Source organism: Ambystoma mexicanum, chromosome 1q (genome assembly GCF_040938575.1).
Source record: "Ambystoma mexicanum isolate Mex_15411 chromosome 1q, UKY_AmexF1_1, whole genome shotgun sequence".
Lineage (NCBI taxonomy): Eukaryota > Metazoa > Chordata > Amphibia > Caudata > Ambystomatidae > Ambystoma > Ambystoma mexicanum.
In genome coordinates, this window is record NC_090922.1 from 722,017,362 (window position 1) to 722,089,450 (window position 72,089).

A 72,089-nucleotide genomic window follows, 5' to 3' on the forward strand; every position below is an offset into this window, starting at 1 on the left:
ATTAAATATGCTAAAATCGGTCGACATAAACTTTTGTCAAAAATAGAGGACATCGAAGAAGAACTAAAGCCCATCAGTCCAAGTGAATAAGGGAAAGCCATCCGTACAAGTATGGCGAAGGGGTATAAAATATTTGAGGAAGAAATAAAGCGGAAATTCCTGCGGGACAAGGATGACTATGAGAAGAGAGAGTATTCACAATTGCCAAAAGGTTTGACACATTAAGACAGAAACTCCCCATAGTCACATCCAATGCAGACACCGACATACCCAGTGAACCATCATCCTCAGATATAGACACTACAGAATGCGAAAATGAACAGCCCCAGAGAAAATTGAATTTTTTAGAAGAAATTAGACTTTTAGGAATGGATGGCAGAAACAACAACAACAGCAAAAAAACTAAAGGAAGAGGGCCAGGAATATCAACCAGGTCATGAGGATCAAGAAAACAAGGAGGAGCAACTGCCACAGATATGGCAGGAACCGACAAAAAAAGACAGACAAACACGCTCTGGGACAAAAAACTAATGCAAGTAGAAAGTAGTATGCCAGGCATGTCAATCATCAACCTCACATCACGTGAGTTTACCTGCGAAGAACAATCAGTACTCAAATTGGGCCTGAATGTTTGTCCCTCCTCTTCCTACAATTATGTTGAAACTAGAATAGACTTTGATAGGTACATGCGTAAAATACGGTTGAAGACGTTTTTTGTAATCAACCCTCCAAAGCCAAAGAAAGACGAATCTCTGAGTGGCTACACCCCAGTAACAATAGAGGATTCATACATATTACGTGATCTTATCCATCTCGAAACAGAATGGCAAGACAATGAAGACATAAGTGACCTACAATGGGACCTCATGGATATTTAAACTGACTGGCCGAGCAAAAGTAATCTCAAACTTAAGTCACACTTCAACCCCATGTTCAACCCAGAAGGAAACATTGAGGCCTTTCAAGACCTGGTTATTAGTAATCTGAAGAAATTTAGAAAAATGAAAATGGACACCAAAGACAATCTCACCCGCCGGGAGCAGGAGACCCTGTCTAACATATGTTTATTAGATGATTATGTTATCAAACCTTCAGACAAGGGCACCAACATAGTTATTATGAACCATCAAGACTATATTAATGAAGCTAATCGACAACTTAAAGGCACAGAGTGTTATAAGATGCTAGTTACAGATCCTACGGCGGAGATGAATGACAAACATTTCAAATTACTAATCAAACGGAAAGAGAAAGGCCTGCTTGATGAGGATATGTGTAAATACCTACATCCCAAATTTCCAGTGATGCCCACCATTTATTTTCTTCCCAAGGTACATAAAAACAAAACTAGACCACCAGGGAGGCCAATAGTCACGTTGTGTGGTGCACTTCTCTTGAACATGTATCAAAATGTGTGGACAAAACTCTAATCAAATGTGTTACCACTTTACCGTCGTTTTTAAGAGATACTTAGGACTTCCTAAACAAAATTGATGGAATACCTTGGGAGGATACTTATTTATCAGCAACACTGGATGTGGTCTCTCTTTACACATCAATCAAGCACAAGGATGGCCTGAAATCATGTGAATATTTTTTTACAAACCAGATCACTTAACTACTTGGGAAGATGATTCTGGAAATGATAAATCTTTAATTTACAAATAACAGTTTTCTGTTTAACAAGAATTTTTTCACTCAGTTGCAAGGTACAGCGATGGGCACAATCTTTGCTCCGTCATACGCCAATCTAACAATGGGCTGGTGGGAAAAGTTCAAAGTTTGGACATCTACCAATAGTTATACTAAAAATGTTGTACTTTGGTTACGCTACATAGATGACCTCTTTGTAATTTGAGATGGTTCAATTACCGAATGGTTGGAATTTGTTAAGTCACTTAATGTAAATTAATTTGGTTTACAATTCACTGAGTGCCACAGCAAGACTACTATCGTTTACTTAGATATTCTTGTTACTAAGGCACAAGGAGAATTAGTGACTGAACTTTATCGAAAACCTACAAGCTCCAACATACCCCTACATGCAAAAAGCAACCACCGTACAGCCCTAAAATGGAGCATACCTTATGGCGAATTCATCCGCGTAAGACAGAATTGTTCCCAAATTGAAACCTTCGACAATGAATGCAGAAGGATGGCTGCAAAGTTCCTACTAAGAGGCTATCCCAAGAGAGTGTTAGAGAGAGCGTACAGCAAAGCATGAGAAAAAGATCACTCTAAATTGCTGATGTCAAAAGTCTCCACAGTGAAAAGCCCAGATATAGCAGGCACTAGACTAATTCTCACATATAGTAAAGCTTCCAATAATATACACCACATAATGTACAAACATTGGCACATATTAAAACAAGATGAACATTTAGGAAGCATTCTGGGCAATAATATTATCATCACTTTTAGACGCTCTACCTCACTCCGGGATAACCTCGTATCCAGTTACATGAGCCCTAAGATTATTCCAGCAGGTCAAAGTTGGATGAATGTCACATCAGAAGGTTTTCAGAAGTGCACGAAATATAAGACGTGCAAATTTGCCAAAAGTACCAAAAACTACCTCCATCCTATACTACACAAAAATATGACTATAAAATCTCCTATCACATGTGAAACTGAGTATGTTGTGTATGTATTGACTTGTCCCTGTGACAAATGGTATGTGGGGAGTACTATTGGTAAATTGAAGCTTAGGATTCTCCAACACATAAGAGCCATCAAGAATACTGATCCTACCTACCTGATCGCTCTTCATTTCCAGGAAAAGCATGGAGGAAAACTAGAAGGTTTCGCCTCTTTTGGTATATACACAGTTCTTAAGGCACCAAGAGGAGGCAATCGGATGCTCCTCCTCTGACAATCTGAGACCAAGTACATTCTGGATATGGAAACAAAGAAGCTAAAGGGCAATAATCTGGATGAGGAACTTTACATGTTTCTAGGCACTTAAGCACATTGACTGCATTTGTATCTAGGATCTGCAGGGAAGGCAATTCACGTGTAGATTTGAAACTGTCATTTATTCTATTGTTATTGTTTGTACTACTATTCCACTATCTTTCATGACTTTTTGGCAATTGGTTATTTTACCTCCAGCTATATTATTATGTTTCATATAGGTGGGCTCTCTTGGAAGCACTAAATGTATTTGACTGATAATACATAGAGTTTGAAATGTTGCTGACACAGGTTAAGTTTTCATTTTAGCTTTCAAATGACAGAGAAACTATCAATTCAATACTTTATTGATATATGAGAAATGGAATGAATTTTAGATTCTCTCCATTTTAGCTATCTATTTTAATCCTCTTTCTTTTTTTTATAGGTGAGCAATGTTTTTGTATTGTTATTTAGAAACACCAGTCATCCAGCATTCTTATAATCAAATGTGCCCTTCCTGTATGTGTGTTTTACAACTGCGCATCTGGCCAGTTAACAATTGTGAGTTTTTAATCTAATGGTTTTATATCTTCCAATTAAGCAATTTACTGCTTTTATATTCTTGGCAATGTGCGTTTATGTTTATTTAATGTTTAGGCACTGTATGCAACTAGCACTTTACTAACCTCTAGAGAGGGTATATTATTGGCTGCTTAATTGCATTTTCACTTTACTCATAGAGGGCTGGTCATTGCATATTTGCACATAAAGGCACTTGCACTTTATGTATCCCTACTGGTTGTAAAATTGAATTTGCTGCTATTGAATTTGCTGATATTAATGCACATTGCACTTTATTAGTAATAGATTGGCTATTGCACATTTAAATAGACAATCAAGGCATTTGCACTTTAAAAGAGCAATAACATGCTATGTAACAACACATTACATAAATAACTCCATCATATTCTATACACCTTGATATGCCATTGCCATTAATACTAAGCATTTTAACTACATAAGATCGAACCATGCGAAAATTGTTTGTTCAACAGACACAGTTTCCCTCTTTAGGGTTAACTGGCCATTTATTATTACTACTATTTATTCACATGTACACATATGCAGCCTTACCTGTGATGGATGTAAAAACAGACATTAATTCAGATAATATATTGGACATGTATTGGGCATGCAGGGCAGTGCCATTAGGACCGCGCACTAGGCAGATCTGTGTGCATACAGCATTATTTTGCCCAATACGGTATTTTCCATATGTCACTAACATCACTGCTTATTATGCAATTTGTGAATATAAATTAATTTTTGCGCTAGTTGACCCATTTGCTGGGGAAAAACAAAACTGACAGTTCATTTGATGCTTGTTTGAACACATTCCAGTGTATTTAACACGATTTACAGAGTTTTGTAACATGTTCAAATATGGCCGACTTTGTAATACAAGCTTTGATGTCAGTGCACGTAGCGCCATAAACTGGGATCATAGAGAGTATGGTAATTTATATGTCCTTCCTTTATGTTTGCACCCAAAACGTGAACAAACGGCCAGTTTGCCACGAAACGCATCGTTTTTCGTGTTACTTTTTCATCTGTCCATGGCATTTAACTAATAAAAGAATATTTTGGATGCTTGAAGCCCCTTGGTTCTTGGACTCTGTGTTTGGTTTGGCATAGTTTCACTGGACTGCTTTTCGGAGTGCACTCCGTTTAACTTTATACCATGGTATAAAGTACTTCTACATATATATATATATATAAGTTACGTGATCAAGCGTTGTAAGCGGGCCGTGCCCTAGGCGTCCTGCCTCTGTTTGTTTTGCTGTTTCCACAGCCGTTTGCTCTGCATATTATGTGCAGTTTTTTTCATTAAAATGACTTCCTATTATTCCGTGTGAGCTATATTTCTTTCCCTTCCCTTCTGGGATTGCAGGATTTTACTGGGTCCACGGAGAGTGCGGTCCGTCCCCTCTCCTCTTTTTTATTTACTATATATATATATATATATATATATATTCAGTGAAAAAACTTTGTTAAAGGGACGTTATGGTTAAGTTGCGCTACTAAAAACCTATGAAATTCAGTGAAAGAACTTTGTTAAAGGGTCGTTATGGTTAAGTTGCGCTACTAAACACCTATGAAATTCAGTGAAAATGCTACTGAAAACCTATGAAATTCAGTGAAAAAACTTTGTTAAAGGGACATTATAGTTAAGTTGCGTTACTAAAAACCAATGAAATTCAGTGAAAAAACTTTGTTAAAGGGACGTTATGGTTAAGTTGTGCTACTAAAAACCTATGAAATTCAGTGAAAAAACATTGTTAAAGGGACGTTATGGTTCCATGTAAAACCGAAAAACCCTTGAAATTCGCCAGTTATGGTAAGCTAAGCAACCATAACTCATGCCACCACCGTGCACTGCTAAGACTAACACCCACGACATCAAAGATGACATCACAAATGTCATTGATGACATGTATAGTACTCTGGAATGGCTAGAGCAGCATTTCCCACACGTGGAAATGTCACAAGAACATTTTAAAATAAAAAAGTCATACCATTGCCCCACATGTACTTGTCCCCCTTCACCATATCCCAGTCAATTATCCCCAAACCCTCTCCATAACCCAAAACATTTTGATGAGACTTCCATCCCTTCTTCACCTGATACCAATCATGTTGAAACCACTAATTCTCCTGCTTTTGTTCTGTTTCTGCCTCACCTTCTCTGTAATAAATTATCAATATATGTTAAATAAAGTTACATTTTTATATTGAGTTGTAATTAGTTTCCGTTTAAAAAAAAAAAACAATGTAGGTGTCCGCGGACAGCGCGGGTGTTCTGAAATGTTCGTAAATAAACAAAAATGAGCTGTCCTGAAGAACACTATACCTGTCCGTACTGTTCGCTAGCAAGTTGAAACTGTTCTAAGAACACACGCGGTGTCCGGAAATGTTCGTAAATAAACGAAAATGGAGGTGTCCTGAAGAACACTATACCTGTCCGTCCTGTTCGTTAGCAAGTTGAAACTGTTCTAAGAACACAATTGGTGTTCTGAATGTTCATAAAGAAACGAAAATGGAGGTGTCCAGAAGAACAACATACATGTCCGTACTGTTCGTTAGTAAGTTGAAACTGTTATAAGAACACAATTGGTGTTCTGAAATGTTTGTAAATAAACGAAAATGGAGGTGTCCTGAAGAACACTATACCTGTCCGTACTGTTCGTTAGCAAGTTGAAACTGTTCTAAGAACACACACTGTGTCCTGAAATTTTCGTAAAGAAACGAAAATGGAGGTGTTCTGAGGATGCTATTTCTGTCCGTATTGTACGCAAGCAAGTTGACACTGTTCTAAGAACGAGCGCCTGTCCGTAACTGTTCGTTTGACGTCTGACGCACTTTTAATTACATCAGGACCCTAACAGTGTCCGTAGAACATCAACGCGCATTCGCAAACCAATGCCCGTGCATTTGGTGTCCTGCGGACAGCCGCTTCCTTTGCGAACATGTTCGCGAAGCAACCATGTGACCGCGCCCACGCTGATCGCGTGTTCTGAATGCAGACACTGTTTGTGTTCCCGAACAGTTTAAAAGTACATTTTCAAGTAATCCACAATATTTTCCAATACAAACTCACCATAGCACAAGTCCCACATACTAATTATAAGTTTATACATACTTTTTGAAACCTTTTGAACCTTTTTTGTGTTTTTTTGTGCCCTAGAGCTTATTCTCATTGTGTGTCTGGCTATTCTATAGAGCAGAGAGATTTTTGCTGCAACCTGCAGATTTCCATCTTCAACCTGATGGCTTCTGTGGCTCCACTGCTGCCACCTGGTGCTGTGTCTGCCTCAGCACCACCCCCACCCCCTCCACCACCACCACAACCACCTCCCCAAGGGCCTGAAGAGGGACACAGAGGTGAGGTTACAGAGGAGGAAGAAGAGGATGAGGAGAATGAGGTAGAGGTAATCCCTACTACCCGCACTAGGCGTGAGTCTTGGGTGTGGCAGTTGTTTACCATTCATGGGCATGGTTCTAAGGCTCGTGCAAACTGTGTCACCTGCAATGAATGCAAAATTATACTCAGTCGCGGGAGGCATGGTTCGTACAGCTTTGGGATCATTACCATGAAGCGACACCTGAGGTCATTTCACTCTGGGGCTATTCGCAAGGTTGTACCTTGCGAAGAACGTAGAAGTTGATTTCCTCTACTTCATCCTTTGTTTCTGATCCTGTCACCACAAGGACCACCTCTGTGGGACAGCGTCTTCCTCAAGCTGCCTCACAGGCCATACAGAATTCTGATGACCTTTACCTTTCGAGGGTCACAGTTGTATGTATGTACTGTGACACAGTACACTGCAGGGGGGAGCGACTTCGCAGTGCTTTTGAGACTATCGTCTCAGAGCATGAGATGACCTGCTCACTACCCAAATAAAACCCACTCTATATCTTCCTCTCTCAGCTCGCCCTTTCTTATCCCTGTGGTTGGTGTCCCCCTTTACCCTCGTTTCCCCTCCTCTCCTAGTGTGTCGTGTATAAAAAACCAAAAAAATACAAAATATCAAAAATCAAAAAAAAAACAAGGCTCTTTTCAGATCCGCCTTTCACAGATAAAAAATAGAAGTGAAAATAAATGAAGCAGGGCCCTTTGTATTTTTTAGAAGTCCGTGGACAGTTCGTGTACATCTAAAAAATTGGGTTGCTACCCCATCATAACCATTGCAATTTTCTCTGGTAGGAAGTGGTGGCTCTGAAAAGAGCCTTTGGGAGGTGTTTGTATGTCAAAAATTATAAATACTTAACACTTACTTCAAAATGGATGCTGTAATTCTAAAAAAGGTCGTAATGCATTTTGTATATTTCTCAAAAAAATCTGATTGCCAGCATAAGTAAGATGGACTCCATCTTTGTGAAAAATGTTTGTACTACGAAACAGAATATTTTCATTGTGAAAAGAAGACATGCAAAAATCTTTTAGAAAGGCACAAACAGCTTTATTAACATTGCACCTTGCTTTTTCCATTTGTGGACCAAATGAAGAAGAACGAAGCCACATTTGTCTCTGTGCAATCCGTGAAAATATTACTTGAGAATTAGGGAACATGTCCATGACCTTCCCAAGTCCTTCATTCATAGAAAATTGCAAAGAAATTCCAGACACATGTCCTAAACTGTTCCCTCCACAATGAATTACAATTATGTCTGGATGTTGCACTGTCTCCAAGCTAGCACAAAGAGGTAGCAAGTCCAACCACTTCATTCCACGTACTCCATGCCAGTGTACTTCCACATGTGGAAATCCAAGATCTACAGCTACTCCACAGCTTTCTGCATGCACCTTCAACCAATGTATCCATAAATCTCCCAAAATCCAAACAATCTGTTTTCTGAAACACACATCCCTAGCTATCTGTTGTTCTCTCAGCAAAAAGAGTATCTGAGAAACTCTCTCCTGGCAAAACACAACCACTAAACTTTCCTGACCAATCCCTTTCAGTGCTCATTCTCATGTGCATGACTTCTGAACCCAAAAATCCTCGGATGTAACACCCAATGCCCGTGAACTACCGCCATGTCCGCGTAACATGAACAGCCCTTCTACCATTTCCACTTCACTTTCTGTGCCATTCCCTCATTGGATGTAGCTAAGAAATCACATGACCATCCACCAATCACATTCAAGACCTCTACATCTAACTGCATCATCATAGATCAGCACAGCAAATGTACTGTGAATCTCTCTGAGTACAAGTGTCATATCATTGGCAAGCATCATCTACAAGAAATACTGTACAAGTCTCCAAGATTTCTACTTGCAGCTCCATGCATATCCAAATGCATGAATACAAACTACAGGTGCGCATATTTTCTGTACAATACATGAACACATTTTCAAACTATTTTTGTTTTATTTCTTTATTTATTCAATTACTTTAATTTAAGCATGACATTGAGACACTATTACCTGCAAGACCTTAGTTACAGAAATAGTGGTATTCAGTGGTACATTATGAATTTCACAAACATAGTAAAGATATTTTGTTTGCTAAAATTAGTCATTACAATACAATTTGTTCATTAAGAACAAATCAAGTGTATTGAACTTGTGCGATGTATTTTATGTAAACAAGATCGTTTTAATGGTTTTGAGGAAGGCGCTGAGGATTTCAATTTAAAAAATCAATGTCTAAATTAAAAACAGTGCTATATACAAACAAAATTACTAATTTGTTTCTTTTACAATTGCAGTGAAGACCATTCTCCTGAAAAGAAGCAACCGAATTTGAAGAACAAAGAAGAACTAAGAATTAACCTGTTCATTTAAAAAAAAAGTAAGTAGAATATCACAATAATATTTGTATTATTACTGAACACACTGTAAAGATAATTCATGCTGTTTCTGTGCCTAAAAATAGAGATTGTGCACCATTCTGTCCAAAAATCCCCATGTCTTAAACAGCGATTTACAGACAGAATGGCCCACACATTCCTATTTTTGGACACACAAATTACCCAACTCAACCACTACAATTTGGATATTATAGAACAGACAACTGTTTTACTTGTATACATTAGATTTACTATTTGTACTTCTCCACACCACTAGCTTACTTTTTTCTGTCATCTGAACCCCAGTTTAGTAGCATATAAATTCAAGAATACCCATCCCTACTAGTTGTAGTTCCCAATGCACAATCACACACCATTACATACATCTTTATCATCTTACTCAAACACTCATGCACACAGCACACAAACATTGCAGAACATCCCAACCCATACCTTCTTTATTTTTTTCAACAGACCCTAAAGAATGCCTACCAAAAGTCAAGTCAGTAGAAAGCAACGCAGAAGTAGAGCGAATGAAAATAAAAGTGTCCAACATAAGCATCCATATCTAGCGGAATTTGTAAAAGAAGTTGAAACAAAACAGCTAATACAGTCATTTAGTGAAACAAAGGAAGTTTCAAGTGGAAAAACTTTGCCTCCTCTATCAAAATGTAAAACAAACCAGAAAACAATTAACAAAAATCAGCTATCACTACAGATAAAACTGCTTCTATACATCTTGATAATGTTCAAAGTAAGCATACCAAGAAAAGTATTTTAGCCAAAATGTTCCGTCACAAAGTCCTTGAAAATCTTATAAAAACAGGAGAGAAACCAGGATCAACCCTTAAAACCTATCGTAGGAAATTCATCTTAGAAGCTCTGAAAGACAGTGCAATTCTTCTCAAAAGAAAGTTATTTATTTTAGTGTTAAACAAAATGAAACCACTAACAAAACTGATAACTAAATTACAAAAAAGACTTCTCAATAAATGAAATGTCAACAGAAAGAACTTCTTAAGTATATGCAGAGGTGAATGGAATCACACTACGGGCACAGAACCATACTTTAATGAAGAAGCGTACAAACAAAAGCAAACAAATACAATTGCCATACCTAGCAGTTGTCGAGGTTATGAAAAAATGAATAATACCATAATGAAACAAGAAGTACTCCTTACAAAAATATTCCCTGAAAACTTAGAATTACCCCTCCATTCAACTGATTCAGAACATCTAGTGTACAAATGACCATGCACATCAATTTGTAACATTCCCAAACAATTTTTCAAGTCTTTACGCCAATTCCTCAATCAATATGTAAAAAGCAAAGACAAAATCAAAATTAAACTACTGCAAAATATAGATACTTGTCCAGTGCGCAAATACACAGGAAAACAAGGACATTCATTGGCCTGCATTAAAGGACCTACTTGTAAAACCACCTTCCATGATATCAAAAGGATATCAACGCATCATTCAACTATAAGAAATCTAGTCTATAAACTGTACTATGCTAAAAGTCCTGCTTTAGCACTAGCAAATATAAATAACATTCTTCTACATGGTACAGCAAAAGACCTACTTGAAGAAATTGACTATATCCAGAAAATATATTTTGGAAGTGAAAGCCACTTACAGAATGAAATAGCTTTAAACCAAATTAGCAACAATTCTACATATGGCAACCTTTTACTAAACACATACAAAAAAGAAATAATAACATTTAAAAGTACATCAGCTGAAGTACCAAACCATGTGTGTGTATGTTGCCGCAGAACTTTTTATAAAAGTAACACAAAAACTGTAGACCTATCATACAAAATAGAAGACAATGAAGATTCTAAATGTTTTGAATTAGCTCTCTACCTTGTAGCAGAAAACAAATACAAAATAACTGACCCCTTAATACTTTGCAGTTACTGCACTACAAAACTTGACAACAACCAAACTCCTTCACGTGTTATCACAAATAATTTGGAATTATACCCACTACCAAAACCCCTACAACAACTTAATTTATATGAGAGCATCATAATTCAAACACTGCACCCATTTCAAGCAATAATACGCTTTCAACCAAAAACAGCAAAATTACCTCCCTCTGAATTGGTAAAAGGCATTTGTGGAAAAGTAGTTTATTTACCATTAGGTCTAAAAGAAAATGTGCATACTCTAGGAGTGCAACGTCCAATGCAGCAATCTTTAATTATCTTAGTAAATGGAGTACCTACAAAAGACAAAAAAATATGGTAACAGCTCGTAGATTTAAATAAAGTTAGACAAGCCTTGCAATATCTTAAAGAGAATAATGAAAATTACAAAGACATTAATATTGAAGAAAACTTGAAGGATACAACTGAAATAATTCAAGAAACACAAGAAACTGGTCAATTTGAGCTCCTAGATCCTGCTAGAATATCAAATACTTTAGACCATTATACAATTCATCGTTTGCACTCTAATGACACCATAGAAGATGCACTGGAAACGTACCAAATGCGTCAAAGAAAAGGATCACCAATCAGCATATGGGAGCAAAGTATAGAAGCACATGCTTTTCCTCTACTCTTTCCTACTGGCAAAAGAGGAAGGTACAATGATAGAACTATTCAAATATCAGCATCAGAATACCACTTATTACGGATGTATTCTGAAGATCCCAGATTTAGACAAAATGTGGAATACATATTCCACCTACTCTTTGAAAGTGAACTAGCAACTTTATGTTACAGAGTTGCACACATATTAAAATCAGGATCACACTTATGATATGACAGCTACACAATTATTACAAAAAGTGCAACAAAAGGATGAGGTTTTACAATCAAATATTACAAATCTATTAGCAAATATGCGTGGTACTAAAGAGTACTGGTTTCAACGTCATGGAGATATACGTTGTATGATCAGAAACCTTGGCCCACCTACTTGGTTTGTTACATTAAGTTGTGCAGAATATGCATGGGATGATTTACATGATTTCCTACGCATATCAAACAAAAACAAAACAAACATAGACATACTAACACCTGGAGAACTTTGTTCTTTGGATCCTGTTAATGTTTCAAGATATTTTCACCATCGCTTCATTGCTATGCTACATTTTATTTGTATTAAAACTGTTCCTCCCCTTGGAGAAGTGCAACACTTCTTTTGGAGAAAAGAATACCAAGCCAGAGGAGCACCACATATCCACATGCTTTTATGGATTAAAAATGCTCCTAAATTTGGTCAAGACAATGATGCCAATGTTTTACAGTTTATTGAAAAATATGTCACTTGTGAAATTCCACCAGAAGCCACAAATAGTGATATTCATGTACACATTTTACAATTTCAAAGACACAAATGTGGAAAATATTGTCGTCGCAAATACAAAAACAAAGGGAAATACTCCACCAAATGCTGATTTGGTTTCCCGAGACCAGTTACAAATACATGTCAAGTGAACAACCTCATGTCTTTAGTTAGACATAGTGTTAAAGGTAAGTCACCTAAAAATACATATTACAAAAAAAAGAAAAGAAGAAGAAAAATATATCAATGATTATAATGCAATCATTGCCCACTTATGGAATGCAAACATAGATGTGCAGTACATTGCAGACAATTCTACTGCCGTTGCAGGATATGTCACAGCATACTTAACCAAAGCAGAAAAGACAGAGCTCCAAGACCTCTGGAATGACCTGTCATCAAATAAAACAGTGTCTCAGAAATTATACAGCTTGGGCCTAAAAATGCTCTCCCATAGAGAATGTGGATCATATGAAGCAGCTGATCGTTTAACTGGTACTGCATTGTATGGTAAATCTGAAAATATAGTATGGCTAAGTCTTGGTCCTTCTAAATCTAGAAAAAGAGTTCTAAAATCATACGACGATATAGAAACAATAGCCAAACCTGATCCCAACAGCCAAGACATTTTAAAAAATAATTTATTAGACACATACTACCCAAACAGAAGCAATACTTTGGAAACGATGCGTCTATACCACATAGCCCAAAACTACACGTACAAAAATAATATAAAACCCAATGAAAAAAAAGGTAAATACACAGTGACAAACTATGAAGGCAGCTTAGTTAAACTCACCAAACCAAATTTAATTAATCATATAAAATTGTCATTAAAGACTCCTCAAAATGAAGAAGTATATTACATGTCCCTGCTACAACTCTTTAAACCATGGAGAAAAGAAAATACTAGATAACTATGACTCATATGAAGATGCTTTAAAAGCAAATGAAAGCACTATAACTGATGTAAACTTTACACAATAAAAAACAATGTTGCACAATGAACAGCAACACAAATAAGAACTCCAGGCCCAACTAGATAAGGACACTCCTGACAGTAGTCAACCTTCTGTGACAGGAAGCCAAGAACCACTGGGAGAACCACTAATAATAAATGAGGCAGAATTAGCTATGATAGAAATAGAAAACACCACGTGTCAGTATGAAGATAAAGAAGACTTAACTATACTACAATCAAAACTAAACAATGAACAACTTAGCATTTTTCAAGAAGTAACAAAACAAATTGCACATGGTGTACAACATAAAAATAAAGAATGTTCCTGCTATAATTATAAACCTATAGTACTGTACGTCAGTGGTGAAGCTGGTTCTGGCAAAACATTCCTAATCAAAATCATCAGTAAGTTCCTTCAACAATTGACAAACAACAAACTGTCAGCTGTTGTCACTTCCCCCACAGTTTTAGCTGCCTACAACATAGGTGGTGTCACTTTACACCGATTACTACTATTGCCAGTATAACACCAGAACAAATTAGACTATTACAAACTTTCTGCAGAAGCTGCAATGGAACTATGCAGAGTATTGAAACAAATGAAAATGCTACTAATAGATGAAGTGAGCATGGTCTCCAACCTAATGTTGGCTTTGATTCACCTCAGATTACAAGAAGTACTCAAAACAAACTATGAAGAGCTCTTTGCAGGAAAACACATTATTGTTTTCAGAGATCTTCTTCAATTGGCACCAGTAAAAGGGGAGCCTATTTTTAAAACATTAGGACACAAACTCTGCCGTAAAACTGTTGGTAGCATTGGAAATGTCAACCTTTGTCAACATTTCCAATATAGAGGATTAACAGAAAACATGCGGTAATCTGCAGATCTCACTTATGCCAACATCTTAAAAAGTATCAAAGTTGGTATACTTTCTAAAGAAGCAGAAGCAATATTGAAAACCCGGCAAATTAATGCACTTTATGGCGATAATGAATGTGCTGCAGATGTTATGGAACAATTAGCCCACAAAAATGTCAATTGTATGGCCTAAATGCCAACTGTTGCAAGCTGTTTAAAATTCAATGAAATAATGTTAAGTAAAGAAATGCAACCAATAATGGAAATTAGCACCACAGACAAACTAGATGTACATGGTATGACACTACCCATGTGTGACCAAGCCACAACAAGACTAAATAGTTTAGAAAAATCAATCTCAAACACAGCAGGCTTAGAAAAGATATTAAAATTATCCTTAAATTGCAGAGTAATGCTTAAACATAAACTTGACATGGACCAAGGACTAGTTAATGGAGCACTGGGTAACGTTGTTGGCTTTCAAACATACCCACGTGACAACAAAATTCAGTTTGTCAATATACTCTTTGACAAACTTTCAGAAGTAAAAAGGATAGGACGCTCAACAGCTCGATTCCTTCTCTTCAAAGACATGTATGTATGGAGAGAACAATTTTCTCTAACTCTTGCAGACGCAGTCAAGATTCATAAATCACAAGGTCTTACCCTAGACAAAGCAATGATAGATATTGGTAACAAAGAGAGTAAAAGAAAGTGATACTTCATCAAGTACCACAAACAAAAAATAATCAATTAGGGAAAGTAAACCAGGTACTTCTTCAAAGAAGGAAGACAAACTCCAAAAAAAGCAGTCAGATACAGAACTACCTGGTCCATTTAAACTCTCAAATATAGTTGGTGTAAATTGCTATGCAAATGTAGCAATGAATATTCTATTTCAATTACCACCAATTGTTGACAACATGTACTTACACAGTACAGACCCAATGTGTATGCAAATGTTAGCACTTCACAGAAATGCAGCAAACAATCCTGACAACAAGTATAGTGTTTATGGAATAATACAATCATTGGACAACTGTGCTGGAATGGTGACATTCACTATAAACTCACAGGAAGATCCACAAGAATTTCTAATTAATACAAGTACTGGAAAACATAAAAATACCTATAAATGAAATCTTCCAGATTTCATACATGTGGAAACATACATGCACTCTCTGCAACAATGTGACACAAGAAGAAATCCCCAATGAACGCTTCATATATATATCAATACCTAATTGTGAATCCATTCCATTTCAGCAACTTGTACAACATGCAAACCATGGTAGATTATGTTCCACCTGCAATTCAGATAATCGCTCCACGTTAGTAATACAAACTCATAGTAAATACATAATACTAATGCTTCTACGTTACAATGCAGATGGTACCAAAAACAATTGCAAGCTGACTGGATTCACACATGGTCAAATATCACTTGGTAAGGAAACCTTCACAACAATAGGTATGATCTACCACGCAGGAGCCACAACCAATTCAGGGAACTGCACTGCATATATAAAAAAGAAATGTGGATGGTTTGAATGTAATGATAGTACTATTACTCTAAAGCCAGCAAATCTTACAAACGCTTATTTAATGTTCTTAAAAACAAAATTTGATAATTAAACTGTACTTAAACCTTAAGTAAACATGTAGTAAAAAAATATTAACTGTTAGAATATTCCAAAAGCTATCTAACTGCCCAAAGATTGTACAACAACTAATCAAATAAATGAATACCACTAAATTAGAGAAAAAAATAGACAGTTAGAATACACCAATTGGTATCTAACTGTCCCAAAATTTAACAATATCCAAACAGATAAATCAATACCACTAAAATATATCAATAAATAGACAGAATACGCCTACTGGTATCTAACTGCTCCAAAATGTCATAATATCCACACAAATAAATAATATGTTAGTGCTCCAAAAAAATGCAACAACCCAATGTATAAAGCATTAGCCTGAAGCAACAAGTGAACACTGAAAACAAACAAACAAATAAACTGTAGCATAAAAGAAAAAGTTTTTTTTTTTTAATCCAACATGGATTTTTTTCTCTCCCACAGACCCAATGAGTTTAGTAACGAACACAGAAACTGAGCAAATTGCACAGTACTCTGGTTTGTAATCTACTAAATATGAGGGTCCAAAAAAAAAATGTTGATTATACAATGTAATAAGTCATTACAAAATAGTAATACTAACATGCTATTTTCTTTTATCACATAAATTAACAAGAAATACATGTACTCCAGCTACTAAACCAAACAGTAATACACTCTATACCATGGCCACAACCATCGCAGCATATCACACCCATAATATCTTACAACTTTGTTCCTTATAAATTTGTTTTTGACCCAAAGTTATAAGCAACTATAAGTGTGATATACTGCGGTGGTAGTGGCCAGGGCATAGAGTGTTGGGTGCATGACCAAATGGTCATGCACCCAACATTCTATGCCCTGGCCACAACCACCGCAGCACATCACACCCATAGAGTCAAACATTTCAACTATGGCCTATGGAAACTTTTAATGTCCTCGGACATTACCAGTGTTCTTAGAACACTTTCAACTTGCCAGCGAACAATACGGACAGCGTCTTCAGGACACCCCCTACGAACATTTCAGGACACCACAAGAGTTCTTAGAACACTTTCAACTTGACAACGAACAATACGGACACTGTCCTCAGAACACCCCCATTTGGTTTATTTGCGAACATTTCAGGACACCGGGAGTGTTGTTAGAACACATTCAACTTGCCATTGAACAATATGGACAGCGTCTTCAGGTCACCCCCTACGAACATTTCAGGACACCACGAGTTTTCTTAGAACACATTCAACTTGACAACGAACAATACGGACAGCGTCCTCAGAACACCCCCATTTTGTTTATTTGTGAACATTTTAGGACACCGCGAGTGTTCTTAGAACACATTCAACTTGACAAAGAACAATACGGACACCGCATGTGTTCTTAGAACACTTTCAACTTGACAGTGAACAATATGGACAGCGTCCTCCGAACACCCCCATTGTGTTTGTTTGCGAACATTTCAGGACACCGCGAGTGTTCTGAGAACACATTCAACTTGCCAGCGAACAATACAAATACGGACAGCGTCTTCAGGACACCCCCTACGAACATTTTAGGACACCACGAGTGTTCTTAGAACACAATCAACTTGACAAAGAACAATGCGGACAGCGTCTTCAGGACACCCCCTACGAACATTTCAGGACAACGCGTGAGTTCTTAGAACACACCCCCATTTTGTTTATTTGCAGTCATTGCAGGACACAGCAAGTGTTCTTAGAACACATTCAGCTTGCCACAGAACAATACAGACAGCGTCCTCAGAACACCCCCATTTTGTTTATTTGCGAACATTTCAGGACACCACGAGTGTTCTTAGTGTTCTTAGAACACATTCAACTTGCCATTGAACAATACGGACAGCGTCTTCAGGACACCCCCTACGAACATTCCAGGACACCATGAGGGTTCTTAGAACACATTCAACTTACCATCGAACAATACGGACAGCATCCTCAGAACACCCCCATTTTGTTTATTTGCAAACATTTCAGGACACCACGAGTGTTCTTAGAACACATTCAACTTGACAAAGAACAATACGGACAACGTCCTCAGAACACCCCCATTTTGTTTATTTACAAACATTTTAGGACACCGCGAGTGTTCTGAGAACACATTCAACTTGCCAGCGAAAAATATGAACAGTGTCTTCAGGACACCCCCTACAAACATTTCAGGACACCGCGAGTGTTCTCAGAACACAATCAACTTGAAAACGAACAATACAGACAGCTTCTTCAGAACACCCCCATTTTGTTTATTTGTGAACATTTCAGGACACCGCGTTTGTTCTTAGAACACATTCAGCTTGCCACAGAACAATACGGACAGCATCTTCAGGACACCCCCTACAAACATTTCAGGACAACGCGAGAGTTCTTAGAACACTTTCAACTTGAAAACGATCAATACAGACACTTTCTTCAGAACACCCCCATTTTTTTTATTTGCGAACATTTTAGGACACCGCGAGTGTTCTTAGAACAGTTTCAGCTTGCTTGCGAACAAAACGGACACAAATTGAGTCCTCAGAACACCCCCAATCAGTTGATTTAGAACATTTCAGAACACCTGTGATGTCCGCAGACAAATCAAACACAAAAAGAATGTCTACCACATAAAAATGCACAACATTTAACCTATCTCATACCCTCCCATCCTCCCCAAACACTCCTACACACCAACACACTCTACTAAATACACATTTTGAACAAACTTTCAATGCGCTGTCCGCGGGTGTCCGCGAATCCAAGATGGCGGGCGCTACTGAAAATCTGACACGCTTCACGCTTCACACCGTCCAATAAGCGAACACGCTGCATGTCCGCGGACATGACGTAAGCCGCTCGGCCGATCAGGACACTGTCCGCGGAGCGAACAGGGAAGTGTGTCCGTGGGCCATACACAGATATCACAAATTATTTTTTACCTACTTTTTGGTTGTTTTAAAAAAACTACTGGACGGATTGTCCCCAAATTTGCAAAAGCACGCTTTCAGGACCAAGCCGCTGCTCCTGGTCCAAATTTGGTGAAATTTCTTTTCCCATTCAGTCTATGGGAAAATAAAATGTTGGGACCCCCACCCTATAACTCTGCCCCCCCTGGACGAATCCTCACCAAACTTTGCAATGTACTTTTTTTGCCATGTACTTTTTTTGCAAAGTTTGGTGAGGATTCGTCCAGGGGGAGCGAAGTTATAATCCGCCCAAAAAGTGCTCTTCCTATGGAAACACCAACTTAACCATAACTACATGGCCACTAGCGTGGCCATGTAATATATAGTATATATATATATATATATATATATATATATATATATATATATATATATATATATATATATATATATATATATATATATATATATTGAGGAAATAAGAGGAGATACGTAATCTAGCTCCACAAGGTGGTGGAAGGCGGCGCCGCATAGTACTGTCTTGACCCGTGCAGGATTACAAGCGTGGAAACAAGAAATAAGTAGGAGTCTTGTATATGGGGTAGACTCAATAAAATAGTAGTGATTCTTTCACTTGATATTGATAAACACTGGCAGGGCCAGGGTGAGTGAGTGTGAGGTGTGAATAATGGGGAACATTCAGCAGTTTTGAACAAAGTGTTGAGACTATAACAGGTTATCATAAATACATGTTTTGTGTTTTGTGTTGTCAAGTAACGTGTATCAGTCTGTCAAGGCAAAGTGTTAAGTGGTGTATGTTTCTATGTCTTCTGTTATTGCCCCGAAGTGATCAAAAGCAAAATAAGGTATTTAAAATGTTTTGAATAGCAATTTGAAAAGTTGTTGCTAGAGATATAAAGTTATTGAAGCATTGACAGTGGTAACTAACGCCCACACACCTGCATGCATGCACCCAGGCAGCGGGAAGGAAGTATGGGAGCAGAAACACCACTCCTGCACATCTGCCAACACCTCCCCTTGTATAGCGAGAAAATAAAAAAATATCATGGGCAATGGCTAACAGAGATTAACGGGGAAGGGACGTCTCAAATATGGCCAGAAGGACGGCCTTTGGATAAAACAGTGTTGGATCTTGTGGCGACATACTGTCCAAATATAAAGGGAAGCAGCTCCAAAATAGAAGGGAAGTGTTGGACCTCTGGAGTTTGTTTGAAGAAACACCTCCTATGTAATATAAGGAAAGGGTGTTACAGCCTGTAGTGGCCACTACCCCGGAGGAGGGAGGGGGAGAAAAAAAGGAAGGAGAGGAGCCTAAAAAGTTGTACCCATTGTTGACAAAGCCTGCTGAAGGATATTGTGACCTGCTGTATTTGCCCCGTCCAAGTGCATCAACTACACTGGCAATAACCCCCCTCCCCGTATGACCGTAAAAGCCCATATGACCCAACCAGCACATCCCCACTCATATAGGGCGCATCACTGAAATATAGTGGATCACATAATTAATACCCAAACGGAATTGGCCGACTAGCGTCCCTGTGCGGCGACACACTACTGCTGATGGGGGGGTACCGACACTGCCACCGCAACCAACAAAAAACCCTTCCATTGTAGCTAAGTATGAATGGATGTCCAGGGATTTCCTCTTCCACATTGATAGTACCCCAGTTAATATAGTGCAAGCAGGGCAGTAAGGTGATCAGGTAAGTGCGAGACAAGGTAGCATTACATCTGATAGTGAAAAAGAATGTTGGAGCGATATCGATGAGTACGAGGAAGGAGCGACGGAGGGGGCCTGCAAGTACAGTATCTGACACCAGAAGTAGGAGGGGAAGAAGCAGGTTGGCAAGGAAGGCTTAGGAATAAATTGGGGAGAATGACACTGGCAAAGAAGAAAGGATCAAAGGTGTGTAAAGGCAGGGGAAGGACAAATCTGCAGATGCCTCTCATTCACAAGGGGATGGAAGGCCACATTATATGCCTTGGGCACTGATGGACAAAACAAATTTGTTGAAGTCACTACCCCCACTTTTTCAGAGGGGTGGTGAAGTGGATATTTGCCTTTGAGAAACATGGGTTCCTTTGGCTATAGGCGATGTCAAGAGCTTGTTGGTATCTGCAGTGGGTGACCAAGCAGACGGGGTGTGGGTGAAAGCGTGGTTCCCGGGAGTAACAATGGACTGTGACTGGAACAATGGGGCATCATTTAACAACATGAGAGCACAGGTGTGGGATGCACTACGGAGAACCTTCCCGGACACACCCGATTTACACTAAATAATGCAATGCATAATGAGTGACAATAAGGATGCTGCACAGTTCATTCTTCGGGTGCAGAATATGTGGAGGGTGGAAATGGGCACTGCTGGGGATCAGTCCACTTCCCTCTTTTACTTCATTATCAAGAGAAGCCTACCGAAGGAGGTACAGAAGGCCCTTGATAAAATTGCTGGGATAGAAGCCCTGGGTTGGCCAGAAATACAGAACATTATAGTACACCATTGTAGGAGGATCAAAGAGAGGGAGAAGGAAATCACACAAAAAGATTGGCAGACAAAGCAAAGTTTCTGCAAAATAAACTTGTTTAGATTGCAGCGGTAACAGCCGCCCTACCCCCAAAACTGCAAGGAGAAGGGGAGCAGGGGCCAGTAGCACTACAAGCTAAGATGGCAGCCACCAGGTAGTGAATGGGCAAGAACAATGGGCAGGTGAGGAACAGTATGGAAGGACCCAGTGGCAAGGAGGACCTGGAAGAGGAAGAGGTGGGTACAGTGGACAAAGGGGAGGCTGTGTAGGACAAGGACCCTGAGGGGGGACAAGGGGCATGTTGTGCCTTTGGGAGGTGGGGTCACTTTGCAAGGGAATGTCGCACCCGTCCCATGGCGTATTATCGGAACACACAAGAATTTAATAATGAGCAGCAGGATGGCCACCCCCACCCATTCAGTCCCTATGGGTTACCTATGGGAGGATACAGACAAGAGGAACAGGTTGACACTCATCACACACAAGAGCAGAGAACACCATTACAGGGGACACAACACTAATTAATGCACCAAAGTCACATGGGAAACACGCCCAGTAACCATTTCGCCACCACTGCAAATGGTGCGCAAGCACCGTTTCGAGGAACAGCCATGGTTGGGGAAAATGTCTTTTCTTTCCACGGAACGAACACACACCCAGATTTAGGACAGCCCACAGAGAGCACATTGTGTCCAGTCCTATCAACTACCTTACATCCAGATGAGGAACCACTGTTGGGGCAGAGATAAGAAACAGACAGTTCATCTTTATGGTGGATTTAGGAGCAGAAAAATCATGCTTAATGGAAGGCAGGTTTCCGTTGTCGGGCAAACATTTATAAACGCAGGGATTCTCTGGGGCTGTGGTCACGGTTCCATACACTGAAGATTTGGACGTTAACGGGAGGGGGAAACAGTGCAAGCACCCCTATTGTATCATCAAGGCTCGCCAATAAACTTGCAGGGTAGGGACCTCCTTAGCAAGCTCAATATGACTATTTCTTTCACTGAAAGGGATATAGTGTGTTCAACACCGGGAATATGCCCCCTCCGGGCAATACTGTTGATCAACACAATAGCAAAGGAAATAGCCATTCGGGGGAGGAGGGGTGCCTGCCAATGCAGACTTGTTTGTGTATCGTACAAAGGTCCTCGCAAGAGTGGTGCCCAAAATAGCATGAGCGGAATGGCGATTACCTTCTGACTTTGTTTTCCACCAAGTTGCTGCCCCTGAAATACTACCAGGAACCATCCTCTCCCTAGATCTGCAGAGTACAAATGTCAGCTAAATGTATTGTGGCAATAGGTCTGGACACGTACGGATGTGAGTGGCAAACAGTATTGTGCATAGACCCAAAGATAGAGCTCTGCAACCTGACCGACGTGGAGCTGTTCACTGACGATGACAATGATGGGGAAATAATACCCTGTAATATAATGATCCAAAACAGACAAGTAACAAACCATCTCATGGCCATCGTCAATGCACAGCCGTCATTCTTTGATGAGGACATGCAACAGGTACCCACAACATTATGGACAACCGACCCCATGACGTAGGGCTCTTGCAAGAGTTAACACCTGTTAAGATTAAACTCAAGCCTGGTGCGGTGCTGCCCCAAGTAAAACAATATCCCCTGTCAAGGGAAGCAGAGGAGGGAATACAAGAAACAATACATGCTCTATTGCAACAAGGTATCATTGTGCCATCAAATTCCCCTTGCAAAACAGTGATTTTCCCTATTAAAAAAGCAAAGGACAGGGCTTGGAGGATGAAACAGGTCTCACACCCCCTTAATGACATCATACAGAAGGAGTGTCCCCTTGTCCCGAATTCTGCATCCATTTTCTGCAGCATTCCAAAATCAGCTACGTGCTTCACAGTGGTAGACTTAAAAAATGCTTTTTTTTGTACCACTTGATCCAAGCCCACAATAGCTGACTGCATTCACCCTATGGGGGAAAAGATATGAACATTGCAGATTACCACAGGGAAACTGAAAGCCAGAGTATTTTTAACAGAATATTGCACGAAGATCTCAGCAATATTTTCGTCAAAAGTACAGTAATACAATATGTAGATGACCTTTTGGTCTGTGGTGAGAGTGATGAGCAGTGCAGAGCAGACTCAATAACTTTGCTAAACCTTTTGGCACACAGGGTTACAAGGTGAACAGAGGAACATTGCAGTACTGCTTACCAGAAGTACTGTATCTGGGTCAATTAATCTGAAAAGATGGCAAAAGGATAATACCAGATAGGGCAGCAGCAGTGTGCGCGACCATCAGACCCAACACAGTGAAGGACATGCAGAAATTTCTCAGCATATGTAATTATTGCCAAGCATGGATATTCGATTATGCAGCGTACACAAGGCCCATAATGCACTAAAGAAAGCACAAAGAGAAAACACAGATATTACATGGACACAGGAGATGAACTCTGCCTTCAATACACTGAAGAAACTTATTTCCACTGCCCCCATTCTAGCGACCCCAGAATATGTACGAGAGTTCTACTCATGACAGCTGTCCTAACACAGAAGATGTCTCTAGGACACAAACCATTTGCCTATTTCAGTGGCATCCTGCATTCCTTGATGAAAGGGCACTTTGAGTGTGAACAGGCACTCGTAGCCACCGCCTTTGTGATTGAAAAGAGCTCCACAATAGTGATGGGATGTTCAGTCACACTGTTTGTTGAACATTCCTTATTTGCAATTCTACAATGTTCCAAATCCACTCTCACTACACAAAGAGCAACAGACTATGAAAACATACTTTCCAGTTCTAACATTCACAACCAGCCACATTTATCACTGAGCCATGCACGGTAGAAGACATGCAGAATCAAAATTGTTCCACATACGAAGGGGAGCGTGATGACATTCCCAAAGCAAATGAGAACGCTCTAGAAGAAGGTGAAGTGTATTTTATGGACGGATCAGCATCTATTTGGCCCGAATCAGGTAAGAAGTATGTAGGTGCAGCAGTAGTAAGACTAGAAGAAGGTGAACATGAAATCATTGTACGAAAACATCTACCAATGCACTACTCGGCACAGACTGCAGACCTTGCAGCACTAATTGAAGCATTGCGTCCAACAAGGGTATGTGCAGTAAAAATTTATCCAAATTCGGCATGTGTAACCACAACGGTACATGCTGGATTCTCTAGATGGAGAAGAAGAGGTTTCACAAGGGCAAACAGGTCCCCAGTACAGCATGCAGAACTTTGAAATGAGCTGATAGAAGCCCTAGCAGAACCATCATATGTGGCTTTGGTAAAATTCCAAGCCCTTACCAATAACAATGAAGTAATCTCCTTAGGGAATGCGGCAGCAGATGCCGTGGCAAAACAAGCTGCATATTTCCAAAAGCCTCAAACAACAGAATATTTATTAAACGGTAACACACGAGAGGAAAAAGAAGTGTGATATAACTCACTGCTCATCCCACAAATAATCGATTTACAAAAGAAGGCCCCAATAGAAGAAAAAGAGATGTGGTTAAAAAGGGGTTGCACACAATCGGCCACTGATCTTCTCTGGCATCAAGACAATACAGGGAAGGTAGAAATGCTTGTGGAATTATTAGATCTTGCTTTCCAACAATGACATTTTCCAGCATAAACAACAAAGCAACATATAGCTGCGAACATCCAGGAAGACTGGTTTGACTTGAACATGTAGGAACACCTCACTAAACTGATGACTGAATGTGTAACATGTCAAACTTATAATTCTGGAATGACCCTCAGGAAACTGCGAGGAACACTGCCCCGCCTGATCGGACCTTTCCGTGACCTGCACATCGACTGTGCAGACATGGGAGAAAGGTGCAATAGAGCAAGCTAGCTAATAGTGGTAGTATGGCCGTTTTTACGCTGGGTGGAAGCAGGACCCTGTGCCCACCCAGATGCGAAATGCGCTGCAACATTTTTGGTGAGGGAATTGTTTCCATGTTGGAGCATTTGTGTTGTCATACACTCCGACAACGGAACTCACTTCGTCAATGACCTCTTTAAAGAAGTAACATCCCTGCTAGAAATTAAATACAAGTTATGTTCCATTTACCAACTGCAAGAGAAAGGAGTGATTGAGAAAATCAAAGGCCTCCTTAAAAGCAGATTGGCAAAGATATGCCACACCCTAAAAAATAATTGGGTATATTACCTGTCCTTAGCATTGTTTCAATTGTGAACGCAACCAAGTAAAGACCACCACTGCGCGAAATAGTAACCGGAAGACACATGCACATGCCATTATCCCTCATGAGAAGAGCATCAGATGCTCATAGAGCAACCACAGTGTTGGGGGAGGAATTCAGAGAGTATCTGACACAGCTCACAAGGGTAGTGAGGAGTATAGCTAAGCAGGTAGCACCAGCCTACATGAGAGAAAGTGAAACAGATACAGCCACTGCAGTAACAGACAACCCCACAACAAAATTAATGCTTGGGGAGCAGGTGTACATTAGAAGTTTTGTGAGGAGATGGAATTCTCCAAGATTTCACTGCCCTTACGAGGTGATATATTGCACCCCCTCTGCTATGAAGGTTAAGGGTCTGAAATATTGGATACACCTCTTGGATATGATAAAAGCACATGGCACCATAATGCCTTAAGGGGAACAGCAAAATGAACAAGAAGTGCCTGTACCATAGGGGAAGTAACTGAGAAGAAAGGAATATTTCTAAAAATACCAGCAATATGTAAATGTGTAAACATAAGTGCAATTAAGTGTTTAACTAGTAGATGAAATTGAACAATGGTTGATTCTATATACATATACATTTCTCGCTTCAGCTTTCTCTCTCTCTCTCTCTTTCTCTATCCCTATTATTCTCTTTCTCTCGCTCGTTCTCCTCTTATGTTCCTTTCTTTCTCTCCCTACCTCTATCTCGCTCATTTTCTCTCTTTTACTCACTCTCTCTCTCATTTTTTCTCTGTCTCCACCTCAAAGGTGGTGTCGAAGGAGCAGGAGCAGGTTTGTGGAGATGGATGAACGCAGGAGGCCAGAGCAAGCTATGGTCACACACAGGGCAATGAGCTCAGAGGAAGAGAGAGAATACATTTTTAGTTTGCAACAATTCACACCTGGACTTCCGTGAGAAGGGGGATGCCCCCCCACGATGGGATGACCAAATAGATTTTATTTCATACAGAATGTACAGGGGCACAAGATGACCCTTCCTCCCTTACATTCCCCCCTTTGTTACTCTTAAAGTAAGAAATAACCTTGGTTGTCAGTGTGCCTACGTTCCTCTGCCTCCATCACTGCCTCATCCCAGTTCCTTTTATTGGCCTTCAGGCCCTGCACACAGATCTCAGACTTTGACCCCTTCTTGCATATTCAAAAGGAGTACAGGTCATATAGATGCGCCCACCATCCCCAGCCAGATCCACCCACACCTCTGTATACTATTCTAGTTCATGGGGCTCCTTGATAATGGTATGTTACAAATGATCTCCTCTGTCCCCTGTATTGTACACTGCTGTCATGCGGTATTTGGGCTTCTGGTTGTCCTCTGTTTGTACTTGCATGTCTTTCACATCATGAGGCATCTTTGTTGGTCTGCCCATTGTCACCATCATCATTGCACTACTAGGCATAGATTTTGCACAGCATCGAACCCCTACCTGTCACATACAAAAAATTAGCAGCAGAAATACTATGATGGGTACCAGTAACTTCATTGCAGTCCCAAACCAGGATGGTACCCAATCAAAACCATGTTGAACCACCTTCCTTCTTCATTCTTTCTCTGAGGTTGTGCACTGCAATTATCACGTGTGATAATGTTCGTTGCCAGCATCTGCAGAAGGCGCAAATGTGCAACATGCACTCACGATCTTTCAGCAAACACCGCCTTCCATTGCCGTGAGGAGGTCCAGCTCATAATGATTCTGCATGGCCATCAAAGGAGGTCCAGCACATAACGATTCTGCATGGTCATCAACCAGAGGGCTCTGAGTTCCACCTTGATGATGTTGAACCCTTCTTCATTGTCATTTGCTAACTGGATCATCTCCCAACTGACTATTTAAAACCACTTGTCATTTGCTTGTGCCTGGATGCTTGGTATGAGTGATGCAAAAAATGTCTCTGCAGAATTGAACAGCTTGAACTGGTCAGATATTTGTACGAAAAGTTCAGAAGAGTCTTTAGAAATATAGTTTGATGCCCTTCTTTTGCATGACAATATCTTGCAGCTTATCCTCTGACAGCACATCGTATGTGGGGGGTTCTTGCATGGTGACTGGGGTGCTGGTGGCATTTAGGTAAGCACCCACTCCCACTGGATATGACTCTCCGGAATAACCAACACGGCCGAATGCAGCATGGCCAGGGCACGAGTACCTCTCTATGACAGCAGGAGGTGCAAGTACACATGTTTGCCGGATACCTAGTAGTTGTCCATCAAAGCAGCTCTTCTTTTATTCATGTGGGGGAGGTTACGTGTTTTGTTTGTTGTAGATGTTAGTGCATTTCACATAGGTGTTTGTAACTATGGTTAGGAGACAAGGCCTGCACTAAAAATGCAGCATGTAATATACTAGGCCCAAATTGCGAGACGATGGAAACTTCCAACCATGCCCGAACTCTCATGGGGCTAACCCACCCCCCCAACCACCATAAAGATCATTCATTGTTCTAAACAGTGTTGCAAAAATGTTGTTCTACCCAAAGGGAATGTGCCCGACAAGGCCACGATCATAGACCGGTGCCTGGTGTGCATGTTATCTCCCACTGGGCAAAGCATGACCTGGCCCCTCCACAGGCGACCAGGAGGTACAGCCCATATAACTGCCTAAGCCCGAAAATCCCTCAATTCCATGGCACCAGGTGACATTTGACCATCATTCCTAAAGTAACAAGTCTTGATTGGTCAAAGTGAATGGATATTGCATGTCTATGAGCTACAATCATGTGATTTGTAGTGCGAGGTGCTGGGAGGGATACATTATAGTTCAAAATGAGGGCGGAGACCTTGGAGCCGGATGGCGCGAAGGGGGGTGACTGAAATGTGTGTCTGGAGGTCAGAATGTACCAGAACCACCTTATTGCATGTCTTAAAACCTGCCAAATGTACAGTATAATGATTACAGTATAATGATGAAGTAGCATTGTGTTAGGAGTGTAGTTAATTTATTCTTTTACCTTCATCAGTGAGAAGAAGATGATTTCTGCAGCACCCACATGATGGAAGACGGACGGACTGGGCTGGAACTAATGACCTGGCATCTCTTATGGAGAAGATGGATACTGTATTGGCGCACACCAACTAGCCGTACAAGTTTTTACTGTATGTATTGCATCACAGTGGCAATGTGTCTCCTCTCGGCCTGTTGCCTTTTTCAGCAGAACATTCTTGGCAGCAGTGTTCTTTGCTGTTGCTCTCATCTGTTTGTGGGATTAAAACTTGTCATCCTTACAAGATCGACTTGGGCTTTTCCTCACTAGAGGGTTGTATTCTCTCTGGTGTGAGCGTTAAGGGGCGTGACTTCACCTGTTAGTGTGGCTCTGCAGAGTGTTGTGATGTCACCTGTTGATGAGGCCTCCATAGAGTGTTCTTCCACCCAGGGTTCCATTAGTGTCAGTTGAGAGCAAGCTACCCGGGTGTTGGTGACCAGCAGGTCAATCTGCCTGTGTAGTTAACGTGTACCTGTTACTTGAACTTACATTTTAAAAAGTGCCTTCAAGACTTAACTGCAAACTCCTACATGCTTCATGTGTCCTGCACACAACAATTGCACAAAAACAAACAAAAAAATAGATCATTTTCGTGTTAAGCACACACACGTCTTCCACCATAGACACATGATACATGCTTTAGATAATTAAACTCAAGTGCAGGACGTCTGGAACTAACAAATACATTATTACAAATGAGCTCAAAGACAAATATCATTACTCATTCTATTAATAATGTTAGCAACATGTGCTGAATTAGATTAAAAGCATGCGCGAGTTGTTTGGCAAAGGGAGAGTTAGGTGAAATAGAAATGCAATTAGGTGACAGCTGATAAATCAGAAGTAAACTGTGCACCTCTTTCTCTCCCCTTATCACACTTGTGTGGCTTCCCTCTTTCTCTCTCTCCTCTCTCTCCCTCTCTTTTTCCAACTTTCTCTCTGTCAAATCATATTTTTGTCTCTTTCTTACGCCCCCTTTTCTCTACTCCTGAATTCATCTTGCATTGAAAGATATTTTAAACCACTGTCTGCTGGGGAAAATAAGGTTGTTCACGCAGGGAAAGCAGAACGTAGAAAGCGAGAGGACCTGCAAACAACACATACAATAATATTAAATTAAAATCCCTTTCCGCTCATCAACTTTCACCTTCACTGAATTAAATTCTCATAGATCTTCGGAATGCAGCATATGTCTACGCAAATAATAAATTACCATTTAATAACCACGCTAACCTTTGCTCAACCTAATAAGTCATCTTTTGGCATTTGCCTTCCAAATGCCATGTCAAACGAAACTTAACTTTGAAAACTGAAGCCACCAGTAGCTGCCATTTGATTACAACCTGCACTATGCTTGCACTGCATCACAAAGCAATATAGCAATGTGTGGCATTGCTTCATAATGCTATCTCTAGTCACCCTCTGCAAGAAGAAGTGTATGTCGTGTTTTTGCATGCTTGCCTTTTCATTAAGGCCTGGCACGTGTTACTGTAACTTCAGCCCCACTGCCCATGCTGTTGGCTGCAAACAAGATCAAGCGCTTTCGGTTGAATAATTTCCAAAACAGTTGTGGCTGAAAATGAAAAATATTCTATTTTACAGACAGTATTTTCAATTTAACATCTGGTGAAATACAGCTTTCGACCCTCTACAAACCTCAATTTAAGTGTTTGTGCGATTCACTGTGAGGAGTCACTTCACAAAAGGAAAACGCATCGCTAAAACACTTACACTTACTTAAGATGTGCACTTTACATGAGTACAAGATACTTGCTTCACCAAAGACTAAAGAATTGAAAATTGCATAATGTCCACTGAAGCTATGCACCTGCTATAATCAGCCCAATAAATCCAACGGACAAAGATGCAGGCTACTTCGATCTTTTTAACTACTATTTCCTTTTGTAATTTAGCTGTATTTAATTTACGAGCACATTTCTGTGCCCACCCAAAGTACATGTAGAAAGGTGGACTTCGGAGATTGTCAGAAGTGACTGCTGTTCCTTTCAGTAATTTCAGACGCTGACGGTGCGGCTTGACGCTCAACGTTCTATGCAGAGAGGTGCTTTTCTCGCTACTATAGCTGCTATTGAAGCTGATCACTGTTCATGAGAGATTAGAGACTGCAGACCACAAACCACAAGTAAACCGCAAGTAGAAATTGGAAAGCAGTGGTGGTGGTGATGGTAGCAAACAGCCGGTAAACTGCGGATAGGTGCTGTAAATAAGCTTTTCTCGGAAGAGAGCACCACGTAGAAAGGCAAACTCTAGTTTATTCACTCAACAGGTGACTTCTTCCTATTAATGTCACTGGTATTGTGACCTGTGATTGACTGAGTGGCCAGTGGGGCCTCTAGCAAGCCGAAAAGTACTCGATACATTGCGCTCCTGTTCGCTCCTTTAACTGATCTTGTGGCTGCTTTCTTGCTGTGGGATGTGAACAGACTTATCTGAGTGAGAAAAATTGAGTGAGTGTCTCAATGACGCAAGCCCAGGGCCACGTAACATTGTGGACACTGATATCATATGGGGAGTAAAAGATTTAACACGAAAGAAAAGGATTGTGTCTAACAGCGTGTCCCGGTGGGATCAGAAAACTTACTGGGTCATCTAAGGGTGACTGTGGGTGCGGTTTATTACTTTGAGCCCTTTTTCTCTGTGGACCCATTGCCGTAGCGCGATGCAAGTTGGAATTAACTATTACAATTGAATACCCTTCGTTCTCCACACTTCAGTTCGTTCTGCTCATTCAAATTTAAATCCAAGTAGCTGTAAGAGGAGGCGCACCGCTGCATGTCCCAGCTTCGAAGTGGGAAGCAGTGGGTACGTGATACAATAAAAATCGTACAGCTGCGGGTGTCAGAAGTTGTGGAGCAAATGGAAGTTAAAAGCCATTTTCAACAACAGGAGGCTTCATTGGATTCATAAAGAATGACTAACAGTAATAATCTGAAGTCGAGTAAGCAGCCGCTGTCTCCGAGTTTGCAGCTTTTCAACATGGACAAATTGTTGCTCCAACCGACTGAAGTGCTGAATGGAGGCACAATAGTGCGACCAGGTGGAGAAGTCGCTAGTACCGGTTTGGGATCTTTGGAGCCAATGGGCAGATACAAGACAGTTCCCCGTCGAACACATCAATATTAGGATAAATTACAGTATCAAGTTCAAATTCAAAACAATCTGGACAAATTAGATGGCAGCAGCCCCAATAATTTGGAAAGCAGGAAATGCTTACCCAGCGCAGCATCAATGCCAAAAATGATGGGAGTGGGGCGAATTAGCCCGAGGTTGGATTCTGTTGTGCGGATATTAACAACAGCCACAAAGAAGGGGGTCATGGAGCCTTCGACTCCACATACAGCTACATCAAAAAAGTCTGAACAAGTGAATGTATCAAAGGCTATAGTACACAACAACCAATGTTCAATCTTCTCTTCCCTTCAGCATACATGAGGAGGAAACTAGACTAAGAAAAATGAAAGAAGTCTTCCAAATGCTGGGATCCAGATCAATACGTGATAAAAACCTGGGCAGACAGGATGATCTGGATCTACCCCTGGGTGTGTCAGAAAGAAGTATTTTGGAAGCTTTGCCATTTGTTGAAAGAGAGTTGGAACCCCTGAATGTGCAGAATACCCTTACAATTGACTTAAGTGATATAAACCCTCATCAGGAGGTGAGTATAGACTTGGTGGAGGATCCCGCCTCGATATTAACTGAACACCTGATATTTGAATTATCAGAACGGCTTGTGACTTCTGACATAGGGGCCCACATGAGGATTAAGAGTCATGGAAAAAAGAATGAGGTTAACAGCGCAAACAATATCAGCACTGAATGTAGTCAACCTCTACGAGAATATTAGAGACACATTAACCGACAATGTCAAGTACACTGAAGAACTGAAATCAGGCTCGGATATATTTAGTGTGTTCTCTGAAAGACACAGGGGACCCCACACTTTGGGTAGGAGTATTAATATAACAATTAATCACAGCAAGACATCCAGAGGATACAATTCAAAGATTTGGTATCAAGGATTTTTATTAGACCTGATACAATTTAAATATATGAATTAAATCATGATTTAATCTGCACTTCTCGCAGCAATTTACATAGCAGGAAAAACTTTTTAAGAACACATCTAAATGATAAAATTCATACTATTCAATCGTCGAAGCATTCATCCACATGCATCCGTCAAACAATCCACTCATACCAAGCACCAATGGGTATACAATATAAAATCTATAAAAGAATTTCATGACATATGATTCATCAGAAAAGTTTATAGAAAGAATGTTCGATCAATATGTAGGGCCAAAATAGATAGTAACAGTGGCCAAACAGTTGAGCTGGGTTTCAGAAGTCTCCAACCACGACCTCATCCTGAGTTTCTCTCAACCGGTTTCGACGTATGTACTTTATTATAGTGACGTCTTCATCAGGAGTAAAAAGTTTTCATTCTACAAAAAAGAAAGAAAAGGGAAGCACAAATTCATGAATTCTCTTTGCTTTGATGACGACATGAGACGATATATAGACACCAATTCAAAAAACATATATAACATCATTAAAAACGATCAGTTAATTGAAGAAAACAACAACCTGCTCTCAACCCGAGTGAAATTCTCCGGGTTGAATCTGAGGTGTCAGGCAGAAAAAGTGCTAGCATCATGAGTTGATGTCTTAAAGTCATCGTGGAACCATATCATAAGCAAAACAAATACCAAGTTATTAGACAGATATTTTTGGAAAATGGAATATTAACCATCTCTGACTCAGCCAAATAATTAAAGGGTAGACAGGAAATGCTGGCCACATACTTCCTACATCTACCAAATTTACCATCTATGAATTGCCCAACTTGAATTGGGAGAGCAGAGAACGTGACTAACCTTAGCTTTGACGGAGGAAGGCTGTTCATGGCTTCCTTTGGTTTATTAACTGGGTCCACTTGTGCATGTTAATTAACAATGTCCAAGGGATGGTTCCTGCAGGCAGTGATGCTGAGCGCACACAAAGGCTCTCACCTATAAGATGTTGATGTATATGTAAACATAACTAGGTTGCACCCCACAATGTTGGTCCAAATTAATAAATTGACCATTCTCACCAGATGTGTCCCGTTCGTGACACAAGACAGTAGGTGGATATACTGGTGACCATAAGGGTCCGAGGTAGGCTATACAGGTGTTTCACGTGCCTAAATGGTGGAACAACAAACATTTTAGTAGTCAGAAGTTTAGAACAGTGTAGACTCATTCTAGTCACACTGATTGTCCCATGTAGTGTCCTTATTGTATTTGCGGCCATAAACAGCCCATGAGTTAGATAAATTGATAAGGACCCCAACTCAAACAGGTCCCAGCTCATTGGGTGAAGCAATATTCGGTTCACCCATGGATGGAATTAAACTTAAATGCAGTCTTAGACCCGAGTTCCAATGACCAAAAGACCTCAAATTGTTGTCAAAATTGCATATTATGTCTGGGCCTTGGATGATCTATGAATTAATAAACTTCCCCCAGTCAAAGACTGAAAACACAAACAACTCACAGCACCATTTCAAAATAGCCTGTAGGGAATTTCAAATAAGTACAACCCCAGTTTCCATGGGAGTACGTGTTATCCCTGGACTTTAGGTGGTCTGAGGGTTAGTTCTAACACTGAACATGCAACATGGTTTTGCTTACCAACAAAATACAGAAGGTCTTATTCCACTCACGAGCGCCAGCTGCACATCTGGAAGTGAGCTCCAGCAGACGAAAAAGTTCAGCAACATTGTGTTCGCCCTGCTGCGAGTTAAAGTAGCGCCCGCCGAGTCATGTGATCTTGCATTTTTACACTCGGGTTCAGAGCAGGTTGTTGTTTTCTTCAATTAACTGATCGTTTTTAATGATGTTATATATGTTTTTTGAATTGGTGTCTATATATCGTCTCATGTTGTCATCAAAGCAAAGGCATCAAAGCAAAGGGAATTCATGAATTTGTGCTTCCCTTTTCTTTCTTTTTTTTAGAATGTAAAATGTTTACTCCTGATGAAGACGTCATTATAATAAAGTACATACATCGAAACCGGTTGAGTGAAACTTGGGATGAGGTTGTGGTTGGAGACTTCTGAGACACATCCCTCTTGTTTCATCTATTGTGGCCCTACATATTGATCGAACATTCTTTCTATAAACTTTTCTGATGAATCATATGTCATGAAATTCTTTTATAGATTTTATATTGTATACCCATTGGTGCTTGGTATGAGTGGATTGTTTGACGGATGCATGTGGATGAATGCTTGGACGATTGAATAGTATGCATTTTATCATTTAGATGTGTTCTTAAAAAGTGTTTCCTGCTATGTAAATTGCTGCTAGAAGTGCAGATTATATCATGATTTGATTCATATATTTAAATTGTATCAGGTCTAATAAAAATCCTTGATACCAAATCTTTGAATTGTATCCTCTGGATGTCTTTCTGTGATTAATAGGCTATACTTAGTGACATGTTAGCACATTATTGTAAAATGAACGATTTAATCTCCTAATGGATGTTAATGTTAATGTTAATGTTAAAGGACATTTGTACCATGCACTATCACCACCGGAGTGGTCCGCTGGCGCTCTGGCGGCTCTGAAAGAGGGAGGGAGGGCGGGTGAGTTATTTGGTGGAGGTTGGAAAAGTGCAAGAGAGCAGTGATGTACTGTTGGCAGCCTCAGCCCGGTGGGTCCGTCGGCTGGGCCTGGGGTGTATGCGGCTGGTAGTCGTCGTGTACTGATGTGCGGGTCTATTTTTTTTAAAACGTATTTTATTGATTTTGGTGAAAAGAAAACGTGTAATACAACGAGAAGTTAAGCAGTGATTCAAACAAGGGAGGAAATGGTGAAGGGGGGAACAGGGAAGAGGGAAGGAACAAACAAACAACAACAGTCTTTATGTTGTAGCGAACTTTTCAGTGGATGGATGGGTCAAGGCCAGCGACCCAGAGTTTCAGGAAGCAGGAGGGGTCGCATACAGGGACTGTCCTTTCGGGCTAGGAGCAGGGGATTAGTGTCAGTGTGATGCTATGAGATTTCAGGGGGGCTTGTAGTCGGCACTGAAGCGTATGTCTCTGAGGAGGGCCTTCCATGATTCTAAGGTGCCGCTCTCAGTTTCGCCGCTTGACGTGATTCCTTCTTGCCAGGCCCTGGTTTCGGCTACCATCCATCTCTCGAGTTCTTTGAGCCACCGTTCGTGCCTGGGGCCCAACGGTGTCGCAATTGTTCTCTTAGCCAGGATGCATGAGATGTCCATTAACCTGACAGCATGCTTGAACTTACTAGGTCTGGGGTACTTTCCCAGAAGGCACTTGCCGGGAGTCCATTCGTACCTCGTCATTCCGGCGTCCATGCAAGTCTGTTTGGCTTTGGACCATAGTGTCATCGCCCTAGTGCAAGTCCAAAACATGTGGATCATGTCCGCTTTATTGTTCCCGCACCATGGGCATGCAGGGGAGGATGTCTTGTTGAAGGAGGCGACCCTATGTGGGGTCATGTATGTCCTATACATGAGGTTCAACTGAATCTGGCCGAATCTAGCATTCCTAGACACTTTTTTGGGAAATATTAACACTCTTTCCCATTCTTTATCCGTAATCGGGGTCTCGAGGTCCGCTTCCCATCTCGCCCTCAGAGCTTCGCCTTTAGGGTTGGGTTTATCGCATAGTCTGCTATAGAGCCTGGAGACTGGTCTCCAGCCATCTGAGAGGTCATGCATTTCTTGAAGTAGAGGGCAAGGGGAGGGTTCCTCCGGCCAGCCGTTCCATTGTTTCTTGGCAGTCTGCTTGAGGCGGTGGTACCAGAGGAACTGGCCCGGGGGTATTCCCTCAGTGGCCTTAAGAGATTCAAAGTCCCTGAATTCCCCTTCCTCGAACATGTCACCCCATGTGTATATGCCGGCTTCTTCCCACCTCCTTGCAGTGGAGAGGTCTGCATCCGTTCGGCAGGCATCTGCTAAGATGGGGTTATCCGGAGAGTATGGGTGTTGCACTCGCCTGATGTAGCAGGACCTGGCCCATATCCTCCTACCCAGGTCAATCACTTGTGAGGTGATTGGGGATTGCCGTGTGGGGTGCCATAGGGTTTCCTTGGGGATCACGTTGTTCGAGGATTGCCTCAGTAGTTCTGTTTCAGCCAAGGTTCATCCGAGAGCCATTTCGTTATGTGACTTAACTGGGCAGCCAGGTAGTATAACTGGAGATCCGGTAGCTTTATTCCACCCTCTTTATGTGGCAGGGAAAGAACGGATAGCGACAGTTTGTGCCTGTGAGGGCCCCATAGGAAGTCCCTGATGATAGCTTCCAGTTTCTTGAAGAAGGGCGGTCGGACATAATGGCAAATATTCACGAAGAAGTAAAGGAATCGGGGGAGTACGATCATCTTGACTATCGCTGCTCTGCCCACCATGGCCAATGGGAGCTTGGACCAGAATTGTATAGAGTATAGAGCGTCGAAGACTCGTGATGGCAACCTCAGTGTTATGTTCATGCGTGAGTAGCGAGGTGTGGCTCACGTTGATCCCCAGGTACCGAAACTTGACCAGTTGCCAACCTATTCCTTTCACTGGGAGATCGCTTTCTGATGTGTTGCGTAGGCCCGCAAGGGGGAATGCGGAGGACTTGCTTCTGCTGAATCGGATCCCCGAGTACTTCGCGTAATTGTCTAGCACCTCCACTGCTGTCGGTGCGTTAACTTCGGGGTTTCTTAGGTATAGGAAAACGTCGTCTGCGTATAGAGATATTATGTTGTGTACATTGCCCACCTTGATGCCAGCGTCGAAGCGCTGCTGCCTGAAGTATAGTGCGGTCGGCTCCAGGCCCAGTATGTACAGCATGGGCGATAGCGGGCACCCCTGTCTCGTTCCCCTTTGTATTTCCCAGGCTGCTGATACCATTCTTCCCGTTTTCACTCTTGCCATTGGGGAATTATAGAGGACCTCGATCCACCTGATGAAGCCCCCTCCGAAGCTGAATCTTCTCAAGACCTCCCTGATCCATTCCCAATATATGGAATCGAAGGCCTTGATAGCATCGAGTGACAACACCGCCAGGTCTTCATCTCTCTCGTGTGTTTCGCACACTACATGTTGTACCCTCCTAAGGTTAGCTGTGGTGTTGCACCCAGGCACAAATCCCTTCTGGTTCTCATGGACGATAGATCCCACCACTCTGGCCAGTTTGCGGGCTAATATGGATTTGAGAATCTTGGCATCGTAGTTTAGCATGGCCAGAGGGCGATAGGACTCACAGTCGGTGGGTGATTTGTGTGGCTTGAGCATGGGAACGATTATGGTCTCTTTCATGGTGTTGGGGGGAACCCCGTTTGTGTATGCCTCCTGGTAGACCTCGTGAAGAACTGGAGTGAGGATGGGTTCGTACGTTTTGTAGAACTCAGGTGTGAGGCCGTCACTGCCAGGGGCTTTGCTGTTAGAGAGGGACCTGATTGCCCCTTGCACGTCCTCAAGATTGATCTCCATCTCCAGTTCCTCTCACTGCTCGGATGAAATACGGGGGAGTTCTATCCGCTCAAGTGTGTCTATAATGTCTTCAGTAGGAATTTGTGCCTTGTGGGCATACAGTTTGGTGTAGAATCTGGCAAAGGCGTCATTGATCCCCAGCTGAGTCGTGTGGGATGTCCCATCGGCGTCCCGTATCTCCATTGGCAGGTGTTTGGGGTGTTCCCGCTTGCAGAGCCAGGCCAGTAACCTCCCTGGTTTGTCCGATTCCTTGTGGGATCTGATGGTGTGTGTGGTGAAATCGAATTTTTCCAGTCTTTCCCAAGCTTGTTGACATTCTGCCCGAGCTTCCTTCAATTTGTTCTCGGCCTCTGTGGAGTTGTCATGGGTAGACGCTAATCGGGAGATCTCTGCTTCTTGTGCTTCAAGCATTATCTTTAATTGCCTGCGAATTCCGCCGGCTCTCGATATAATTTCTCCTCTGGTCACCACCTTCATAGCTTCCCATAATGTGCTCCAGGAGGATACCGACCCCATGTTGATTTTCAGGTAATCTTCCAATTTTTCGGCGAGGTTTTCCCTGAACTCGGGGTCTTCAAGTGCCGTAGTCGGCATCCTCCACATAGGGATTGGGGGTCTGGGGCCCCTCAGCTGCCATAGCATGGTCAGTGGGGAATGGTCGGAGATCGGTTGCCCCAGGTACTCTGTGGCTGCGGCACGTGGGGTGAGCTCCTTGTTGATAAATAGGTAGTCAATTCCTGTGTGGACTCCGTGTGGAGCTGAGTAGTGGGAGTAGGTCCTATCGGCCGGGTGGTGTTCCCTCCAGATATCCACCAGATTGAGCTGCTCCAGAGTTTCCTTCAAGGCCCGGGGTGCGAGGTTGCTCAGATGGGGGGGAGGCAGCGATCTGTCCATGCTTGCGTCAACAACGCAGTTGAAGTCGCCTCCCCATATAAAGGTGCGGTCCCGGTGCTGAGTCAGCTTTGTAATCATTGTGGTGAATTACGCCGGTATCCCGTGATGTGGGAAGTATGAGTTGACCAGGCAGACCGGGGTCTGTTCCATTGTGCCCCAAATCACTACGTATCTCCCTTCTTTGTCTTGTTCACACCCCTCCATCTGGAAGGGCACATCCGGGCTTATCCATATTAGCACCCCTCTCGGGTATTTGGAGTAGGGGGACCCTCTCACAGTCCCGGCCCATCAGTCTGCAATCTTGGACATGGCCTCCGTCGTGAGGTGGGTTTCTTGAAGGAGTGCAATCGAGACTTTCTTCCTTTTGATATAGGACTGTAAACGATTATGTCTGAGGTATGAGCCCATACCCCTCACGTTCCATGTCATCACGGTGAGCTGTGCCGCCATCGGGTCTGAGTTTCGGATCTGATGCGGGACTCCGTCCCCGGAGTCCGGCTCTGCTTTAATCCGCAGTAAGTAGGCTGTGAGGGGGATACCACTGGTTTCCGATCTTCCGGGTCAAGTCCCGGACCCATCTCGGTCTTTGTTGGCGAAAGAAGCATGAAGACTGTACAACTAGTGAAACTAATAACAAAACTCAAACTGATGCTCCCAGCGACTACAACATTGTCGCGGTGCTCAGGTGCTCTCGAGCCGTCGGAGCCCATCCGGGAGTCGGGCGCGAGCTGGGTCAGGCGGGTGCCTGGACCGAGTGAATTCTACGCTGGGGGTGGGGCAAGGGCCTGGCGGCAGAGCCGAGCCTGGCCGTTTCCAAATGATAAACTGAGGTTGGATTACCTTCTGTGTTCCGGCGTCGTATGTGGTAGTTCCTACTGTTGCTTGGGGGTCGCTTGTGGGATCCGAGGGGGTTAGGCCTCAGTCCGTGTGTTGTCCTTGCCATCGGCCAGGTTATTATCCTCTAGCCACATGTTGGCTGCTTCCGGGTTATCGAGGAATACCACTCTCTCCTTATAGATGACCCTGAGGCGTGACGGGTATAGTAGTCTGTATTTTAGGTTCAGTTGGCGGAGCCTAGCTTTTATCCGGACAAATGAATTCCTCTCTCTTTGTACCTTCTGCGTATAGTCCGGGTAGATGGAGATTTTGGAGTCCCCTCTTTCGATGGGGCCACCCTCCCTGGATCGCCTTAAGATAGTTTCTCTGTCCTGAAAGTTCAGTATCTTAGCAATTATAGGTCTGGGGTGCGATCCCGGGGGAGGGCGCCTCTGGAGGGATCTATGGGCCCTTTCGACCGAGAATCCCTGGGTCAGTTTGCCGGCCCCCATTTCTTGCAGCAGGAGGGTTTCGACGAAGAATGTGGTGTTTGCCCCCTCGTTCCCCTCCGGGACACCCAGGATCCTAATGTTGCCCCGTCTGACCCGGCCTTTGGCCTCTTCCGCCCTTTCCTCCAGGAAGGCGACTTTCCTCCTCAGAAGGGCGACTTCTGACTTCATAGCTGTGGTGGCCGTAGATGTATCCTCTGTTGACTGTTCGACGGTTGTGACCCTCTCAGCTAAGTTGCGAGCGTCCTGGCGAATTAGTTGAATGTCTATTTTGAATTCGTCGATTTTAGAGTCTATATGCGTTTTTAGTGAAGCTATGGCATCAAGTATCTGAGAGTGGTTATCGGCGGCCACCCCTTCGCTCACCTGGGTGACTTCAGAGGGGCCGGCCCTGGTTTGAGTGGGGGTCTTCACCTTGGTGGAAACAAAGGAGTCCATGGTGGCGGCTCTGGTCTTGTTCTTGGTGGCCATCTTGAGGTGATGGTTGTGGATGTCCTGGGCCACAAAAGTTAGGTAGCTTGCGGGGTTGCTAGCGAGGCCTTCTTCTTAAGCTGAACTTCGGGCCGTGGGCTGTATTTTGCCAGCCCCCGTGTCTGGGTGTGCGGCCCCCGGAGGCGGATATCAGAAGAGTAGGGGTAGGTGGGGGGCTCCTTTCTCAGGTGATGCAAGATCCCACGCACCTCGTCTTGTGGGGCTGGATCGGTGGAGTGACCCGAGCCAGGCCAGTCTTCTGTTGGTGTCAGTCGGGGCGGCACCCGGGGGGGGTCGTTATCCTTGTCATGCTTCCGCTTCACCCCGCCAGGCCTGGGAGTCCATTGGGAGAGGGGTTCCCCTCAGAGGCTCCGCTATGCGAGGCACCATCTTGGATTCGATCGGAGCGGGGGGGAGAGAGCAGTTTTAGGGCCACGGTGGCTTCTAGGAGGTCCAAATCGGTGTGCCCGATGGTGGTTCAGATGCAGGACCGCTTCCCCCGACAGCGCGTTCTTCTGCGAGGACTGGGGCCTCACATGGGCCGGAGAAAAAGGATCAGGAAACGGCGTCTCGGCCGGAGCTCGGCAGATCAGCTACCGCTCGCCATCGGCGCCAAGCCACGCCCCCATGTGCGGGTCTATGTGCATTTATTGTTTTGTTGTTGCAGTGTGGTGAAGTTTGTGCGGTTTGTTGTGCTGGAGGTTTGTGGTTGTGTTTGGTTTGGAGTTTGAGAGGTGTATGCAGAGGAGGAAATTGTTAGTGGTCTCGGTTAGTTGGCATCTATATCCTGGTTGATCAGTTGTGCTCGCGTAATCTCGCTCGATGGGGTGCTTGGGCATCATGTGCCTCTGGAGGTTCGTGCTCGTTTTGTATACGAGGCCCCTTGAGCATCTTACAGCCTCTTCCGCCCGATCTGTCGACAGCATTGCATGCTCCCCACACACACCCACATGGCCAGTGCACCTGCCAGTGTCCATATCTTAGTTACTGCAGTAATTGGTGGTATCTCGCTAGTTCTACAACCCAGTGGTACCCGGTTGTAGCTATACGGCGGTTGGGGATGGTAAGAATTGGCTGGGGTTGTTGCCTCCGTCTCCGTGGGTCTCACTTGTTTACCACTCTGTCTGGCATCACCCCTCCTGGTGCCCTGAGTGCTTATCAGTCGGTTCTGGGGCTTGTCAGTGTCCTTTCCGGTTTAGTCGTTTGTGTTACTGCTGATTTGGTTTTAGTCTCTGGTATCGAAGAGCCAGGTTTTTTGTAATTTTCTGAATTTAAGGTGATCTTTGGTGTTCCTTATTTCTTTTGGGATGCTGTTCCAGGTTTTTGCAGCTAAGTGGTAGAAGGCGGTGCCTCCGAATTTTTTCTTGATGTAAGGTTTTAGTTTAAGGATGCCTTAAATCAGAGAGTGGATAGGATTTCCAACATGACAGAATTACAGCATTGCTTGGTAATGACACATTTTACAGCTAACATAATCAGCGAGGAACTGAGTGAGATTATCTCTGAAATTGTTCTTCCACAAAAGGTGCTGTAACACAGGGACCTGCTCAACCTAGGGTAAAAGTGGAAAGGCTAAATCATGTAGAAACTCCAAGTGCACATAGTAAAGGTAAGAAAAGAAGTTAAAAAAAATTGAAAACAAAACTTCAAAGGTTCACAAAACTATATAAGGAACATGAATTTTATAGAAGACCTGAGAGTTGATGATGATCTAATACAATATGATAAAGATAAACCCTGCAACAAAGCAAAACAGAAAGAAAAAGGCAGAGTTGAAGTGGTTGCGACTCCCTGTCTAAATGGAGATCATAACGTGGCCGATAGCAATAAGGACATAACTCATCAGAGGCAAGAGGAAAGGCCCCACATTAATGCTCAGTCCGGAAACTCTTATCCATTTTCCATTTGATATTGTCACCAACATAGTGGTAATTTGGCTTCAGTCTCCCCTAGGAGTGAATGCTCTACAGTCTGCTTGAGGTGTGTTTTTGAAAAAGTGTTTTAAAATATCAACCGATAAACCAAAAGTAAAGGTACAATTGGAAACTGGGGGGGGCAGGTCCAGAACTGATGGACGGGAATAAACAGAATCAGGTACAGGTTGCAGCACAGCCACAAACAAATGTGGGAGGTGACGCTGGGAAATGGAGGAGTAATGTGTGGACCTTCCCGCCAAGGATTTTGACAGAAGAGTTTCAAAAGCTAGACGAAAATAACATGTAACTTTTGTTAATGATGCTTTTGATGTGTTGTGCTGGAACACGAGAGGTTTTAAGAGTTTTTGCAAAAGAAGTATGGATGATGATATCTTTGGTTCTGCAAGAAACGTGGTTACTTGTAGATTTCAAGTTGGATAGTTTTATTATTATGAGTGAATTTGCGACACATGTTAATGGTGATCGTTTGATAGGGGGATTAATAATGCCTCACGCAACTCTAAAGTGGTCAAAGCAGTAAAATTACTGAGCCCTACTATGGAATCCTAGCCTGCAAAATGGATTTCGAGGTAAAGCAATTTAAGAAGTGTATGAGAGTGATTAATCTCTATCATAATCCTGCTTGTTCCATGCTAGATTAATTTCTGGTAAAAATAACTGAAACCCTGACAGATCGCGTGGGTGGGGGAGGAGGGATGAGCATCCTAATAGCGGGAGAACTGAACTTCTACTGTTTAGATTTAAGTGATCAGGGGATTATGGCTGGCAAAGTGGTAGTGAAGGGCAAGAAGTGCCTGCAATTTTTTTGATGAAGGGGATTTAATCATTTGCAATGTAAAATTTGAAGGGAGAACTGCCACCAGCCTGTACTTGGGTGGAAATCAGGGTAAATCCGTTATTGATTACATATTTGTATCTAGAGACCTGTTTGACAGTTGCTCTGGACTGCGGACACCATCTACTGAGAAAAGTGACCACAACAGGCTGGTGCTTAGGCTGTTGGAAGGAATAGACTGTGGCAAAGGGGGACAGCATATAGACCTCTTGGTGAACAGGGGAGGTAACCGATTAGTTAAGTTTAAGTGGAATGGGTTATGGTTGAACAAACACCTGAAAAAGGCCTTAAGTTCTGAATCAGAAGAATGCATAAGTGCATCTTGCCAGCCATAGAAATGTGAAGATTTTCTTGGTGGGAGTTAGACATGCCACAAATAGGTGGGCCCAGGAGAGTCGCTGATCACAAATATCGGTTTGACCAGGTAATCCGGAGGCTGAAAAAAGAATTGAGAAGATTGAGAGCTTTGAGGGAAGCAAATATTGAGATGGTTATTTATTTGAGAGAAGAAAAGTCCCTGATTACCCCACATCGTAATTGGTGCAGAGCTAATTGATTCTAAATGTCTCACCATCGAGCAGAAATCATGTTTAAAGAGTTGAACACAAAAAATGTTTGGCTGCTACTAAATGTCCTTAAGACTATACAGTCATGCTCTCAATCTAATTGTGTATAAAAAGCTGCATAGTGTGCACACTTCAGAGCACTGTTTGGAAAGATTGACTGTGATGCTGTGAACTTTGTCTTGGATGGTGTGTGACTCCAGTGAGTATCAGTTGAGGTGGTACAGTCTCCAATTATAAAATCTTCTGGTTCTAGAGCAGCAGGCCAGAACGGGCTCTTGAATAATATTCTAAACGTGCAATTGGGATCATGGTATATGATACTGAGCAGCCTGTTCAAGAATGCCATTGAGAAAAGGCAATGTCCTGCCAGCTGGAAGTCTGTGGTCATGGTAACAATCTACAAGAAGGGCAATAGGGCAGATTCAAATAACTACAGCCCTATCACCCTGCTTGACAGAAACAGTAAACTCTTTACAGGGGTCATCCTTTTGGAATTGGAAGGTTGGGCAGAGAGCCGGGGCATTTTGGATAGAGCAAAGATTGGCTTCAGACAGGGTGGTCAACCTCTCTGAATGGATTGGTGATGAATATGCCGAGAGATGAAGCTTGGCAGGCGGTTAACACGCCAATTTACATGGCCCTGGTGGATCTGAGCAAGGCCTTCAATACAGTGAACAGGGAACCCCTGTGGCAAAAGTTGGAGTCGTGGGGATCCCATTGGGTCTATTGGTAATGTTGCTGTATTTGCACCAACATATTGTTATCCAGAATAGACTGGATGGGGAGGGCCACCTCTCAAGACTGATACCCACAGAGAGGGGAGTGAGGCAGGGGTGTATTTTTGGCCAAAACCTCTTCAATCTGTACTTAGCAGATTTAGGGAACACTGAATCATTTTGGTATCACATGACTCTATTTGAACCATACACATGCATTTGCCAGTCCTAAAATTGGTGGGCGAAAGACGAACTGAATAGCCTATGCAGATGATGTCTTGCTCATTGATTATGCACCTAGGGTTATTCAGCAGTTACTAAAAGCCATGAGTGACTATGCAAAGCTGAATGACTCTGTCATCAATCCTGGGAAAACTGAAATTATATGATTCTGTAGTAAGAAAAAGCAAGGAATCAAATATAGATGGCATATGGAATTGAAGGTAATAGAACCAGTACTGGAAGTAACATACCTGGGATTTAAGCTTGCTGCCCATTCAAATATGGGGTTGCAGGATGACAGGCTTAGAGCCAAGGCAGACCAACTAGTGGTTCAAATGATGAATCTTAAAACAAACTATTTCCGCTCCTCTTTGATCCCCTTGATAATGTTTTACACGGGCAGGGCCATCCCCACGTTGTTGTATGGTATGGCTATTGAGTCCCAGGTGTGGAATCTTAACTGGGATTGCCTGGCGGGGAGAATATGGAAGAGGGTTCTGGCCTACCCATGTCACTCCCCCCCTGGTGGCACTAAGAATTGGGGTTGCTACCCGTGAGGGCAGGCCCAGAATGGAATCACTTGCAGTCTGGGGAAGGGAAAGATGTTCTGCATCACATATTGGCAGAGCACATTTCTCTCCTCTCCAGGCTTTGCTTTAAGATAGCACAGGCAGGTACCAGAAATGATGTGAGGTTACTGGACGTAATGCACAATGTGGTTCTTCATGGCAGAATTACAATTCGACGTCAGATAATTATGTCAGTTGTAGATTCTCTGTTGGCCTGGCTTAAATGGAGGTGGTTTCCTGAGCATGGTTACCCTACTCTGGGAAATGATCCCAATAGATTTCCTTACTTTCATCCTCATCTGTCATTCTTGGGATGATACCGCTATTATAAATGTGTTCTATCCTGAAAGACAATGGTGAGAATCCCACAGAGAACAAACATGGAAGTGTTTCTTTTCATGGCGGCATAAATATAGTGATTTGCAATGTGACTGTGAACTTCGAGGATTGGGTAAAGGTTGTTGTTGTTACCTTTGTTACTTTCTAACTGAAATGGCCTATTGTACTTTCAAAAAGATTGTCAAACCACTATCTTGTGTGGAGCTAGCACGCAAACACAAAGGCATGATAGGTGCTAAGCATTTTTTGTCAATGTCCCCGAAAGAAAGTGCTCATTGTTATGAAATCTGAGAGCAGATGTCCCTATGTTATAGTATTGCTATTTGCACGTGTCCAAAATGTGAGTAACATGAAAAAAGTAAAGAACAGCAAAAAGGATAGGAAAAGGGGGAGCAGGGCACAAAAAGACAACAAAAGCAAAAAGGACGAGAGAGAGGGGGAGGGGGTTTGGGGAATAGAGACCAAGATGACTGTTTACAAAGACTGCATTTTGTTTTATTGCTGCTTTAATCACATTTTTTTTTTTTTTTATTGTTTGATCAAAAAATATGATTTTACAATACAAAATGCAAGTTCTATCATCATCGTTATCATCAGAGTCTTTGCCAGGGTGTTTCTCTCTTTTGTTGTTAAGTTCGCGCAGCGTTAGTCTGAATTAGTCTAAATTATTACAGCATCCGTTTCATCTGGTTCCGTTATCTGTTACTTATCGTTTTCATTTAATAGATTGACTTCGATGTGTCGGACCATTTGCGCCATTGCAATTTGCCATGTTGTTCTTTCCCCTCCTATTAATCGAGCCCACCATGTCTCTTCTTCTGCCAAAATATCAAACCCTGCCATTGGGGCAAGATATTGTGATCTGATGCTAGCTGTGGCTGAGCAGCTCATGATTAAGTGCCTTAGTGTTTCTTTTGGAGGGTCAAAGTTGTTTTCGCAGAAACGGCATCCATTTGTTGTAACTTGGCCGCGAATATGTAGGATCTCCCTTGTTTTATACAAGTTTAGCCGTGCGCGCAGGATTGCATTTCGTACGTGTTTGCTTGGGCATTGGTTGACATATCTTTGTAACTCATTCCTTTTTAGAGTGTTACCAGGGAGATGCAAAGCGAGTTTTAGTTTGGATGCGTTATCTATTGTCGTAGCCCAATCGTTGTCTTTTAGTTTTTTTAGTATTTTGCACGGATTGCTTATGAGCTCTTGATCTTCAGATGCGATGTTCTTCAGAATTAGTTGTTTTTTGTCTTGCCAGTCGTTTAGCATTTTGCATTTTCTGCTGTCCATTTCGCATTTTAGTAGCCTAAAGACTTCGTTGTTGTGTGCAATTAGACATTTTCTGTACAGCATGAGGGAATTGCAAAGGACTGTGCAATCTAACGATAGTAGGCTCAATTCACGCCTGATTGCTGTCCCTGATACTGAAGGTGGAAGATGTAGTACTATGCGCCAAAACAGCGCTTCCAACTTGGACCACAAACCTGTTGGTAAGGTGGGCATTGCTTCTGCACCATACGTGATTGTCGGTACCACTTTCATTTTATAGAAATTGATGGTTGGTACTAGGGAGAATTTTCCAAATTTGCCATCCACAAATTTAGCTTGGGCAGCTAGTTTTTTGGTCTTTGCATAAAGTTCTGCCTGCATGGCTGTTTCTTTTTGAGAGCTGTCCATTAATACTCCTAAGTATTTGCATTGGGCAACGGTCTCGAGATTCTCCCAGATGCCATTTAAAGATATTTCTTTGTTGATTTCTTTTTTTGTTGCCGTTGTTTTGAAGAATCATGACTTTTGTTTTACTCGTGTTTATTTCCAAGTGATTTTTTGTGGCGTAAGTTTGAAGAGCGTCAAGTTTTCGCTGCAGACCTATTTCCGTCTGATCGAATATGGTTAAATCATCGGCATACAGAAGGTGCCCGATCTTCGTTTGCCCCAGCTTTGGCGGAAATGCTCTCGTTGTTTCATTTATGCGGTTGATATCTCCAATGTAAGTCAAGAAGAGTGCAGAAGCTAACGGGCATCCTTGTTTTACACCTCGTTCACTGTAAATTTCGTCTGATAGCAGTCCATTACGATTCAAACGAACTTTCATTGAGGTGTCGCGATGTAGTGCTTGGATTGGAGCAAGTAGGTCCTTGGGACATTGCCACGCTTTTAATTTATCCCATAATGTTAGTCTTTCCACTCGGTCAAAGGCTTGAGTAAAATCAATGTATACAACATATAGATGTTGCTTGTTTTGCAGTGTGTTTGCTTTCAGCGTGCTGCATAATAGGATGTTGCAAGTTGTGCCTGCGCCTTTCTTGAATCCTGCTTGAAAGGGGTCATTGCATTTAGCTCCTGCTGCCCATTTTAGAAATTTGGACATTAGGAGTGAGGCGTACACCTTACCCATTACATCCAATAGGGCAATCGGGCGAAAATTGTCGGGATTGTTCATGTTGCCTTTTTTATAGATTGGGATGATTATCGCTTTGGTCCAAGAGTGTGGTATGGACTGAGTTTCTGTGCAGCGCCGAAATATGACACTCATTAGACTTGCCCACTCTTTTGGGTGGCTTTTTAACTCTGCGTTTGAAATCCCATCTGGGCCTGGTGCTCTGGAGTTTTTTAGTTTGGTGATGATATTTATGATGTCATCTTCTTGTTGTAAGTCAACCCAAGGTACTGTGTCTACTTGTTGCTCTTTATCAGATGTGCATAAGGCTGATCGAAAAACTTTGGTAAAGTGCGTTACCCAAGTTGCTTGATTGATATTATTTAAGATCTGATTATTCGATGTTTTGTCTGCGTCCTTTATTAGAGACCAGAATTCTCGGCTGTTGTTGGTGACGAGGGCTTTGGTTATCTTCTCTGCATCCGCTTGGTATAGTTTATGTCGATGACATTTCACCCAGTCCTTGTACCTTTTCTTAATGTCATTTATGGCATACGTGGTATCTATGTTTGGTGCCCTACGTGTTTCTCTTAACGCTCTTCTGTAGTTGCGCCTTGTCTCCACTAATTCCTTATTGAAGACATGTTTGGAACTTTGGTCGTAGGCTGATCCGTTTCCTCGTTTTTGATGCATATATGGAATCAGTAATGGTTGATAATTTATTCCATTAGTGACCTCTAAAGTTTTGTTTCCAATGTATTTCTTTGTTACTTCGCAAATCTCTGCAGGCTTTATTCTTAGTCTTAGGCCTTGCGCATTGGCTTCAATTTGAGTGTTATAATGCGTGTTTATTTTGCTAGTTAGAGACCAGGCTGTTTCAAGTAGATTATGGTCGCTCATGATGTGCGATGTATCCTTAATGCTTCAGTGATTGGTAATAGCGACTGAGATACAAATATGTAATCAATAGTGGCTATTGCGGGTAGACGCTCCCACGTGGGTGGCCTATCTGATGCTGGAAATGCAACGTCTAAGTTATGAAGACCATGTGGCTCACAAAACTTTAGCCATTCTTTTCCTCTATGTGCTGAAGCCTGTTGTGCTACTGTTGTTGATTTTTTTGTCTCATTACAAGTGGCGTTTAAATCGCCGCACATGATGATATCTGCTGCAGGGTAGTCAATCATTGCAGTTACAAGTAGATTCTCACACAAGTCAATGAATCTTTTTGTTGTTATTGCCGCTGGGTTCCAGTATCCGTTAGCTATAACTACGTTTCTGAATTGTGCATTTTGGTTGCTCTGAACCTGCACCGAAATTACAATTGCTAACAGAAATTGATTTGTCAGTAAGATTTTCTCAATTTGAATTCTAGTTCCGTTGCGACATGCTATCAGCAATCCTGAGGTTGGACGCCCCTTACTTCCTCTGATGGCCGGGACTAGAATGATTTGATATCCTTCCAATCTTGGGGTTGTTTGAAGCCACGTTTCCTGTAGGCAAATGATGTCGTATTCCCCTAAGTTTGGGCCACCCGGCATCGTTAGGTGGGAATGACCTCTGGTGTTCCAGGAGCATAGGGTTAATCACATTGATAATAACTCACCTTTGTACATTGGTCTAATTGCGAGTTTGGTGGTAGTGATAAATCATGCAGTATTTGCGAATAGGCCCTGTTTTAATGTCCTGCAAATTGAAACTCTACGAAATCACCTGCTTTTCACATACTATTACGTATATTCTACATGCAGAAATATGGCATATCACCATGAAGTCCAGTGGGACTCAAACGGCGTGAATAACTCTGTTTCATGTGGACCCTCCCCGTATCTGCATGAATATGGCATACAATAATGGTACTTTGTATCTAGTATTTACAGACTCAATTTATTGAGAGCAGTGCTGTTCAAATATAATTGAAGACATGCTGCAATATTTCAGTTACACATGGTACATTCTGCAATTGAAGAGGCCAGCAGGGGGGAGGAACTTAGCTTCCGTCAATGATGTCAACAGCAACTTATTCATTTTTGGGTCTTTAGGGTGGTCAATGCATGGATGGTTTATATGTATGATGCAATCATTCTTCTGCGACTAGGCGGACCTAAAGACATACATACAATAATGTCCTTATTCTAGTCAACTAGCTTTGTGATTCCCTACAAAATGGGCACTTGATCCTCTACATGTTTTTCCCTGCAGTCCTTCTCCAAATCCAGCTGTCGAGGTCAGCACTCGGGAGTATAGCAAGGTTGAACATAATAAAGGGTAAAATAATAAAGGGTAATACAGTTGTACATTAGATAAACACATATCCACACAGTGGGATTATACACAGTGGTTGCATTTAAGCATTGCAGTTTGTTAATGCCTCGAAGTTTGTTACTCATTATACATGAAGATGGTGAAATTTACAGAGACATAACAGCTTACTTGATGTTGACCCACAGTATGTTCTTGGAGAGTCAGTCATGAGAGCCATATAGTTGGAGAATGATGAATGCTACAACATGTTCTCTACAGGCTCATGCAGATTTCCAAGAAATGAAGGCACGCCTATGCTAGAATGACTCATTTTGAACATTTAAATAGTGGCTATAAACCTGTGCTCTCAATAGGTGTACTTGATATAGGTCAAATTGATGCCAATGGAATTCCTGCTTTTACTCCTCTGTCCAAACAAAATTCAGAGGAGTTTTACTCAAGATCAGCACCATCTCTAAGCAGGACAGTTAGCCAAAAGATGCTGTATTACATAGTGAGCCCTTAAAAGCTTTTCAACATGTTAAATGATAATCAGTCAAGCACAGTCTGGGTTTTGCTCTGACAGGCTGTGAGGTTCCCAAACCAATTTCCTGTCCAAAGTACATCAAAACACTCTTCCCCACATAGAATTCTACCATCAAGCTGCTGGCTCCAGTGTGCATATGTTAAAATGCCCTTTGATTTTATTATCTAAATACACTGTAGAATATCCTGTGGGTATTTACTTGAAGATACTCTATCATTTACTTATGAACTTCTACAACTCTATAGCGTGTATGAATACTTTGGTGGGCTAGCCTCTTTTCCCTCACTACCAGAATCGTTTTAAGCTGTAATTGCCAATAGACTTTCCACGACCGAACACACAGGGATTGAGTCCTAAGATTCTTTCTTCCAGGAATCCCAAACATACCTTAACTCTAGGGTCGGAATGTGTCCAAACATTTGCACAAGTGCTGCTTAAATGTTGATTTTCATGTAAAAGCAGAATTGCTTTGCTTAATGTCTCGATCAACCACACACACACACCAAACACGTCCTTTAAGGATTGGTGAGGGGAAAAAGGGTCTACTCCATTACTTGTCTTGTTTACCTTGCTTACATGGCACCGTTTTGCCACTTCTAATTTGAGATTATCAAGCTCCACCATATCAGCTCCTTCACTTTTATTGCCAAGTCAGATTCCCACTCATGTTTGTCTATTTCTAGGTAATTTCTTTTCACCGCTTGGAATTCTTTGTTTTCAGCAAGCTGTGCTTTTTGTATATCCAACTCCAGCCAGTTCAGAAGCAGAATTTGCATATCGGACACACTTGTAGATCAATGATATGTGATTGGGGGGAGGGGGTCATCACCTTTAAACTTGCTTGGCATCCTCTCTTATGATGATATTACGCTCTCCTTCGATTCTTTGTGAAGCCTCATTTTGCTTCGCTTGATAATGTTAATTTGCAGTCAGCAATTCTGTTTTAATCATCATGGGAATTCAACCTAAGTCTGAACCTGCTCCATTCTTCTGGTCTCTTGCAATCACATACCGAGATTCTGTGTGGACTTTATTATTCTCTTTAATTTTGAATATTGCCTGCGATCTGTCTCCAGAATCCACTGCTGCCTCTGCATCAGTGGAATTCATCTTTTAGGGAATTCATCTTTTCCCCTGTTCGGGGAATGAGATCACCTCCATAAATCTATGCAAACAGGACTTCCTTGAACTTTCATTGGCTCATAAGGTGTGTGCTCCGCAGGGGGCTATCATGTGTTTCTTGATGATGTCCCAACGGATTTGTAGGAGCATTACAATAGTGACTCCATGTGAGGAATTCAACAATCTGAACGGTGGGTGTGCACTTGCTTGGGCTTTTTTAAAATGTTTCATTAAATGGAATGTTGGTAGACCAACCTCAGGAAAATGTGTTGGGCTAATGCTCACAAATGTTCCTATGCTCACACCAGGACAAACACATAAGACCCACATACTCTGGGTGGACACATCCTACAGGTACAGTCTGCCATGTCATATTTACTTGGGATAGGACAGCAAGGAGCACACTATTTCCTCTACAGGAAGGCGGGGGGAGCCAGGCTTCACCCTGCCATGGCCATTCTGATTAACTAACACAGGCTCCTTGGATCCGCCCTGCTCTTTTGTAGGGCCGTGCAGTTGGTGGCTTGGATTATTGTACAAATAGAATGTACTTTAAACAGGCCCACATGGCACCTGGTTGCAAAGGTGAACAAAGGAGACAGGAACACCCAACAGCCTTTCATATCTAACTGTGTGAACCTGAATCTAGCTCCCACCCCCAGTATCCATGACAGTGAGCTGTCATGTCTGGGACTGCAAGTTCACAGTAGGCCACCCCGCAGAGGGACCCCATTCATAAGGTATGAGAATGTGGTTTGCAGGAGCCAGAGAGTCTGGTCTCACCACAGCTTCAAGGGAGACCTACCACTTTAATCAGGGACCACAGAGAGATCCATTAATCAGAGAGACTCTTTGATCCACAACAGACAGGAGGATGGGTGTGATGTGGTATCACACATGTTTACCCCTTTACCTTCCTGTTGGAAAGCACTCTGGTTATGACCTCAGGCATACAGGAGATTGTTTGTAAGGACCCCAATATTGGTTCATTAAGGTAGGCTTACCCTACACCAATCTCTGTGGCTCAAATGGCTTTAAAAGAGGACTGAGCCCCTCTTTTGGCAGATCAAGAAGAACTCATCATTGGATCCTGGTTTAAGGTACTGTCTTCCTTACATCTTCCACCAGTGAGGCAAGGCCAGGATTTCCAAAGAGGGAACATGGTGTACCCTGCTAGGTTCTGCAGCATGCTTCCTAGGTAGGAAGCTCCAGAAGGTATCAATCCTACAACAAAGGACAAGGCAGATGTATGCAACATACTCTTCTGCTGTGGGCCGTCTGCCTTAAAGGATGACACAAGCGCATTGAAATGCGGGTAGAAGTGCCTCAACGAGCATCTACAGATGTCCATCTTAAAGAACATTTTCAAGCCAGTTGAGTTATTCAAGTTGCAGCCAACTGGAAGGCTGACCATTGTCAGGCAGCAGTTGCTTAAAGACATCTGAGACGTATCTACCAATGATTCAGAACCGCTGACCAGCACTGAGATATTCCTGACCCAGAGCCGCCATGCAGGCCAGCCTGCAGCCGTTCATCTAGCTTTGTCCAGCAGAGCACAATTTTCTGGATGGCAAAGCCAGTCTCACTGAAAAGGCTGAGGTCAAAGACTGCAGCATGAGCTCTCTGCTGCTCTGCTGCAACTCTGACCTGTGTCTGGACACCCAGGAGCTCTCAACAAGCCTGGAAGTACCCACTGCTCCCTAGAGGTCAAGCACAGCTGTGCTCATTCTAAGATTGCCGCTGTGGAATCATCACTATCCCACACGGCACTGTGTGACCAGAAGAATGCAGCTGATTGGCCAATGATGGAACATGCCCATCAGGGCAAAATTCACAGAATGGCGAAGGCTGGAAGGATCAATCAAAGGCTGAGGTCAAAGGCTGCAGCAGGAGCTCTCTGTGGCTCCACTGCGCCTCTGGCCTGAATCTGGAACACCAGGAGCCCCCAACCAGCCTGGAAGTACCCACTGCTCCCTTGAAGCCAAGCACAGCTGTCCTCATCCTAAGATGGCCGCTGTGGAATCATCACTATCCCACACTGCATTGTGTGACCAGAAAAATGCTGTCGATTGGCCAATGATGGAACATGCCCAGCAGGGAGAAATTCGCCTGATGGTGAAGCCCACCTCACTCGAAGGCCGAGGTCAAAGACTGCAGCAGGAGCTCTCTGCCTCTCTCCGCTGCTTCCCGCTGCTGAACACTCAAGGTAAGCCGTGTCTGATGTTGCACGGTCATGGCTCATTGCAATCTGTCACAAGGAACTATGTAACTCTGTATTGTAATGTGGACTCTGCTCTCCCAAACCCTACATGGTTCCTACCCAATGCCCACCTGAGCAAGCAACCTCAGTCTGTGATCAGCACAACTGCTCCATCTATGCCCTCAATCTCTCCCTCATGCCAACACTCCTCCACTTCACCGACATCTCGGCCAGCCTCGAACAGCACACACCACACTCTGTCACACGTATGCCCCCAAGACTCTTCAAGCCATATACCCCCACAGGAGTTATGACCTCTCATTCCACCTCCACTAATACCGCCACAGTTACGTGCCCAGCCATCCAGGCATCAGGCCCCTTAACTGGACAAATCTCTCATGCCATAAGACTCACAATGCTGCACGTCCATACATATCTCAGCCCCCACCCCTCTCGTCCCAGAATCACAAACTCAAGAAACTGCTACTCGGCTTGTGCACCCAAGCACCAGCCTCTAAATACACCTGTGTCAGATCCACCTTGGCCCGTATGCACAGCTGCAATCCTGCCAAATCTATCCCACTCACCGGTGTGCCGCATGAACACACTGCATTTACACAAGATTGCCATTCCCCTGGTTACCAACAAACCTTGTGTCTTACTACACACCAACTCACTGGTCCTCAAGCTGTTACAACCGCTTCAGCTCACACAATGCACCCAAACACCCACACTAACCCCAGATGATGCCTTGCCTCAGCCTGCTCTGCTCAAACTCAGTCTAACAGCATTGTCTCCTTGCCTAAGCTAAGAAAAGAACTCAGATCCTCCATACTGAGGAACCCAGGTACCCGTATATTTTTGTTTGCTGACATCCCCAAGCAACTTCTGTTACACAGGCCATAGCCACCTCCCCAAACCCACCCTGGTCTTCGCCGGGCCCCATCACACACATGCCTCAAACAACTATTGTCTTAGATTCTCCACCTATGCAGAAGAAAGCATCCTCGCTCTGGCAGCCTCACTCACCTGCCATCCATGCTCTAAAACTACTGCTCATGCCATTATAGATCTGCCTAAACAGTATTCTGCCAATCAACATCCCACTTTTATGGACCCGGCTCTAAAGCAAGATGTTCTTGATGCTGTCACTGCTCATGCTAATGCCACACCTGCTAATTCTCTGCACTCCTATGCCGTCATGAATTCAGAATTGGCCACACTTGCATCACCCCTAACATCATCCACTCTAACCATAAGCCTAGTACAGCTCACACATCTAGACTCCATGCCACAAGCCCCTTAGTAATGACCATTAGCCACCTCCCCAAGATATCTCACAAACCTCTGGCTTCATTTCAATGTGCCCTCATTAATGCACATTCGCTCCCATTGCGTGCCTTGGAAATTTGCAATCTCCTCACAGCACACAATCTGGACCTCCTAGCCATCTCAGAAACCTGCCTCCATGAAGCCAAGGGCCCTGCCATCTCCATAGCCCTCCCCCAAGTTTACAGCATCTACCATCAGGACTGCCAAGATACAAAGGGGGCAGAGTAGCCCTCATAGCTAAAAATGCCTTCCCCCTTAGATAGTTCAACACCACTCTCGAAGGTAACTGCGACATTCTGTCCCTCAAGTTGACAATCCCCCCCAACTGTACCTTTACAATACATATCATTTATGGCACCATGGGCCCCTTAGATGACTTCCATGCGAGAATCCTCCATATCCTAGCAGACAACTTAAAAACATCCTCTAAGACCATCCTACTAGGAGAAATGAACCTTGACTTCACCAATCTGGATGATCCTCAAGCCAAATCACTGGCCTAAACACTAGACACCATGGCTTTCAAACAATTGATTACAAACCCCATGCATACTAAATGCAACATCCTGGATTGCATAGATGACCCTAACTGCTCCGGGTCCATCAGCTCCAACCTCCCGTGACCCTGCACGGAACACTAAATCATCCTCTTCTTCTTCCCCATGCCAACCAAACAAAAACCCCTAACCACTCCTTTACCACATGCCCCGGAGCTCACGTAAGCTAACCAAATAGAAACTAATGTCATACTTAGAAAGCCCTGCCTTCAGATCCCCCTTCTCCAAGGGATCTCAGCCTGAGCTGCGATATATACAACTCAGCACTAAAACAGGCAGTCAACGACATAGCCCCACTGTCAAAACAGAAAGCTAAAACCATCAGGCATGCTTATGGTCCACTACTAAACTACTTGAACTCTGACCCATGAAACTCACCACCCTCTCCACTTGGCAAGCCAACCCCATTGTATCCAATAAGCTCAAATCTTAAAGGAAAGCTGACCAATTCAAAAAGGCAATCATTGTAGCCAAAACCACCTTTTACAACACCAGAATTGCCAGCGTAAAATCTAGATCTAAAGAGATCTTTGCCATTTTCAGGGAACTGAATTCACTAGCGCCCATCAAGCAGGTCATCTACAAAGATGAAGCCTGGTGCTCAAATATGCAAACTACCATGCTTATTAAACTTGACCTTCTGCATACCAGAATCCTAACTAACCAGAATGCCCTTACCACACCTCTAGCGACACCCACCACCAACCCTGCCCCCTCAAGACTTCCCCCTCTTCACCTTCAAAGGATGTCTTGAAACCCAAGGTCCTTACCCCGCTGAAACATCTCAAATGATATAACTTCAAAGGTGATCACTGCCCAGTCATGCTCATCAAGGACTGTGCTTCTTTCCTGGCGCCGCTCATCACATCATTCATAAATGTCTCCTTTACCTCAGGACTGGTCCCCCCTTGCCTTAAGGAAGCATGGGTACGGCCACTCCTAAAAAAAACTCACTTAACCCTGCCTCCACCAACAACTACAGACCCATACCAACAGTTCCCAACCTTTTCAAAATCTTAGACACAGCAGCCTACATTCAGGCCCAACACCTTTAATCCAATGGCATCCTTGGTCTTAGACAATCCATTTTTCACCGAGGTCATGGCACCGAGGTCGGCTTTGCTCGATCTAAAAAATCATCTGGATGAGATTAAGGACGCATGCAAGCCAGCTCTATATCCCCCCCTAGATTTATCTGCTGCTTTTGATTTAGCGGATCACAAAAGTCTGTACCATCACCTCACCTCCTCAGCCAATTTCTCTCCCAAAACCACAGCCTGGATCACATCATTCCTGGAAGGTAGAACCATGAGAGTGTTCTCAGACAAGGACTGCGCAGCTCCAGCCACCATCCAATGTGATGTCCCACAGGGATTCTGTATCCCTCTCACACTCTTCAATATCTTTACAAAGCCACTATTTGACATTTTGGACTCCATCGACATAGCCTACAACAACTATGCTGATGATACCCAAGTCCTCCTCCCACTCTCCAGCAACTACAAAACAGATGTCAAAGCCCTCAACCGAGTTTATTCTTCCATTCAGGCCTGGATGGCAGCCAACTGGCTCTGCCTCATTGGGGACAAAACATAAATCATCCTGGTTGGTCCCCAGGAAACCTTCAATAAGCTCAACAGCCAATACACTTCCTTCACAATCGACAACATTCAGCCCCTTTCTCTGTCCAGACTCTTGGAGTCTATTAAATGCAACCCTTTCCATTTCACAACAAATTAACTCCATCACTTCCTCAGCAGTTTACTACACTAAGCTGATTAACACAGCCAAACTATTCCTATCCACCAAAAACTTCCTCTCTATCGCAGAGTGATAAAAGGCTCAAGACTAGACTACTGCAATGTCCTCTTCACCGACACCTCCTCAAAAAACCTGATGAAACACCAAAGTATCCAAAACAAGGCACTCCAAGCTGCCTTAACATCCCCAAAAGAGAACACATCACAGCAGCAAGACGGGATGCACACTGGCTTCCCATTAAAGAATGTGTCTTATTCAAAACTTTCTCTATCACACACAAGTGCATCAATCAAACAGCCCTCCACCTTTCCTCTAAAATAGACAGAGCTGTCTCGTCTCGACCCAACAGAACACCATACTCCTACCAAATCATGATTCCTAGAGTAAAACGCACCAGAGCAGGAGGTGCCAGCTTCTCCATCATGGCTGAGAGACAATGGAACTCCTTGCCACTCACACTCAGGAATGTACTGCCCCACCTTCCATTCCGTAAAGCCCTCACCACTTGGCTGTTTGAGTAACCTTTGCTTACACCGTTCTCTCATTAGCCATGAATTCTCATGTTCCCTGTAACTAAACAAGCTGTGTACTGTGACATGTATGTGTTTACCATTGTGACTAAGTTGAACTATCTTTGCTCACGTTTCCCCTTCCGTCAAGTATAAACATGTTTGCTGTAACCATATGAACTGTGTGCACCTGATATGTATGCATGCTACTTACCTACCTTTGCAACAGTGCCAAGATGCCCACTGGCAGATGTGCACTATACAAATAAAAACATTTTTTTTTAATGTGCTTGCTGATCCATCTTGTTGTCTGACTCCCGTCTTGAATTCTGTCACAGAAGCCCGCAAAACGCCCTGAAGTGGATTCGACCATGTCGAGCACCAAGAACACCTACAGCTCAAGGTACATTTTGTTCTGTCCCCCTGGTCTTTCCCAGAAGGCCCGTAGAGACATTTTAAGACCCATTGCTCCCTTTGATGCTGAAGCCAGGAAACCCTAAACTGTTGTGGTCATTTACCATAACGACTACCCTCCCATCAGTATCCAGAGTGCATGCCTCCCTTTTCCTTCTTTGAAATTGTCTGTCCACTGCATTCCTTTACATGGTGGGTTATATTTCATAGTGTTACTAAAACTGTCTGTTTTGTATAAATGAAGTAAATCATTTTGTTACAACCTTGACTGGATATTGCTTTTTTTCATTGGGTAATAATTGTTTTTTTGCTGTGTTGCAACTAACCAATGAACCACGACCTTTCGGTTATAAGCCTGCCGGTCAATTCTGGTTACCAAAATTTGACAAGGAGGTTTACAATGTGCTTGTTATTCCAATCTGTTTGGATCCCTTCTGGTGTACTAGAGGTGTCGGGTAGATTAATGGTTTGGAAACCGTTAATCACCCAAGGACCACTGGTGCCCTGGAAGTTTATTCGTCACAGAACAGTTGCTCAGTTTTCTATCATGGACAGCAACTCAACCACAGTCCTCACGCACTGCCAAATGTCAGTGTTCTCGCATGGGGAAAGAGGGAGATTTACACCCCATTACCCTGCCAGACGTAAAGTCTTTAACGAGAACAATCGACACTAGCTTCCCTATATGTCCTTTCTATAGCACTCATTAAGGTAAAGTTAATTTAACCACAACAGTCAAAATCATAAAGTTTGCACGTCGTATGATCTAACTTGTACCTTTTTTTAAAACCCTAGATACACCGAAGATGCTAAAATACGTACTTATCTTCAATGTTTCCCTTTCATTTTGATTGCCTTGTTTCATAATGGGAGGATTGACTCCCACCACTCCTCGTTCATGGTGGTTCACACCCATACCCATTCCCCATTTCACACCTCCCTCACCTCCCTGGTATCATTTATATGTGTCAACCTTAAAACTCCTGTCCATCTTTTGAACGTCTACCTTATGACACCACAGAACTGAAGCATGGATATTTTCCTCTGCCAAAATGTAAATAAGGCATAGGCAGTGACAGACCTCTTACAGCCCATCACTGTTAAGGTGCACCCATCTCCTACATGGATGGATTATGGCACATAACCATTCACCCATATAGGTACTGGATGCAAATGGACATGTACGTCAACACATCCATATGGATGGGTAGGCAGGTTGCAAACTCCTTGCATTTTCAGACCATCAAATGCCTCGCACAAAGTGCCCTTCATGCATCAGTGCATTTCGCTTGCTGTAGAATATATGGGCATCTGATTTGATCCTCACATTTAGCTCCTAATATTTTTTTGTAAATCTAGCTCCTTGTGTGAATCGTCAATAAAAATGAATTGTTTTAGCGATTTTGATTGGTCGTTACCCTGTAAAAGGCAATATGGCATTGTGCAGATCCAATTTCCTTTTGAGAACTGTATTTAGATACCTAAATTAACTTTGAAAATTATATTAGAGCCACTCCATTGTATGATTAAATGAGTATGACACATTTTTTTTTGTTTTTTTAAAGACATTTTTACATAGAAAATATCCTTGTGCCTGACATGACTTACTCACAGCTCATCTGAAGCACATCTTGAAATACTCTTGTGGCATATAATTTGAGCGCACCAAGACATTTAGCACATATTATTGCATTTAAAAAAAGAAACTGATGACCAACTTGACATTGCATTTAGCAGAACCTTAATAGATTCCAGCATATAGATAGACTTTTTCCAAAGATGTACATCTATTATTCAAGTATATAACCTTTTTAACAACCATTTAAGTAGTTTAAGTAAAAGCAGAAGCTGGTACTTTCTGAAACTGAAAGTCCAAGAATATGAATCATGTCAGTAAACTTATAAAGAAACGTTTCCGAGAGATTCAGCTGTCATCCAATTAACCCACGAGTCAAGTATGAAACTGGTGATGCAACCAGATATCTTATGTGATAATGGGTCAAACACACAATTTGAAATTCGGCAAAATCAATCTAAAGAAAGGCAGAAGTATAATTAAGTAGTTGATGAGTGGAACCTATATCTCTGGCGATGTCATAGGTGTCAAGTGTGTGAACGGATTCATCATATGAATTGTAATTAGAGGGACTCTTCTGAAGTAAATTAATATTTACATTGGTCTGACTATAAATCACAATGAAGCAGTCCAGGTTCATATCCACATTCTGTAGCAAATTGCTTCTTTTCAAAATAACAAATACTGACGATGCTATGTACCTAGCAACCAGAGGTTGTTCTTTTTTTAAGAATAATCTGAATCTACCAGTGTATAAAACCCAAAGGTTGCTAGCTGCTGTCCAAACATTAGAAATGAATATACATGTTGGCGGGTGTAAATAAAGTAGATATGTCAGTAAAGGAAAAAAGAGGGAGCCAGACATGATTAATAACCATTACTTTATGTGTACTTAACATATATATTTTTTTTGAACAGACCATACAGACAATAAGTATAATATACCAAGATAGACATTAGAAGATCCCCTGAAACGAATGGAACTAAAAATGGACATGTTAATGAAAAATATCATTCTTATATAACAGTTTGTTGAGGACCACATTAAAGAAAACATTAAGGGGCCAATTCATGGAACAAATGTGCGCCGAAAATCGCAGCACAAACAGTCGCAAGCTGGCGCAAGCGTGAAAAATCAAGAGCACGCGTGCAATTCAAGCAAGGGCCTGCACGTGCTTCCCCCAGGTTGTGCGCCAAATCCGTGTGTGGCGCACACGAGCGCACACGTCATTGCAACATCCAGAACGCTGTGCGCGATGCGCACAGGGAAAGTGCACACCGTCGGCGCACACACCAAAAAGGGGGCGGGACACAGGGTGTAACAGGCAGAATGGGGAGCAACGTGTGAAAAAGAAGGCGTAAGTGGGGAAGTACTGCAGGGAAATACACGGAACGCCCACACGCACGCGAACAACATGTATTCATGGAATCGAATACGGGAAACCCGCGCACGTCAAAAGACACGCATAGGCGCCAACACGTCTGTCAAACGAAGGCAGACAGAAGCATCCCCGTGCACAGTATGAAAGTACGCGCAAACAACAAACACGTATCCAGCTACAATGAATGCCCCATTTGTCACAGCACTGATCGTGGGACACCACAGATGGAGGAGAATAGCCAGGGCCCACATTTTTTTCCCCGGACTAGCCTTTTTGGGATGCCTGACGACTAGGTCTATGGCAGGTATAGGTTTCCACCCTGTATCATCCTAGACCTGGTCAGGGAGTGGGAAGATGACCTTACATCACCCACCCTGTGCTCCCAAGCATTGAGCCCCTTGGAGAAGGTGCTCAACGTCCTGGATTTTTTGGCCACTGGCTCATTTCAGCAGATAACTGCCATAGTGGGGGAGTCTCACAGGACACACAGTCACGCTGCCTAAACCAGGTCTTGGCAATCATCACTGCGCGCCCCTCAGTCCATAGGCACATACACATGCCCAGAACACCCGCAGAAAGGCAGGCCATAGTCCAGGACTTTTACAGGGTGGCAAACTTCCCCAAAGTGCTTCGTGCCATAGATTGCACCCATGTGGCTCTACGTCCACCTAGGGCTACTGAGCACATCTATCGAAACTGCAAGCACTGGCATTCCATCAACATGCAGGTCGTATGCGATGCAAAGGGAATCATCACCTATGTCTATGCAAACTACCCTGGCTCTACCCATGACAGTTTCATATACAGAATGTCTGCCCTAAGCCGGGCCCTGGAAGCTGGGCAGCATGGCGAAACATGGCTCCTAGGTGAGTACAAATGCATGTGCACATGCATGCATGTCACCCACAGACAAATACACAAACTCAACTAATCACAACCATTATCACCTCCCCAGGGTACAGTGCCTACACTCTGGGCAACGGCATGATGAAACCAATCCGGAACCCCACCACAGCACCCCAGGTAAGATACAACGATGACCATATTGCAACACATTCGGAGTGCTCAAGTCATGCTTCCGCTCCCTTGACCGCTCTAGTGAGCAGCTACTATATGCACCCCCAGTAGTGTGCAGGATCATTGTGGCAGCATGTGTCCTGCACAATGTTGCAACATGGCGGGACGTACCGGTGGACATGGTGGTGCCCCCACATCCCCAACCACAGGCACGGCCCATGGGAGGGGAAAGGGCAGGTGGCAAGGTCGCCCGGACCCAGCTTGTGGCCACATTGTTCACCTAAACTCCCACCCCTGCGGAGTGCACACAGGCCTGGCACATACCAGGTGACAATCAATGATGACAAAGAGACAGTGAACTGTCACAACCTTACCACCCTGAGAATGTTGCCATGGAAGTGCTACATTGTGTCGATCCCTAGCTACTTAAACATGACCAATCCTGTGTGACCAAAAGGAACACATGCAAGGTGTGTATCACACCCAGTACGCAAAACAGGCCATCATAATCCCTGGTATGTCACCCAAACCCTCCCAAGCCACATCACCCTTGTCTGCCACACCATGACATGGCATGCAATAGCAAAAGGCCAACACCTGACCAATAAGATACGAAGTCACATGTCATAAATGAAAACTGGCACGAAACAATGATGCCTCACATGGAATCAGATAAATTGACAGACCAACAACCTCCCACACATACAAAGTCAGACACAAATGCTTTCCACCAGTCGTAGCATGAACACAACACTGAATTCCTGTTCACATGCACATTGGGCATGGCAAAATCCATACTCCCAACCCGTGTGCTGTGTGTGTCTCCTGCAACACACTGCTCAGCACACAGCACATTGAGCAGCCATTGTGTTGCAGATACACCTTGATCATCACATGAAAATGACAAATCAAATCAATAACCATATGACGCATGTAGAGGATACCCAAATGGTAATAGATAATGTGCTGCAGGGACACAGCGGGCTCGAGAATGCAATCTGTGTGCACCTGTGGACATGGAAGGGTGGTTGTACGTGTGGTGGATCATTGTGCAACTGTGTGTGTCATTAGGGACATGTACTCAATATATGCATGTGAAATAAAGTGAACCTCAGTGTTCTGTACACATCACATGTGAACATTGCCCAAGTGAACACCCCAGCATGTCAAACCACACCAATCCCCTGACACCTGAAAAGTAAAGACAACACAGGAACAGGCATTCACCAGCACAACACATCATGTACATAGCACCCCACAATTACAATGTCAGAGTGCCCAAAACACTGTAGCCCAAGCCAACTGTACAACCACAAAAGGCTCTCCCTCATTTACACATCACTGTGACCTTCTGAACAACTGTGTCTGGGGTATGTAGCCTTCTTCCTTCAAGTCTGCCTGGCTACAGGATCACCATACCCCTTGGTCTCCATGTTCCAGCTTGCATGTAAATAGGGTCCAACCCCCTCAGAGGCCACCTTGACTGGTAAAAAAACCAAATCGCAGAGAACTCCAATGAGCCAAACCCACAAACCAGGGAAAAAGCCTGTAGGCACCAAAAAACCCAGTAAGAGGCTCCAGTAGATGACTTGAAGTAGCAGGAAATGTCAAAGCACATGTATAAGCAGAATGATAGAACAACCAAGGTAGCACAGTTGAACAATGGTCCTACAGGATGGGTACCATTTACGGTACATAACATTCAATGAGGTTGCAACAACTGATGGGTAGTGTCACAGCTCCGGTGTCCATGTGCATGAGTGGCACGAACCAACCACCCCCTCTGTGGTCTGTGCGCCTGCAAGGTCAAACTTACACAGGCCTCTGAGACCCCGGTGGCGAAGGAGGGTCAGGGATATGTTGTTTGGACAGGCATTGGTTTGCAGGATAACCGGAAAGAGGGGCAGGAGAAGGGAGTCGGTTTGGCAAGGGAAAGACGTCAAAATACAAAAAATAATATTCACAATAACACATACTCAATCTGAGAAAACATGTTCATCATGCACATTGTACCAAATGAGTTAAAAGCAAGCCAAAGAGAGACTTATCTTTGGGGTGAGTGCTGGCCTCCTGCCTGCACACTCTCAGGTCTGGTAACAGGAGCAGTTCAATGCTGCAAAGAGAGCGTGAGTTACTAATCTGAATGTGTGTTAACAACACACACACACAACACCATCCATGCCCCAAAGTAAGTGACTCTTCCACAAACAAACACTCCTGTCTGCTGCTTTGTACCCATATGTTAGCTTGGCCCCTCATGGTTCATACACTGTCAATGCAATAAGGCAGCCGCATGTGGGCGCGCGGGAAATGGAAGACCAATGCGTCAAGAATCACACATGGTACAATGATCCATGGGTGAGCTGCCACACGCGTATAGCGAGGTGCAACTTCAGTACAAGTTGTGTACTGCCAGCCATGGATTTCAATAGATAGTGCAGGTGGCAATTTGCACAAAAAACCTTTATAGGCTCAACGCCTGCACAGCCCGACCTGTGTGGGAGATATCTAGTCGTCCAAGTCAGCCTCTTCCTCAAAAGGTTGACGTGGCACAGGAGCCTGGCCACGCCTAGGCGCAGCTTGCCCCTCGTCAGCAGCAAGTATGCTGGACGGGTGAGCCTGGTTCTGTGTGGCAATTACACGTAGGTCAGCATGCAGAACCTCCCGTGATACACGTGCTTCCTCTTAGAAGGTAACACGTGTAACACAGAGTTCTTCCTGCGTGGCCTGGCTGGACAACTGATGCACCTCCCGGCAAGCACGTAGCTCAGCCGAGATGGTATGCTCAAGCTGCTCAAGCCTCTCCTTTGACTGCACCCTCTGGGACATCAAGAGGACACCCAGAGTGGATCTGAGGGACTCATACTCATCCCACAGGGCCTCCATGTGTGCCTCTGCGTGAGCAGCAATTGCTTGACACAAAGACAACATTTCAGCCTGGCGTGCCCTGTCTGAGGCCGCCATGCCCAGCCTGAGCGAGCGGGCCATGGACTGTGCCGCCCACTGCTGGAGAAGCACCTGCCTAGCAGTGGGGAGCACGGATTGGGCCACACGCTCCATGCTCACAGCAATGTTTACCATTGCTGCCCCCTGCCCTTCTGAATTGGCAGTCATTTCTTGCTCCCACTCAGTATAACTCGGTGGCGCGCTGCCACCGCATTGCTGGCCTTGACACCTGCGGGTCCCAAGGACCAGCCGTCCTTGCCGGGCCGGCACAGCCTGCGGCTGCAGGACTACATTCCCCTGTCGATGTGATGTCCCAGACACATCACTGACTGGTGCGGAGGGTGACCCTGTGTCCCGATCCACCACAGCCGGAGGTCCCACCACCATCTGGCCCCTCAGTGCAGGTGTAGCAGACAGAGGAGCGTCCACATCAGAATCACTCACCCCTGACAAATGGACCTGATGCACATCCAACTCGACATGGATGTCAGAGTGGTCATCTGGGCTGGACTCATTACCAGCCATAGACAAGATGGTCTGTAACACATGTGGGTTCTCGTGGCCTACCATCCCAGGACCCCCACTTGTGCCAGGTTGCTGTTGTGATAACAACCCTGTGCCTGGCATGACAACAGCATCCTCTGGCTCCATTGCGTCATCATATGAAAAGTGGAGAAAAATAACATCAGTACACATGTCAGAAGCACATAACACACATACATATAGACATCACACAGACAGCCAACACATCAATCAGACATGTCAGACACAACTGAGAACCTGCCTTGCATGCAAGGTCACATTGACATGGAATCAGTGAGTAGGCATGTAGAACGGTGTAACACAGCTCAGAAGTGGGTAGATGCAGTGCAGTACATGTGTACGTCACCCACTATCTACATGAACAAGTGCATTGTGATGTGAATCAATATATGTGAAGGCAGAGCAAAAGCAAGTTCAGGCATCATGTGCAATGTGCATGCAATGGGTTGCATGGCTACAACCAAACCACCCCTCCCTCTAAGTGGAAATGCAGAGATGGCTTGCATGGTATCAAAAGGATGACCAGAGATCTGTGTATTGGCAGACAGTGTTGACTAGCATCAGTCGCATCATCTAAGTCAACTGACAACACAGCAGATGATGATGGGACAGTGAGCAGGACACATGAAGCACCCTCAGTAGTACAATATGTGCAGAAGACACTACACCAGTTGGACAGATTCAGTGGGCCTGAAACAGGGTGAGGCCTGTGCCCCATACAGACTGTCACACCCTAAACATGTGTGGGACGCAGGACTGAGCCAGACTGGGCATGGGAAGGCTGATGAAATGCCATGAAATGTAGGTCACCCTGGACACGTACTACAATGATCATGCAGTCAAGGACACATGGGGGCATGCATGGAATGCACATGGAGCATGAATGGGCACTCATGTGCCTGCGGAGCATCTGCCATCTGCACAGTCCAATTGAGACAGCCTGCATGAAGGATAGAGGATGTACCCCACTGCATATGTCTGGCCGGTTGGCTGGTGGAGGTTTGCATGTACACAGGAGGCTTGAACAGGGAATTTCATCACGGCGAAATAAGGCATACCAGTGCAATGGTGAAATTGGGGTGCAGGGGGGTTGGAGGGGCAAGGGAGCATGCCTACGTGGAGTACCCGCATGCAGGCAGAGGACACATGCACGTCAGTCATGCAATGACATAATCCCAGTGCTGAGAGGAAGGACACCCCAGGCTACATGCAGAAGGTCCAGTGAGCTGAAACATGGACCACAGGGGCATCCAGGTGACTAGCATGTGAGTAGGGTGCAAGTGTGGTGATGAGGACAGTCCCCGTCTGCTCTACATGTCCACCATCCTCCACAGCAGGCATGCATCAGTGAAGCATTGCATGACTTGCACATGAGAACCATGTACACATGACATGTAGTGCCAATCAATCACAACACATCACACAAGTAAAACACACATGGCCTCAACAAACATGCAACAACACTCACTGGACTGGGCAAAGTCCTGCATCTCTCCCACTCCTTTGACCAATTCTGGTGGTATGAACTCTGCAACGAGTGACTCGTGCAGAGTGAGGTCTTCCTCCTCAGGTGCTGGCCATATGGTTGCAACATGGTGTTAGTGCTGTAGTTTTGCCCTTCCTGGTTGGTATAGGGTTCTTCTTGCATCTTCTCATTTGCATTTGTCTGGTATTTTATTTTCTGTGGTATGGATCTTCTGGTTCCTATAGGTGTTTTCCAAGGGGTTTCATATGCTAGGATCCCTACTCTGTCTCCCCTATGGATTCTTACACTACTTGGGGAAAAGTTCAGGAAAAGAAAGGTTAATTCGTCTTTATGAGAGAAAAGAGGTAGCATCTTTATTTTACCTTTTTTACAGGGTATAACATAAAAGGACAAACCTAAGAGGTATTTTACTCTTATTTGTAAAGAGACTACAGCCTTGTCCCTTCCCTGTAGCAAATCATTTTGTGGGCCAAAGAGGTAGTGGGTGTTGCCCTCAACTTCTTTTCAGATAGGTGGAATAGCTTGATAGCTTAGGGGAAAAAATTGGGCACCCATTTGCTGTTCCAAGGGCTGGAAGAGTGGTGTCATGTTTTTCATAGATCTCTCACCATTTTGGGGAAAATGGTTGTGATAGGACCTGACTCTTGACTCCAAGATTTCTGAGTTATATTGTGAAGGGTTGTCCTGTCGTTCTCTTTCTGTATATAAGTGGCTTCTCCTACTATCAACAATTGAATCATATCCCACAACTGACACCATATGTAAGGAACTCGTGGTGGCAACAGTAAAGACAGACACAGGTGATCTCGAATCAGGGGTGTTTATTAAACTGTATATGAGGGTTGAAACAATGCCTTATCTAAGCATAAATCTAAGCTGGGAGCAAGCTACAGCCAGCAACTAATAATAAAGCAGTCCTAGTGGTGTCTTGTCATATAAAGGGGCCTATAGTAAGAAAAGCCTATTAGCAATATTTACGCTAAATACAAGCAAAGCGTTTGGGATAGGGTACACAGGAAAGAAAGAAGTGCTCATGAATAAAAATCAGAATGTGGTAGGGGGGACTCCAGAGCACAGCACACGCTTGAGGTTTCCTTAGCACAAGCCAACAGTTCTGTTCTCAGCTATCAAAATCTTTGGTTGTTAAGTCTCTTTTCTACAAAAAGCATCTTGCTTGCTAGGGCCTGATGTATTTCACAAATAATAAACACACTTCTGTTCTGCTTGCATGTTAGGTAATGCTTTTCCACCCCTGGATCCCCCTCTTCTGGACTCAGATCCACAAGAAGTTCTTAGCAATATCGGTATTCAAGCTTCTCGCTTACGAGGGTCTAATGGTCTCAAAATAGTAAACAAAAGATTGACAAAAGTTCCAAATGTCTTCTCTGATTGTCTCTGATTGTATTTGGGTGATTGCTCTTCACCCTTGTGCCCCCCTATTTCGGGCTCAGACCCCTCTCGAATGTTAGCCTCCCTTCCCCGGGTTCACTATGGCTTTATTTGGGTGATAGTTCTACTACCCTGGATCCCCCTCTTTTGGGCTCAGACCCCACTCGAATTGTAGCCTCCCTCCACTGGGTTCACTATGACTTTAAACACAATCTCAGCTGAGACATTTATTTCATTCACAAATCTTAATGTCTTTTTAAACAGTTCACTGTGGACATCCCTCTGCTGGGTTGACTCTTGTCAGAACACTGAACTTTGGGACTTCAAACTTTGCCCCCTGTTCATGAGCATCCCTCCATCATGTTCACTCTTGCCAACTTTTACAAATCATATAGTTCCATGAACAGCTCCTACGAAGCAGGATTCAATTCCCTTAGCTTTACCTAAAATTGTCGGTCAAAGACTTTCGCCGGTACGGAGGATTTTGCTAGATCCCAATATGACCACTTTGACCTTTTTCTTGTGCCACTCCCAGTGCCTTCTTCTAACTGTTGTTTCAACTAAAGGGTTCCCCCAGAATTTCTCAAGTGAACACCCATGTGGTGTCTGCCTCCTCTGTAGCTGATGTTCCTTCTTTTATCAATCAAACAGTTCTTAGTAATTTCTTCAATTAGCTGCTTTGCTATTTTTGTTCAAACTCAGCTCGGTTTCTTATTGGCACTCCCCTCGACTCACCAGCTGTGACATTTCTTGCCTCGGGAGTCATGGCCGGTAACACAGTGACAAGCATCTCCCATCGGTTTGGTTATCAGTGGAGGAGGGCCTCGTGTACCGTTGACACCTGCTGAAACACAGTCTGGCTAATGTTTGCATTCTAACGATTCCTTCTGTTGAGGCTTCATAGGACATGCTCGGAAAGGGCAAGGTTGCTTCTCTCCTTGTCACCCTCTTGGTTTGCGTCATTCTCAACCTCTTGAACTGCCATGCTGAGTTAAATCTCTCATCATGCAGTCTGCCTTGCTTGTATTGTGCTCTTGTGCTCCACCTTTTATCCCTGTGGGGAAGGGAAAGGAGCATCAGGTGTGTTTGATTCTGGTCAATTGCCTGACTATACCTGACCCTGCATGGGACATGTCAGGTAGAGGGCTTTGGTGTTTGTCTGTTGTCCTTCCTGATCTGCAAAAGTGTCCATGTCGGAAAAGGTGGTTGTCATGAGGAATGATATTGTTTGTGCTAAGGGTTTTGGTAAATTGAGATTGGGAGTGTGGGAAAATTAATCATAGGGACAGGAAGGAGAATGACTGGGAGCATTTTGGCAGAAGACCGCTGGAAAACAGGGATAATGGGGTTTGTGGTTTTCAAATCTAAGGGCGTTTGGATTCGAAGGGGATTCATATAGGGCAGGTTCTTTAGGAGAAAGGGAGGTTGAGTTGGTACAGCCTATCAAAGCCTCAAGGACCTCGTCTTCCTCATTTCTTTCTTCAGTAAAATACTTTGCTTCACCTGTAGCATTCCCCTGGGCACAAACCCAGATTCCCTTACCAAGGTGACCCTCCCCAACCCGTCTACAATTAGGAAATTAATAAGAGAGGGCCAGTTCGTCTCTGGCCACCTGGATATGGGATTCCCGGGATCTACTCAGTATAATACCCTCAGGTTACTCACAGTGGCTAATGAACATGTAGGGAGAGAATACAAAGTAGCTCAGGTGGTCCATAAGACTGCAAGTTTGACTTCACCATTGATTACAGGCCAGGTGTCCAACATAGAAACGCTGATGGGTTGTCCATCATTTTTAGTCGACCTGAACATGAGGCTCATCCAGGGGTGGATCAATTTCCCCTGTCCATAGGACTGGGAGGGGCGAGTGTTTGGAAAGATTTCTCTTGGGCACAATTTTTTGTCCACTTGTGAAACCCCCCCAATTTATTTGCTTTTGTTTAGCTTTCCCAGCCTGACATTTTCCAGTGGGGCACAGCCTTCATCTGCACTCCTCTGGGATTTTGCTCATTTGTTATGGGGAAACTGACATGCCCTTCAGTCTGTCAGTACTGGGAAACTATGTTTCCCTTAGTGTTCAACTATGTTGCCATTTCTTGGTAACTTTTTATCAATGTGCCAAATACATTTTAGTACCGTGCATAGGGTTGTTAGGGAGAATTCTCAATTCTCAAGAATGTGCTAATTTTCCTCACCTTTTGAGACCCCCAGCAACTTTGCTGAATTTCTAGGATGTTCATTTTTACCTGGAAAGAGTGTGAGACTTTTTTCCCACTCTTTTATGTATGTTGATGTGTGTTTTACTTGTGTGATCTTTGGATATGGAGTTTTCGACAACTCCATAGGCATCATCTTTTTCTTATGTGTCACACAGCACCTTCACCAAAAGACTAGCTTACCTCCCAACACGTAGTGCACCTCAAAGTATCAAGAAGGATGTACTAGTGAAGACCTGTTTGAGCCCATTTCTTGCAGTTCACTCATTATTGTTAGGAGATTACGTGGTGGTTGCTCTAGCCGCCCACACCGTGGAGGCATTCTGCTGACGGGCTTCTATTGATCAACAAACCCCCCCTCCCTTCTAGGTCCACCGGAGCCCCATAGGGGCATCAAGCCCCCACCAACAAGGCACACATACACCCACGCAAGTGTGTGCTATGATTGGA